Below are 60,948 nucleotides of genomic sequence, written 5' to 3'. Positions count from 1 at the left end.
CTCCCCAAATCTCCACAACTTCAGCCAAAGCACATTACCTTCCAACTCGCAAGCTTTTATTCATATTTCCTGGAACAGGTGTTGGGAAACCATGTTCTGTGTGCTTTTGGATGTGGGCTGGTTTTGTTTCTTTGTTTGTTTTTTGTCTTTCAGTTTTTTGAGACAGGGTTTCTCTGTGTAACAGCCCTGGCTGCCCTGAAACTTACTTTACAGACCAGGCTGGCCTCGAACTTTCAGAGATTGGCCTGCCTCTGCCTCCTGAGTGAATGCTGGGATTAAAGATGCACGCCACACCACCGCCACCGCCACCACCACCTGGCTAGGGACTAACTAGCCCATAAGTGAAGGTGATTTTCACCAATTTAAAACCTGGAGGAGCCAGAAGCAATGAAAAAGAGGCAAGTAAAAGCGGGAGGCAGACACTTAATAGGACCCAGTTGACCTTAAAATACTATCTGACCTTTTAGAAACACAGAAAAACAAATTTATTCAAATGAAATTTTATGATACATTAAAGCCATCAGAAATGGAGACTGAAAGGCCCAGGAAAATGTGTCTGTCCCTAGACTTCCTTTTGGTGAAATACGGACAGCGGCAGAAAAGAGTGATTAACTGAAGGAAAGTCTCACCTGGCGAGGTGTCTACGTTCTTGCAGTCCTTTCAGCCCAGATTTGGGGCAAGAAATTGGAAAAACTGTCTCAAGCAAGGTGGAACACAAGGACCAACACCCAAAGTGGTATTCTAATCGCCAGATGCATGAGTGACTCACATAGGCAAACCATGTGCACATGGGAGGGAGGAAGGGAGGGAGGGGGAAGAGAGGGAGGGAGGGAGGGAGGAAAGAAGCTGACAAGTTGGAAGCCAGTTTGGGAGAGATCAGTAGAGTCATCAACGTAAAAATCTCTTGTGTGTGATAAATACAGCAAGGCCGGCAGCCTCACCCCACACAAACATTGAACTAAAATGTGATGTCCAAAGATATACAGGGAAAATCTATATTACTCGTCAAGAAGGAGGGCTTGTCGTAGTTTGGAGTTCCCATTTGTTTTAGGGGTGTAGGGCAGAAGCCAGGCAGGCAAGCACGCTCCCTCAGAGCTGACAACCCGAGTCCAAAAACTCCTGTCATCTTTAAATTTTGAAGAACCACAACGTGCAGCTCCCGATGTGGGCAGGAAGGAAGGAGGTTGAGGCTGGGGTGTCTCATTGCTCAGTCTCAGGACACCCCGATTCAAGCTGGCAAGTCTGCAGATGCCCTTTTCCCGCGGTACCTGCCATTTCTCTCTTTGCTCTCCAACCTCGTTACATCCTCTTCGCACCGTGTCTGCGGAGAATGGGAGGAATCATAGGACAAGTGGGGACCACTAGCCAGTTATTCAGAAAAGCCCCTCCCATTATCCGACCAGTGAGACCCCAGGCTTCGGAACCGCTGAGGAATGCTCCCCACTCGCCCATTGCAGCTGGCAGCTCACCTGCGGCCTCATGGGGAGTCCAGGAGCCCAACACTCACACTGTGTGGGAGACCTGGGGTCCTGAGGATGAAGTCTGGCTGACACCAACCAGACTCTGAGCTCAGCAATCAGCCAGCAGAGGAAGGAAAGGAGCTGACATGTGTTCTCTGGTTTATCCACACGGGCGTACCTGTCTGGGATCTAGCCCACAGGCTTTCTGGTTTGCCACCCCTCCGCTCCTGACTTCTTGTTGCTGGTCAGTCACACTGAACATTTCTCCCCAGGAAAGGCACACTCAGTGGACATTTTCCTGCTGCAGCCGCTTACATCTGCAGATCTCAAAACGACTCTGGGGTGAGAGAAGGCACCTGCAAAAAAGGCACGGGTGAGGAAAGACAGTTTCGCCTGTATTGGCAGTTTGTCTGTCACTTTCTTCTATGTCCTGCAGAATGTCTGGCAGTCTCTTTCATGAAGCAGGAACCCTGAGGAACTGTCTCACCTTCTTTAGGCAAGTTCAGCAATTATTCTTCTGTGGGTCCTGCATGTCCAGTTTATACAGCATACCATCAAGCAATCCAGGCAAGAACAGTTTCTTGCCCAAATAGCTATCCTTGTTACATTGAAGACAAATTCCATGATAAGTTTCTTCAATGTCCATCAACCTCTCTGAAGTAACTGGTGCTGTCAGAAGCAGACATGTCTCACTGTTGAGAAAAGTCTAAGTTCTTAAAACATTTTAAATGACATATTTTGTATGTCTTTGAAAGGGTTGAAGAATCCCCATCCATCTGAAATATATTTCTGTACATCTAAAAAAACCTAACTAACATGACTACAAGTTTGACTATTATAAATGACTATCTATCAATCTGTATTTTAACTATACATTACATTTTTAAATGAGCTTTACAAACACAACACCTTAAATAAGAACAGAAATAATATAGCAAAATTGATCTAAATTTGTATCAATAGACCAAGATCCATATCAATGCAAGGTATTTATCTCTATATCATATCCCCCTTGAAATGAAAACAAATATTTATAAACTATATTTGAGAATTTGAGCACAGTTTTTTTCAAACTTCATTTTATTTTTTTGTTGGGCAAAGTATTTTGGGGGGTTATGGAGACCCTTCTGGGGAGTTGGTCCATCAAACCACATTAGTCTGGAAGGAATCCATAGGTTCTCATCCTTTGTAAAAATAAAAGCAGAACCTCTTTTCCAAAGTAATATATCCTTAGACCTAAATTTTGAAGTCAAGATACCTTTAAAATATTTATGTTGGTTTAGCCTAGCAACTCCCAGAATCAAATATCTCTCTGTAGTAAAAAAAAATTCAAAGAAAGCACAATAATATACATAATCCAGACATTCTATGTATATTTCATCTTTACAAGACTTATTTTTCTTTACTCCTTTAATCTATGACTGTCTCTACTCTTTTATATTACTTTTACTGTCTCTTTAAAGACTTTGTTTTATTTTTTAAAATTATTGTTGTATGTAATCTTGCTATGTTAAAGTTTTAATTAGATAGAAAAGGGGAGGTGATGTGGGATTCCCCTCTCAATGCTGTGAATATGCTTTATTGCATTGGTTATTAAAGAAACTGCTTTCAGCCAATATCTTAACAGAGTAAAGCTGTAGGAAGATAAGACCTAGCAGACCCAAAGGAGCAAACCTGGAGTCTTTCTGGAACTGTCAAAGCCCCTATCTGTATCTAGCCAATAAGGAGCTACCAAGCAGAGTTTCCTGGGTACCTAGCAACAGGCGCTGTCCGAGGTTCTGATCGTGCCTAGCCAATGAGAGATGAGCACGAGATGTCAACTGTTAACTGTCAACTGTCACCCTACCTGGATGCTGAGAGGGTGTATGAGTTTTTCCTTGCTGTTAAATAAATGAGTCTGCTGTAAACCTACTTGACTCTCAGCGTCTGTGTTCATTGATGTCACGCCTTTTCACCCCTTCCCCCAAGAAAGATGTTAGGACTCAGCAATATAAAGCCAGGCAGAAAATCCAAACAGAGACATAAAGAGAGTAGATGGAGTCAGGGAGATGCCATGTAGCTGCAGAAAGAGACAGACACCAAAACCTTATCTGGTAAGCCACAGCCTTGTGGTGATACACAAATTAACCGAAATGGGTTAATTCAAGATGTAACAGTTAGCTAAAAAATATTGGCCAAACAATGTTGTAATTAATATAGTTTGTGTGTTATTATTTGGGTCTGGGTGTCTGGGAAATGAGTGAGTGGGCAGTCTCTGCCTACAAAATATCACCAAGGTGTTCAGAACAACCACAATACCCAGTAATCATTCCATTTACCCAGTAAAATGTACCTAATTGCGGAGTCTTAGTTTAATCTTAGTATCTACTCACAACGCCACAAGATGGAGACACACTCTACAGATAATGGTCATGCCCAGAAGCACACAAAGCATCATGTCATATTGCAACTGCCTCTTGTCAGAGCCTGAGCAACCCCAGGGCAGGGACATTGGACAGGAGATGGGGTAGGGAGTTACTCATTCCTGAGCACAGTTCTGTGGATTTGCTATCACTTAAGGAGTTGAGCTCAGACAGAATGTGAAGTAACATTTGGTTCCTTAGATAGCCAGTATTTTAACATTATTATACTTCTGGTCGAATTGAGGCCAACCTGGACTACCTGAGCTACTGTCTAAAGAATATTATTTAATCACATGACCTCATATCAACTCTTCATAAACTAAAGCTAAACGGGAAATCTATACATTTCAGTAAACACTGGGGTTATGAAACGGCAAGAAGGTAAGCAGTCACAGCAAACCAATGCTTCCTTTGAATATTTTCTTTGTTTGTTTTGCATCTTTGAGACCAAGTTTCATGAAGCTGAGGTTGGTTTCCAATTTACTGAAGTAATTCTGAACTCTGAACCCTCTTGCCTCTCCCTCCTGGGACTAGAGGCATGTCGGGCTATGTCTGGCGCTTCATTTTCATTTTTATCACAATATTGGAAATTGAACTTAGTATCTTCTCATGTTAGGCACTCCTTCTACCATCAAACCATATCCCTGGTCAGTTTGAATAATTTTACATTCCTTTCTTGTCTTCACAAATATTTAAAATTATTATAATAGAGTTTTTAATGTATATTTCTGCCCCCTTAGAAAGAAAAGGGGAAGAGGGGAAAGAGACACCCCCAGTGCTAGGTGAATGTATTAACAACCCACCTCCCAGTACAGGAATTAGATATCATCCCATCCACATGAGCCAGCCCAGGGCCCAGCAACCCTCTTCCTATCTATCCTATAGATAGGTGACCTACGACATTCTACACAGGTGTCCTTCTGAATTCCCTGTTCTTTTCATCCCTCTTCTCACTCATGATATCTCAAGCCCCAAATGCAGAGCCTGACTTGGCTCCATGAGCTAAGAATTTTACAGTCAACACACATCCCTGTCTTAGTTATGGTTTCTGTTGTTGTGCAGAAACACCACGACCACAGCAACTCTTATAAAGAAAACAGTTAATTGAGGGTGGCTCACAGTTTCGGAGGGTTCAGTCCATCATCATCATGGCGAGGATCATGGTTGTGTGCAGGCCGACGTGGTATTGGAGCTGAGAGTGTTACATCTTGTAGGCAACAGGAAGTCAACTGACTGTCACACTGATGAAGCTTGAAAAAAAAAAGACCTCAAAGCCCACCCCTACAGTGACACACTTCCTCTAACAAAGCCATACCTCCTAATAGCGCCAGTTACTTTTGGGGCCATTTTCTTTCAAACCACCACAATTGTCAACCTGCATTTTGGTTTCAGAGACAGGTATTTTGCTATACTGACCAGGCAGGCTTTGAACTCCCAAAACTGAGATCCTCCTGTTCCTGACTCCTGAATAGCTCAGATGACAGGTGTGAGCCACCACTTTCAACTTGGCAATTTTTGAAATGCTTATAAAATTGTAACATGAGCATATAAGTATTTCAGATATGGGTAAAAAAAGGGAGTCGCCTAGTTTGGCTTCCATTACCTTTACTCCAATATTTAACATTACACTCATCCATTCCTTTCTTAAACTTCCAGGGAAAGAAGCAGGTAATGGTCAATTGACCAAAGTAATGTGGCACCATTAATCACTACTATGGAAATGTTATGAGTCCCCAGATATCCTTATGTGACATCCAGCAGTGAGCTTGGTAGCGGAGAACTGGCTATCCACCTATCCAATATAAATCACTGCAGGTGGCTATTCATTAAATTCCAAATTCATGACTCCCTGAGTGAAATTAGATATAAATCAGGCTGTGTTGGGTGGACAACATTCCATGGCTGGGGACTGCGGTAGTATCTCAGCTGTTTGGACTCCATCTGGTGAGACTCACAGGCACCTGCCATGGCTCTCAATCAGGCTGAGCATCTGTTCGCTATCTGCCTATAAAACCCCTCAACACCCAGTGGACTTAAGCCTTTGTCTCTTATCACTCAATTCTCCTAAGCCTGGGAGTGACATGGAGGTGGACCAGTCACCACCGGCACTGCTAATGCTTCTGGGTTTCCCAGGCGCCTCTGTGCTATCAGGGCTAAGCTGGCCATCTCAGTGGGGACATATCTGCTCCTGTGTCTCTCAGCTTTCTCCTGAGACCTGCAGACATGCCTGAGCCTCTTCTATACACAGTGATGTCAGGATACTCAGGTGCCAGCACGCAGCACTTCTCCAACCTCTTGAGCCCTGGCTCGGGACTGTTCTGGCACACCATCCCATTGGACCGCTTCACAGATGGCAGGGGATTCACTCTGGCTGGTGAGGGGAATCACACAATCATGTGGAGAAGAACATGGATACAGGACGAAACCAAACTGGAGCCATTCAGAGGACCTTTCAAGTGTAATGGACGATCAGCGTCACTGGGCCGTGGAATTCAAAGGCATCTCCTGAAATGTGAGTTTTGGGGTATGTATGATGTTGCCTCCTCTAGCGTCTGATTTAGTATCTGAGTGAAGCAGTGCCTCTAGGCCCAGACAGCATCAGTCAACACACCAAGGCCCTGGACAAGCCAAGGCTGGACTCTCACCTGGCCTGCCTACCGTAGCTGGAGCACTGGTCTTCTGACTCTGCCCTGTTGAGTCTAAGGCAATGGTTCTCAACCTGTGGGTTGTGAACACTTTGGGGATCACATATCAGATGTTCTGCACATCAGGTATTTACATTATGGTTCATAACAGTAGCAAAATTAGTTATGAAGTAGCAATGAAATAATGTTATGGTTGGAGGTTACCGCAGTATGAGGAAGTGTACTAAAGGGTCACAGTATTAGGAAGATTGGGAGCCACTTAGAAGCTAAAGCCTTCAGACTCCAGCTGCATCTACTATCCAAACTCTGAGGCTCAGAACCCTTGAGTACACTGCTGAATTCCTGCATCTCCAGTTTGCCTACAGCAGGTGGCCGGACCTCCTGGCCTGCATAATGAGACGGGACCATCAATTATAATCAATGTCATTTATACTTTTCTCCTTTCCCCTTCCTCTTCTCTCCTCCTTCTCTTTCTCCTCGCCCTCCCCTTCGTCTTCTTCTTTTCTTCCTCTTTGATGGGTCTGTTAATTTGGAGCATCCTGACTGGGAAAGACATAACAGATGGTATACAGAAAGACAGTTCAACTTTTAAAAGTCAAAGTAAAAGAGCAAACAGAGAAAAAGAGAAGAGAGAAAGAAAAGAATAGGGAGAAGGAGGAAGTAGAGCAGTCATATTGATGATAAAAATGAGAAGACCCTGGAGCAGCACCAGAAACAACCACTAATTATGAAAAGGATACTGCAATGAAGCCACAGAAATATGTTGTCTTCCCAGCCGGGCGGTGGTGGCGCACACCTTTAACTCCAGCACTCAGGAGGCAGAGGCAGGCGGATCTCTGTGAGTTCGAGGCCAGCCTGGTCTACAAGAGCTAGTTCTAGGACAGGCTACAAAGTTACAGAGAAACCAAAAACAAAAATAAGGGGCTGGAGAGATGGCTCAGAGGTTGAGAGCACTGGTTGCTCTTCCAGAAGTCCTGAGTTCAATTTCCAGCAACCACATGGTGGCTCACAACCATCTATAATGAGATCTGGTGCCTTCTTCTGTTGTGCAGGCATACATGTAGGCAGAAAACTGTATACATAATAAATTTAAAAAAAACAAAAAAAGAAAAGAAAAAAGAGAAAGAAATATGTTATCTTTCTATTTTTTGAGGTAGTCTCTGTAGCATGAGTTCTAATTATTCTTAATAATAAAAACTCAAGAGTCAGATATAGGAATGGAGGCTGAGAGATCAGAGAAGCAGAGCACCTGGTCACTAGAGTTCTTATCTCTACCAATGCTCAGCCCCAAAGGGCAATACTGTTGGCAGACTGTCTCTTCAGATGGCGCTGCTCCTCAGACTGCATCCTCAGACTGCACTGAGCTCCTGTCTCCTCCCACCTTGTATTCCTCTCTCCACCCAGCCATATCCCGCCTGTCTCCACCTCCCTAGTGCTGGGATGAGCTCTGTTTCTTTTTCAGACTAGATCAGTTTCACGCCTCCGCACGAGCATCAAGAGCTCTAAAACACTGAGCTATCTCTCTAGCACCTGGATCACGACTTTTAAAAAGTGTTCACTTAAAGAAACAGGTTTGAAGACAAACTTTTCTTGATGAAAAAAGAAGCTCCAGAGACAGGGCCCCCCATTCCTGTGCGGCTCTGCCGTCCTCCATAGCTGCCTGCTGCCCAGTGTGCTCTCACCACAGCGTGCTGTGAGGGCTGTACCTGGTACTCCTCCTGCCAGATCTGACTCTGGCAACTTGACTTCCAGAGTGCTCTCTTCCTCCTGAACATCTGAGCAAATGTCCTGCCATCCACACGTGATCAATAAAGCCAAACAAAGCTCCATTCCCAGGCATGCATAGATTCTGTTCCAGTAATTCCCACCCCCATATCCAAGCGACCCATCCATCACTTAGCTTTTATCTTCATTTTACATGTACGAGTGTTTGCCTGCGGGTATGTGAACCACGCACGAGTCTGGTCCCTGTCAAAGCCAGGAGAGGGAATTAGATCCCCCAGAGCTGGGTTTTGGGAATTAAACCCACATTCTCTACAAGAGTAACAAACACCATTGATCTCTGAGCCATATCTTCCCTATTGACGCAGTGCTTTTAATACCTTGAGATTTTTGTTGCTTTCACATCTCCCTGTTATAGGGTGGCCTGACCCAGGATGGGAGATTTTGGAGGGTACTTGACATAAATATTCTTGAGTCTGTGACAAGGAAGAGCCTTCTCTATCCTACAGTCTACTTTGAACCAGCTTAAGTGGCACAGGACAAGTTGCCACTATAATAATACATATTACCAGTGAAAAGTTATTTACTAATGGCATTAAAGAGATTTGAAAGGCTGGGTGGTGGTGGTGCACACCTCTAATACTGAAAGACCCCCGGTGAAGCCGCAGGGCAATTGGTAATGAAAAGTCCCCAGACTATCTTGATACAAAATATACAGCTTTAATAAACAGAAGTAAGACTTACAACAGCTTACACCAGAATCCAAACGATCAGTCCGGATGCAGGAGCCAAGTGAAAGGAGAGCTGAGAGCTAGCATGCTTGCTAGGTTTATAGGCAGGCTTTAGCCTGAGGGCGGCATGCCCCCAAAACAGAATGTGATTGGCTGAACTCCCCTATCACCCCGGTGTGGGGAGACTCTCTCTCAACACAACCCCCACCCCCAATAACTCACGAGAGACCGTCCTTGCTGCAATCACATGAGGTTTAATCAACAAGATGGGAACCAGTGCACTGGGGCCGAGACTCATAACCCATGCAGGGGAAGAGTTCGACCCCCAGTAGCTGGGAGAAGGGGTTTTTAAGGGAAGAAACCACAGCCCAGTAATCTAAAGAGGTAGGGAGGGCACCATAGAAAATTCCAAAAATATCAATGATAATCACAAGGGGGCAGCTCCCTGTTTCTCAAGATTATTCTCAAGATTACAATCTAACTTTATCTTCAGCTAGTTCCTGAAACACTGAACCGGCTAATCCTAGATTTCTGATTCTTCCCTCCCTGCTTAGATTTTTGGCTCTATTTTTTTCTTGCTAGGGGCATCTGGATTTATCCAGGTCTTTCAATACCAGCACTCAGGAAGTTGAGGCAAGTGGATCTCTGTGAGTTCGAGGCCAGCAGAACTACAGAGTGAGTGCCAGAACAGCCAGAGTGGTTATACAGAGATGCCTTGTCTTGAAAAGACCAGTGTGTGTGTGTGTGTGTGTGTGTGTGTGTGTGTGTGTGAGAAAGAGAGAGAGAGAGAGAGAGAGAGAGAGAGAGAGAGAGAGAGAGAGAGATTTGAGGACATCCATCATTCCATCATCAGGGAAAGAATCCAGAGTCAGAAGCATAAGGCTAATTCTATTTCTTCAGTTGCCAGCACAGATCGAGCCAATCTGGAGGCAGGGACATTCCCTTCTCCAGTGCTCATGGTTGTAGCCATGCGGTAGAGGTCCTGTCTGGGAAATTCTGGAGAGGGGAATCTGAACATGCTTACAGCCCACATGTGAAGACACCAGCTGAAGCAGTGAGAGCCGCTGGGCCTCTCTCTCTGCAGAGATAAGCTTCTGACAAAAGGAGTACATGGAAGATTGTAACTTTGCCAGTGGAGGAATTTCTAGAAGCACGTGTGCCACGAAAGCCAGCAGCCTCAGGAGAGCTACCCCGATGAGCGACGAGTGTGGAGTGTGTCAAGGAGGATGGGAAGGTCCCTCCAATCCCTGAGACTGCAAGCTGGTGAAAATGGAATGTTCCTGCTCCTGCTGTGTGCTCCAAGACCTCCCCTAATCGTGGTAGGCTGTGCTGCATCTGACTATATAGACACAGCCTGCCCCCATCCACACTCTGCAAGAATACAGATCAAGGGACGACACTGTCGTTAAGGTTCTGGATGATACAGAAGCGACACACAGTGGTGAAGAGTTCCTTATTATACATCCCTCCCTCCCTTACCCACTAATTGATAAATTTGCCATTTCTCTTAATTGAAACCATGCAATTCTTTCTCTTTTTAATTTTTTAAAGATTTGTCTAGTTATTTTACATGTATGTGTATTTTCTTGAGTATGTCCACCATGTGTGTTTAGATGCCCACAGAGGCAAGAAGAGGGTGTTGGATCTTCTGACCTTGGAGTTACAGGTGGTTGTGAGCCACTCATCCTGGGTGCTAGGAACTAAACTTAGGTCTCCTGGAAGAGCAACAAGCATCCTTAACTGCTGAATACTCTAGCACCCTAAGTACCTCTAGTACCTTAGATTTTATTTTTACTATGTATGTGTATGTAGTGTGTCTGTGTGTGTGCGTCTCTCTGTGTGTGGTGTGTGTGTGGCATATGTGTGTGTGGTGTGTGTATATGTGTATGTATGTGTGTCTGTGTCTCTGTGTGGGTTTGGGCAGGTTGAGTAAAGAGCACTTAGAGACCAGAAGAAAGTACTGGGTTCCCAAGAGCTAGAGTTACAGGCAGCTGTGAGGCCCTTGATATGAGTGTTGAGAACTGAACTCAGGTCGTCTGGAAGGGCAGCGAATATTCTTAACCACTGAGTTCTCTCCAACCCCCCTTCCCTGTCTAAATGTCACCTAATTCTGGAATTCTCCTTTGGAGGACCTGGCTAAGACGTGAACAGCAGACTGTATCCGAGGACCTGTGTAGCTACTCTGGGGAGCTGCCAACGAAGGGACTTTAGAAAGCGTGTTGTGGCCTTGCTGAAGGAGGTGTGTCACTGCGGGCTGGCTTCCAGCTTCAAAAGCCCAGGCCATACCTGGTTAGCTCTTTGGCTCATGCTTGTGCATCAGATGTCAGTTCTGAGTTAACTGCTCCAGTGCCATGCCCACCTGCCTGATGCCATACTCCCCACCATGATGGGCATGGACTCCCCCTCTGAAACTGTAAGCCCCAATAAACGCTTTCTTCTATAAGTTGCCTTGATCATGATATCTTATCATGGCAATAAAAAACCAACTAAGATACTGGTAAAATGAATCTTCAAACAGAAAGGCAAGTCAGTCATGGACTGGAGAGATGGTTCAGCAGTTAAGAACAGGTACTTCTCTTGGGGAAGACCTGTGTTCACTTCCTTACCTCTGGCCTCCCCAATCTCCTTCACTCATGTGTAGAAGCCCTCACACAGACCTATACACATAATTGAAAATGAAGAACTAAATAAAAAAATTTGGCTGGTAAAATTAATTTCAGAATAGTACTTTTTTGAAGAAACATTTTGTAAGTTAACCTCACAGCTTGCAATGCACACTTTTTATTATTCTGTTGGACTGAAAATAAGAGTTATGACTAGGTCTGTTGTAGTTATATTAGGGATGAATAATGTTACTTTCCATTGTAAAAATGACAGGTATAAAGTGTGAGTTTGCTAAAGACTGATCTTGTATACATAAGTTTATTTTCAAAGAGGTGTGTGTGTGTGTGTGTGTGTGTGTGTGTGTGTGTGTGTTTGGTACTGGGTATCAAACCTGGGACCTCACTTTACCACTGAGCTAAAACCCAAGCCCAACTCTTTGTATTTTTTTGTTGTTGCTGCTCTTCTTTGAGACAGGATTTTGTTATGCTGCCCAGGCTGGACAAGAACTCAAGACCCCGCTGCCTCATCTTCTCTTGCCATGCAGTCTTGGCAGGCCAGGAGCTTACTCTATTTCAGGCTTGTGTCAACCCAGCTGCCTTCATCTTTTGAGGACTTGAATTACAGGCATGAGTAACCACATGTGACTCTTTGTACTTTTGAGTAAAGATTTTACTCAACTTTTGGATCTTAACATTGGAAGAAAATATGCAAAATGAAAATAGATATTTCCATCTAGTTTTAAAAATTTTCATTGTCTATATTCATTGTACATGATACTATGTTGCATAAAGTCATTTTATATATTTTCTACTTTAAGCATATTCCTTCCCTTCCCATCACCTCACTTCTACCCTTCTCATTAGTCCCTTATATTTTGCTTCTATTTCCTTCCTTCCTTCATTTCTTCCTTCCTTCCTCCCTCCCTCCCTCTGTTCCCTTCCTTCCTTCCTTCTTTCTTTCTGTTCTTTTTTGTTGTTGATTTGTTTTTCAAAACAGGGTTTCTCTGTGTAAGAGTCCTGATTGTCCTAGAACTCACTTTGTAGACCAGGCTGGCCTTGAACTTACAGAGATCTGCAGGTCTCTGCCTTCTTAGGGCTGAGATTAAAGCTGTGTGCCACCACCACCCATCTTGCTTCTACTTTCTTGTCATAGAAGACAATTATCTTTATCTTTATAGTTTTATATTTTATTAATATTGTATCTAGATAATAAAACCATGTCACAGATAGAGAAGTGATTTTACGAATCAATATAAAACCTAGGAACTATATGTAAGACAAAAACATGATATTTGCTTTTCTGGAACTGACTTACTTCTCTAATATAATTATCTTGCAAATAACATAACTTTATTCTTCATTGTTGAAAAATTATATTATATATATGTATATACACACACACAGACACACACATATATATGCCATATTTTGCTTAATTCTCAATGTGAGACCGAAACTGGAGCAATATACTTTGCAGGTGAAGGGTTCTGTTTGCAGTTAAGACAGTTAAGAATAAGTTCCTGTTTGTCCTGTGTTAGGCCTTGCAAATTAAAGTTTCTTTGTAATTAAGAATAAGTTCCTGTTTCTTAGATCTAATGTAAACTACTAGCAACTGTAGAAGGCCACAACCACACTCTCCACCATAGATGGCGCTGCACCGCCAGGTGAGCTAGAAAGCTCACACGTGTTGGTAACTTTCCACTACTCCCAAGGTATCACCTGGGACTGGGAGCAATTGACCAATCCAAGAGTGACACGTCCGAAGCTAGGACTGTTTCATATATAAGGGATGGCTTCCTTCATATCTGGGTCTCCGCCATGTGGCTTATGCTCTAGCTCCCAAGAGGCATAAAGCTTTTCTGCAGAAGAATCCTGTGTCCCGCGTGGTTCTTGCAGGCGAGGCCGAGCGCAGGACAAGCAACCCCATTCACATGGTGTATATCCTTACCCATTCCTTCCCTTTTATTGTATCTTTCTAACAATATAAAACAGCTAACTCCCTTGCCTGTGTAACACCTCATGTCTCCTGTAAAAGGAACTTCAAGAGGCCAGCAGGGGCTGCCTCTCAAATCCTGACTTAGGGTATGACAGCCATCTGGCCAGTCCCAAATGCACCCAAAATTACAGCTTGCTTTAACTGGACAATTGTGAATTTTGTCTTTTCCCCGTTGCGATTCTCAGATTTTACACCAATACCGTTGTTGATTAACTTTGCCTGCTTCTGTAGTTAGCGACTGTAATTAGTGCAACAAGTTTCTCTGTGATGTTGACTTGGAATCAGGAGTGGTACAGCTGGGTTACATGGTTACTTTGTATAAAAATAAGTATTTTTATTCAGATTTTAAAAAAAGACATCCTATACAACCAAAGCAATTATATGATTGTATTATGAGAACAGACTAATACTCAAATGGGAAAGACGGAGATCTCAGAAGTAGACTTTTAGATAGATAGAGGAAACAGACAGATGACAACGGTGGTTTGCAAAAAGCTACGCAAAGGACACGGTCTTAACAAAACTATGCCATGTGTGAACCCCGTTAGTTCCGGCAGAGCACGAAATGTCAAAGTTCACATTGTAAGAAAAATAGGAGAAACTTCGGCTTTGGATTAGGAAACATTTCGCGAATCTGACTCAAAATCCTGATTACAAAACAAAGGAAACAACAGGAAGTAAAGATACAGACTGCTGTTTGGCTACATAAATACTAATCTGTAAACTGCAATTTCTAGGCCATTGGGAAGAGAGAACTACGCACCTGCGCTACCAGACCCTTCTAGCTTCCCGTCGCTTCCTTTTCCCGCCTTGGCCCCACCCACCTTCGGCTCAGCGTTTCCGGCCCAGCCCGGAACTAGAGCGCTTCCGCTTGGTCCTCGGATTCCCCGGCTCCTTCGAGTCTGTCACCAGGAGGGTGTCCTGGCTTACGGCCGCGCGGACCGGGCGGACTCGGCTTCGTCCCCCCAGCTCGTAGCCCCGTTCGCCGACTTCGGGGCGCCATGGCCGGGGCCCGCCGCGGCAGGCCGGGCGTGAGGCCGCCTCTCGCTGCCCGCGCGCTCCCGTGGCCGCTGGGCCGGCGGGCACCAGTGTCGGCGTGAGCAGCCCTCGGGCGCCCGCGGATCCCGCGCTCACGGCCGCATGGCATCCGAGGCGCCTTCGCCGCCGCCCGCCTCTCCCGAGCCGGAGCTGGCGCAGCTAAGGCGGAAGGTAGAGAAGTTGGAGTGCGAGCTGCGGAGCTGCAAGAGGCAGGTGCGGGAGGTGGAGAAGCTGCTGCAGCACACGGAGCGGCTGTACCGGAGCGCCGAGAGCAATAACCAGGAACTCCGCACGCAGGTGCGCGCTCCACCGGGGCCAGAGCTTCTCTACGGAGTCTGAGATCAGTAAAGCCCAGAGCTGTTAAACACCCCGAATACCTTCGGAGCCCGCTGAAAAGTGCAAGCCAGTTTGGACGACTGTCTCAGAGCAGGCGTGAACGAATTCGAGTTTGGGTTAACACGGTCTTGATTCCTGACCCACTGGCAATGGGCGTGTCTGTTATTTTTCTAGGTCACGATTGAGTTTTGGTTGGGGCGAAGGCTCATTTGGGCCTTGAGCTCCCTGTGGAGGATGACCTTGAAGTTCGAGGTCTGAACCGGCCTCTACTTCCCAAGTGCTGGGATTGTGGGTTCGCATTATTTGGTCTCTATTCCCCCTAGGTTTGGGACACGGAATCTCACTTCGTAGTCAGCCTGACTTAGAGGTCAGAATGTAGACCACAATTGACTCTAACTCGAGGTCATCCTGTGTCATCCTCCCAGGCTGGGATTTAGGCATGAAACAACACCCACCCCAACCTTTTGACTTTGCTTAAGGCTGAGCTTAGAATCCCATCTCTTACATTTAGCACCCCAATTGCTTATAAAATCTGCTTGATTAATAGCGTGCGGCAGAGGTTACACAATTTATTTTACACACGATTGAACATACTGTCTTGGGTTCATTTGTAGAGAGGTAAACCTGTCTTTCATACAGATACTAGTGTGTTTCATTTTCATAACCTATAGTAAGGATAAATACTTGACAGTGATGCTTAAAAAATAATACATTTTTACCTTGACCATTGAATAAGTTGCATATTATCCTAACAAGTTATTTCCAGATACTTAATTTCAAGTTAATATGTTCTCTGTAATTTAATGTTTAATAAAACTACATCTCCAGACTAGATACTGAAATGTCCTCAAACTTTGCCATACTATTCTTTATGTGGTGTGTGCGTGTGTGTGTTGGCATATTCCTACGTATGTGTACTTGAAAGCCAGACAGAGACATCAGGTGTCCTCTCTTCTCCCTCATTCCTTTGAGACAGGGTCTCTTCCTTCACCAGGACTTGACCTTTTTTTTTTTTGGCTAGTCTGGCAGCCAGCAATGCTCAGGGATCCTCCTGGCTCTACCACCCACAGTTCTGGGGTTACAGATGTGCTGGAGACAAAGCCAGCTTGTTCAGTGCGCTCAGCAAGTGCTTTTAACCACGACCCCATTTCTCTCTCTCCAGTCTCTGGCATTGTATTGTTAAACAAGCTCAGAAACTGCCTGCTGGGTTGAAATGATTTCTGTACCCATTCTTTAGAGTTACACTTCTAATTTCTAGCCTAGAAATATTAGGTTAGTTTCGACAGTGTGTAGAGACCAGAGAGAGAGAGAGAATGGAAGTCAGCGGCAGAGTGTAAGCAGAAGGCCCCAGGTTGGATCCCCAACACTTCCCTCCCCAGTTAAATAAAAATCTCCAAGTAGAGAGAGTTTTGCATCTTTCTGATAGTTGTGGTTACCGGTCTTCCCATATGTTTGAGTAAGTTTCTTCTGGAGCACTGACTAAGGGATGACCTAATAGAGCCATAATATGTGCTGGTTTGGGCCTTAACAAGCCTTTTACAAGTTACTTTGTTAAGATATTTCACGTGTAACATTGACATCAGGACAACTAATCTGTAAAGCGGTTGTGTAAATTAAGACAAAGCTCCTATAGAAATGCCGTAGATAGTAAGTATTCTAGGTCATAGCTTTGATGGTGGCAGGCAGGCAGCATCAGGGCAAGGCCCTCGGCCTCCTTGGGTAGGGAGTGAATGACAGGGATGGATTTGAGAGCCAGTGCCTCCTTCCTTAACAGTTTCACTAATTTGTTTTCCTTGGCCTGGTTCTAGTCTTAGTAGTAAGAGCAGATTTCACAATTCATAAAGTGCCTAGGTTAACCTCTATGTAACTACTCTCTCTGTTTTTTGTTTGTTTAAGCTTACTGGTCATCAACTATTTAGAAGCTCTTTCATTGGTTTCCTCTATGTAACTACTCTCTCTGTTTTATGTTTGTTTAAGCTTACTGGTCATCAACTATTTAGAAGCTCTTTCATTGGTTTCCTCTATGTAACTACTCTCTCTGTTTTATGTTTGTTTAAACTTACTGGTCATCAAATATTTAGAAGCTCTTTCATTGGTTTCTTGCGTACAACACAGATTGATCTCCTGTCCGACTGATGAAGTACGTGGATTGAGGCAGTTCTCATCCACTCACGGGCATGTTCACACTGTTGCCCGGGCCTGCACAGCATCTTGCAGTGCTGCTTCAGTGCAAAATGCACACAAAGGAATGACGCCACTCTGTCATATTCTCTGTTCCGTTCTGCTGTTGTTATTTAGTGATAGGAACAAAGAGGATAGAGTACACATGGCATATGAATAGCATTGCTGTATTGAAGTAAGTAGTTCCGGGTCACTGAGTGGTAGTAGAGAATTCAGTTCGGATGAAACCGTGTAATTTTGAAGCAAGAACTGTTGGTTGGCCTTTGAGACTATGAGAATAAACCTTTGTTTGTTTTTGTCCATGCTAGGGGTGGAACTTGCCTGTATTCGAACTGTATTTAGTTGGACTTTTCTTTCTATATTGCTGGAGACTGAGCCTAGGATCTCATGATCACTGGGCAGGTGTCCACCACCAAGCTCCACCCCTAGAGTTTTGGAGGGATGATTTTTGAATGGTTTGCCTTTTTTCTTTTTTTTTAAAGGCAGGATCTTACTGTGTAGCCCTGGCTGGCTTTGAAAACTCAGCTAGCCACCTGTTGGATTGACAGGCCTGTCCCACCATGCTCAGCTGTGATTTGAGTGTTTTCCTAGGAGTATGAAAACATCCCTGAGTGCGTTACAGTGGCATGCGCAGTCTTAACTATCTGGGAGGCTGAAGTAAGAGGATTATTTGAGCCTGTGAGTTCATTGTTTGCCTGCTGTGCAAAATAATGAGATCTGTGTTAAAAAGGAAGGAGAAAAGTGGGTTGGGATGGGGGCGATAAGAAAAGTCAAGTCAAGCCAAGCCACAACTTGTGAATTGTGGGGTTACTGAAAAGGAACCGGCTCCTTTGGGCCCAGCTCTCCAGCTTCTGCCAAGTGTGTGTATTATTGGATTGCTGTGTGGTTCATTTTCCCTAAAGCTTTGCTTCCCTTCAGGTGGAAGAGCTCAGTAAGATCCTCCACTGTGGGAGGAGTGAAGACAGTAAGACGTCTGATGTAGAAGTCCAGACAGAGAGCCAGGCTCCTTGGTCAACTTCAGGTATTTATTTGGTGTCCAGCTTATGACATGCTGAAGTCAAATTTCTTTAAAAATAAGACAGACAAAATATGTAAATATGAAGACTGTGATAACACTGATTTTTCTCTATATCATTTGGTTATTTTTTGTTTTGGTCAATTTATGGACGACAAAATAGAAATATGTCTGTAATTTCTTTAATGTCTATATGTTTTCAGTGCTATACTAAGTATTGTGTTTTTGTTGCTTGAGTTGAGTTTTCAGTATGGAGATAAAGCTAGCCTGGAACTTGCTGGGTAGCTCAGGGTGGCTTCATTTTTATCAGCCTCCTGCCTCAGGCTCTCCAGTACAGGGAAAATCCCCCTCCCCACCTTACTGATCATAATTAATGATTTGTCAGTCAGTAAACCACCTCTGTCTCTCTCCCCTTTTAATCTGGTCGGGCCTGTGGCCAGGTTTAATGGGTGCTGTTTTATGTTAGATACTTAGTGTTTCAATGGGTACTGTTTTGTGTTCACTATGCAGGGTTTGCAATTAGCAATTAAACTTCTTCCATACACTCATCAGCTGTTCTATGTCTTTGCTACAGATTATTATTACCAGGCGTATTATAATGATGATAGTCTTCTCAGTAAAGAGACTGAACTAACTGTACAGCAGAGTCAATATGTTCAAGCTTCCACTAATGACGAGTCACAAGTAGACAGTGATAGTCGTGCTGGTACTGACGCAACAGACTGTGTTAAATGTGGGCAAGAGGATCATTTCATCTCTGATTCACAGGTAATAAAAGGCTAACCATGAGACCTGGGCCCAGGAATTTATCCTTAAATTGCTTATGGAGAAAGACAGAATTCCTTGATCCTTGATGGACACAGGAGTTATAAACAGTCTTACCTATGATTGTGCAAAGAGTATCGGTTTTGTTTTGTCTTTTGAAATAAAAGTTTTTCTTTGTTGCTCAGGTTGTTCTTGAACCCCTGAGCTCAAGTTGTTCTGCCTTAGCCTCCTGTGTATTTATTTGTATCTATACATTCAGCTATGGTTGCTAAAAAACAGAACTGGGAATGTGTTTTTAGTTGTGATTGTTTTTCTGTTATGATTATATAACATTACTGAAGGACTATGTGTCAGTCTATCTTAACTCAGTCCGTGAACCCTGGAGCTCAGTGAGATGACCCAGGAGGTTAAGGTTCTTATTGTACAAGTATGGCAGCCTGAATTCAGTTCCTAACCCTGGAACCTCTTCAAAGACAGAAGGAGAGAACGTTTTTGTCTCTGGCCTCTGTGTGCATGCAGTGGTGCTCACATCCATAGTCACATGTTATAGGAAAGCTTTGAAGGACTCTGGACACAAGGGCAGTACTGGATTTTATACGTTATATGCAAAGTGTCTGTTATCTTGACATGGGGTCTCACGATGTTGCCACACTGCTCTTGAATTTGGTAAAACTGTCCTCACACCTGAGCCTGCCAAATACTGAGTACTATAGGTGTGTGTCCCCAAACTGGCTATACCTGGAAGGAAAAGGCAGCTTTCTCTCTTCCTCCCTCACCTGCTAGCTTCAGGGCCTTTATATTAAGTGTCTCAACATTATTTAGAGTTTCCCTGAATTTGGTTTTACAGTGTTTGAATTATGAACCTTTATCTGATATATCTCATTTAAACTAGAGTTTTCTCTTCCATCTCTAGTTCTAAAATACTTTTATCTTTGAATATATTTAACAAATAGGTCATTGTTTAGGGTGTATTTCATAGTCGTCTCTGCTTCCCTGTGTTATCAAACATTTAACTTTGAATAATTGTTATCATCTTACGTTAGTGGTTTTAAAACTCAGACAGGATTTTGAGGGTAACTGCAGCATCAGCCTCTCATGTGCAGTGCCCTGTCTGATCCCCAGCACTGCAAAACAAAACAAAAAGAAAAAATTCAGAGTCAAGGTTAAATTGAAAAATACTTCAAAATATTTTTTTAAAAAATGGTTCATATTATAATTGATGGCCATGTATTCCCATTACAAATTGAAAACAAACTGAAACATGGCTCTAAGTCCTGCGCTTTAGATTTGCTGTGTCACTTGGTGTGATTCTGTCTCATCAGGAGAGTGCCTCCGTGTTAGCCACCGAGGGCGCGGCCTTGGAAGGGTCCTCGCTAGCCGAAAGCTTGAGAGCTGCAGCGGAAGCTGCTGTGTCGCAGACCGGCTTTACTTACGATGAGAACACGGGATTGTATTTTGACCACAGCACTGGCTTCTATTATGATTCTGTGAGTATGTCAGATCTTTTAAATTCCGCACTGTTGTATTTTTAGTTGCCTGAGAGCAAAATGAAGGCCAAACTGAAGTAAGAAAAGTAAGGATTGACATTTAGAAATTATGCTTGAGGGCTGAAGAGTGGACTCCCATCCCTGAAGTTCATTCTTCTTGTGGTCGTGTATGTTAATGATGGTGTCTGTTGTTTTTAAAATTTGGTTGACTATAAATGGAGATATCTTTCATTTCAAATATTTCTGGTTTTTAGTGTTTTATTCTCTTTGCTCATTTTCCTCCAAAGAAAAAAATAGAAAATTAGTGAAGATAGTTGTTTACCAGTTTCTTACAAGTTACCACTCCCCAAATTTCTTTATTTTTATTATTAAATGTTGAAAGTCAGATTTTTTTTTTTTTTTTGTAGCGTAAAGAGGTTTGGGAGTTTGGTACCAGATTGTTTTCATTTTCAGCTCTCTGATCTGTGCCTTAATTTCCATGCCTTCAAAACAGGTCCTTTCATTCTTTTGTTAATGTGGTCAGTTGGACCATATGAAATTGCTCTTTCTTATAAAGCAAAACACTGTAAACAATGACAGTTTCATTTGATGCAATTAAGATTAATTCTTTTCTTACTTAGGAAAACAGCAGTTATTAATTAATAAAATATTTTTGAAAATGTAAAGGTTTTTTTTCCTAATTCATTATTTTCTAAAAATACTCTACTTGCTAAAACAAATATATTGACTGTATTGGAATGTGTTTGACATTTTTGCTTATTTTTCTATTCTGTTTCATTATACATGAATAAAACTTACATTTTCTTGACTTTGAAAGGAAAACCAGCTGTACTATGATCCTTCCACTGGGATTTATTACTACTGCGATGTGGAAAGTGGTCGATACCAATTTCACTCTCGAGTAGATTTACAGCCTTACCAGACGGCGAGCACAAAACCAAGCCGAGATAAAAAGCTGAAGAAGAGAAGAAAGGAGCCAGGATCTTTTACGGCAAATGACGAAAGGGTAATGCTTTCTTAATTTTTATATTTTACAGTGCTTTAATATCACTAATTAAGCCAAAAAATTTATGAATGTAAGCATCATTCTTTATTTTTGTATTTTAAATATATCCCTTAAGGTAGGAGAGTCTAAAAACCAAGGAAGGTTTAAATGAAACTTTTTTTTTTCTCACAAAGTCAGTCACTAGAAGTAGGTGTTTTATAAATTTGGAGATTTAAGATATTTGAAATATTTTACATTGTTTAACTCATCCAGAAGCTGATGTAGTAAGTTGCATATTGTACAGTTCACAAAAGAAAAACAATTTGAGTATTGGCACATGAAGATTCAGTTTTCTTCAGTAATTTCTCACCTATTAAATTGCAAACTTAAATTACATTCCTGGTAAATATGGGCTAAAGTACATATTACAATTGAAAGGGCTTTTTGTTTTGTTTTAAATGATTTTTTGTTTTTGTATTTACATGTATATACATGATGTGTTTGTGTGTACACAGGCATGCCTGTGTATGTGTAGGCCAAAAGGAGGGAGCAGATCTTCTGGAGCTGGAGTTTCACTTGGTTATGAGTGGATGTGGGTGCTAGGAAGGATGTTTGGGTCCATTGCAGCACTTGTAACTGAGCCATCATCCAGCCTCTTTTGATTTTGGAAAGAGGTCGACCAGAAATCTTTAAGATGTTTTATTTTCATTAGGTAGAGAATGTATTTCTAGTAATTTATATTTCAAAAAATTAAGACAATTTCTTTGCATAATTAATGCAGCTGTATGTATAAGAAATGGGGGGGAAGGGGCCTGGGATGTACCTTAACTTTGGAAAGTTTATTATGTTACATGTACAAGGCCCTGAGCTTGATCCCTGGCATTGCAGAAATTATGTCCAGTGCAGTAAAAAATTTAAGACTAATGGAATGAGACTGTGGTTAATTAAGAACATGATGATGTAGTGGTGGCTTTAATCCAGCTCTCAGGAGGCAGAGGCAGGTGGATCTCTGTGAGTTCGAAGCCAGCCTGGTCTATAAAGTGAGTTCTAGGACAGCCAGGACTGTTACATGGAGAAACCCTGTCTTGGAAAAAAACAAAACAAAAACAAACAAACAAAACAAAGAACATGTAAAGGAAAAGAAATTTATATCTGAAGATTGAAGGGAATTTTTAAATCAGTTAGGAAACCATAGTACTTAAAGTGTTATGAATGCTCTTCTCTTATTTCTGCTCCCTCCATGGCTGAGGTCCGTGGTGTATATCTCTGCCTCCTGAATGGCTGAGGTTGGTGGTGTGGGGAGTGTGTATCTCTGCCCCCTCATGGCTGAGGTTGGTGGTGTTGGGGGCCTGTATTTCTGTCCCTCATGGCTGAGGTTGGTGGTGTGGGGGTGTGCTTGCTGTGTGCTTTGGGAATTTTATCTCGTATTTTCTAAACTCAAAGAATTTGCTTAAAATAAATTCTGTCAATACTTGGAATTAAGATTCTGTTGGAATTATTTTCTATTCTCAATGTGTTTTCTCTTTGGAGTAAAAAAGTATGTTATTGAACTACTAGGAATCACTTTGGGATGTCCATTGTAATGCTCTTCCTGGTTACTAGAGTCTTAACCTTGAAGGGCGTGGCTGTAAAAGTCCTCTTTCTAGCAGGAGGAGGAGTGAGAGGAGCTGTGAAGCATCCCAATTAATGCCCTTCCTTTTTAAGATATTCTCTCCTCACTTCTTACAGATGAGGGCGTGTGGAAGGAAGGCAGTGGGGCAGGTATCGGGGAAAATATTTATGTATGGACATATATAAAATATGTAATTATATGCACACGTACATATATGTGTTTATGAATATATACATATATTTACATATACATATATGTACACACATGCGAGTGCACAGATGTGCTTCATTTTCTTGTCTCTTATTGGTTATTGATCTAAGTCTATACCAGGAAATGCCTATGAAAAGTGCCTCCAACAGTTTTATTTTCTCTCTTATGTTTTCCAAGAAGTGATGATGATGATAAAAATAAAAAACATGCTTTTTAAGTGTAGACATAGCTAAGATATTTTTAATCTAATTTACATGACCTGTAAAGCTCCTGATAGCTTTTAGCTCTTTGCCCTTGGGGAGTTTGTATTGCTGGGATTTATATAGTTTATCACACTGCAAATGCTCAGCCTGTCTCCAAACTCTATTTATGCTGCTATTAGAAATTTGCTGTCATAGTTTATAAAATTACGTGTGAACTCCCTTGGTTATATGCGGCATGGCAGAAAGAAAAATGAGAGTGATTTGTTCCAAAGGAAAGAGAGTGATTCCTCTGTGCTTCTTCTCAGTCTAATAATATATCGTCTGCTGTGCAGAACGGTGCCTAGAGTTAGTGACTGTGTAACTGTCATGTGTGCCGGAAATTGAGCCCGGGACCTTGTGTGCACATTAGACACACACATCACTGCTGAGCTGTGTACCTAGCCCATGTATTATATTCTCTGAAAGTCACTGTCAGAATAAACTTTGTGTTTCGACCACAAAAAGTGCGTAATGCACATGTTCATTGGCTTGATTTAGTCATTCATTCTATACATACTTTAAAATATATGTAATGAAAGTACATATTTTTAATTTGTTAATTAAAAATAGTTTGTTCATTTTTCATAAAGCATGCCAAAAATTAGTAGTAAAAGGTTTATGGTAGACAGGTTGAACTTTTAGAATTAAAGGCATATGAATAACTCATTTGTATTTTAAGTTTTTGTGCGTTTTTAATGTAGGTAACTCTAAAATGTTCAGTTTTGCCAAAACCTCAATTTTGATAGCATTGGTTATTTATATTAGTGTTGTTTATTAAAATATTTCTATGTTTTATGTACATCGTCTTATTTAAAAACTCAAAATAAAAATTTAGAGTTGATACATTCTCAAGTTTCACACTATTCAGTAAGGTAGCCACTAGCTACGTGTGGCTGTGGACTGAAGTGCAGGTCCTATGTAGGAGGATATTCTGTATTTGCAAGATTTTAAAATCATGTTACAAAAGTAAATACACTTTTTAAAAGTTTTTAAATGTGAGTAGTACAAAGTTTAGAAGTACAAGTAGAAGTTGCATTACATTTTTTTTTTCACACAACTTTTTTATAGACTAGTACACAAGCCACATAGTAGGTGATGAGGACCTGGGCTGGGAATATTGGGCCTTGAGAATAGATGGAGGCTGTGGAGTGGCTAGCACTTGGATGTTGGTCCCTTGTGACGCTTTGCTGGGTATCAACAGTGAATGTTAAGTTCTAAGAGTGATAGTGTCATGAAGCAGCATGTGCAGACTCCTGTTCTGTCTCTGTCCTGTATCCTCCTGCTCTAAGATGCTCTAAGATGGCCATGTTGTCACTACTTGCTGCTTTCCTCTGCCTAGGATTTGAGTTCAGAAGATCAGAAAGTCTGCAGTGTTGACTATATAAACTGCAGTGAGGAAGACAATTCTGCAAATGTGAAAAAGAAGGCCAGAACAGACACTCACCACAGAAGTAGTCCCTTAATGCCTGCTGGTCCCGTTAGTGGGAGCACTGTGGAGTCTCCTGGAGATGATAATTCAGCTTCATCTAAGGATGAGAAAATTAGAGAGAGTGAGAGTGAGCCAGAAGAAGGTGAAATTACAGACTCTCAGAGCGAAAATAGTTACGAAGAAGACAGTACCAGTGAGAACAAGGAATCCTCAGAAGACTCGGAGGATGAAGGTATGCAAGGGAATAATACACAGTGGCCATAAAAAAACAAAACTGCTGTCGGATAGTTGACAGGGCGCCCAGTTATTTTGATGACATTGGAAATTATGAGAACAATTCTTAGTCGATTTTTAGAAGGCAAGTCCTGAGAAAATGATGACTGTGTTAACTTAAGAAAGCCGCATTGTACTGAAAAGCTTCCTCTGAACATATGACATGTTAAAGCTGTGCTGCTCATGTCTGCTTTTGCGGTTAGACAGAAAGTAAATGGCCATTAAAAGCATAACTCATGAAGTCACTTGCATAGGAATTATGGTCTTTCTAACCTTTTTGCTTGATATGGAGATGCAAAACACTATAATTATAAACACAAATTGTACTTAAATTTGTCTATAATAGTCATGATAGTAAGTCTTACATGTCAGTGTATGTATATATGTACATATATATGCTTGGATATGTATGTATGTGTGTGTATATATATGTATATATATATTATTTTGAGTATACACACACACACACACACACATATAGCAGAATTTGAAAATGTTTTTGCTTGTTGCTGTATCGGGTATTGAACCAAGAACCTGACACATGCTGGGCAGTACTCTACTACTGAGTTTGGACCTATGTAATTTTAGTTAGCTGTGTGAAAAATTAATTTTTTTCTTCCTTTTTGTTTTGTTTTGTTTTTGAGATAGGGTTTCTGTGTGTAACTGCCCTGGCTGTCCTGGAACTCTGTAGACCAGGCTGGCCTTGAACTCATAGAGATCCACCTGTCTCTGCCTCCTGAATGCTAGGATTAAAGGTGTATGCTACCACTTCCCAATGAAAAATTAATTTCCATACACTTAAATTAATGTTTACCTACCTCTTACCTTGGTAGATGAAGAAAAGATTTGGCCCCCCTGTATTCGGGTGATTGTTGTCAGATCTCCAGTGTTGCAGACGGGCTCGCTTTTCATCATCACAGCTGTAAAGCCAGCCACGATTGGGAGGTAAGGGTGCTTCATACTGTTCATGTGAGAGTCTTCACTTACTTCACAAGGTGGATGAGCCACATTGTATTTCAAGCACTATTCTGTGTGCTCTGGAAGCAAAGAAGACTAAAGCCATATCTTCGTTATAAGAAAGTACAGTTAAACAAAAAAAAACAATGTAAATAAACATTGTGGGGAAGCATGCCAACTTTCATCTGTCAGTAAGGGCAATCCACAACTAGAACCGCTGTGCTGGGCTTCCATTTAAACATCTAGTAGAAACTTGCCTTGACCCTATCATTGACACTGCTGTTTTGTGCACGTTCCCCAAATCACTAAAGTCCCTTTCCTTACTGCTGTAGGGAAAAGGATATGGAACATACTCTCCGAATCCCTGAAGTTGGTGTCAGTAAGGTAAGACCCTTCTCAGTTGTAGCCTTAAGAGGGAAAAAGGTGTGTGTCCTTAACTTGTATTCCAGCACTTGGTCAGCAGAGGCAGGAGAACTAAGAATTTGAGAACAGCCTTGACTACACATGGGCTATATAACAAGATCTTATATTAAAAAAAAACAAAAACCAAAGTCATTTTAGTAGCAAACTTGACTTCTATTAAATGAGAAGGTTAATAGTGTAGCAATAGTGATGAAGGCAGCACCTGTTTGTTTCTATTAAATGAGAAGGTTAATAGTGTAGCAGTAGTGACGAAGGCGGTACCTGTTTGTTTCTATTAAATGAGAAGGTTAATAGTGTAGCAGTAGTGATGAAGGCAGTACCTGTTTGTTTCTATTAAATGAGAAGGTTAATAGTGTAGCAGTAGTGATGCAGGCAGCACCTGTTTGTTTCTATTAAATGAGAAGGTTAATAGTGTAGCAGTAGTGACGAAGGCGGTACCTGTTTGTTTCTATTAAACAAGAAGGTTAATAGTGTAGCAGTAGTGATGAAGGCAGTACCTGTTTGTTTCTATTAAATGAGAAGGTTAATAGTGTAGCAGTAGTGATGCAGGCAGCACCTGTTTGTTTCTTGCACTGTTTAAGAAACAAGTTCTTTATCACATTTTGAAGATTATGGAGCTTTTGTGTTTGGGTTGGGTTTAAGACAAGGTCTTTTGTAGCCCAGGCTAGCCCCAGACTGATTAAGTAGCAGAGTCTAGCCTTCTAGCCTTAAATTCCTGATCCTTCTACATTTACCTCCTAAGTAATAGGCATGGGCACCATCCATGGCCAGGGATTATTGCTATGTTATGTTTTATACAAGGTCTTTCTCCCCTTATTCTAGGCTGCCCAAGCAACCTGGCTTCTGACTCTTGTATTAGTGGGAACATAGGTGTGTATTGCCATACCTGGCTAATGTGTCCTTTTTAAGTTGGAAGCAGCAGTTACAAAGCATGGATTTAACTTAGATATCAAATAGTAAAATAGTATCCAGTTAACCCATTTATAGAGTAAAGTAAATATGCTGCATTTTGTTTCAATTAAAAATATATTCAACTCTGATTCAAAGCAGTTTAGAAGCATTGACTGTGGGGCTGTTCATATAGAGTGAACAACTGTAGCCACTTCGTAGACAAACTGCATGTGTAATGCTAAGCCACGAAGCAGAGCTGCAGGATATACGAATAAAGTGCTCTGTAGTGAGGGAGGCTCAGTCCTTGTCCTGGAGAACGGAGAACTTGCTTCCTTAGGAAGTCCTTGAGTGTTTCAGCAGTTTGTACTGAGAATTATAATGATTTTAAATAGACACTGATAGTACTAATGTTAGGAGGAAAAGTTCAAATTGTACATATGGTATAATCTTACCTACTTTTTAAAAACAGAAGAGTCAGGATATATACAATTTTTTTGTCATAGTTGAAGGTGGAAGTATAGCCTCCATATTTTCTATCAGCGCCTGTAATAATTTGTATTGAGAAAAAGCATTAAGAGAAATGCAAGTGAAATGATCAAAGACTAATATCCACACCATTGCGCACCAGTGAAGTCAGCTCTGGGTTGAAAATGTGCAGTGCTTTATAATTGCTTGGTTGCTTTTCTTTAAGTTTCACGCAGAAATTTATTTCGACCATGACTTGCAAAGCTATGTCCTTGTGGATCAGGGCAGCCAGAATGGTACCGTTGTCAATGGGAAACAGATTCTTCAGGTGAGTGAGTGTGTAGTGATCGCCTCTACTTCTTTGGTAGGGCTCAGGTCCTGGTCCTTATAGATAACATTTGGTTCAGATCAGAGTTCAAATCCAAGTTGTAACTCAGTTGGAAATTTCCCGAAAGGGCTAGGTAAAAAATAGATAGTAGATGTTAGTCTGGTAGGGTTTGGCTTCTAGTTTTGTCTCTGTTGCTACTTTTAGGTATGACTGTATAATGAAATTTATTTAGGTTAAATATTCTTAAAAAATTTTTGTGTGTGCACATGCCTGTGGAGGTCCTAGAATAACTTCATGGAGTTGCATCTCACTGGCCCAGGACTGAATATTCATATAAGCAGCTTTGGTGGCCCTCTCTTTTTGCGTGCTGCTGTGAATTTAGCTCAGGTTCCTCCTGCATATTGAGCAGATGCTCTGCCTCCAGTGGACCATTAGGCATCCCAAGCTGCCCTTTGTGCCCTTCTCTTGTGTTAATAAAAATAATGCTAAATTGGGAATTTGCTGAAAACCAAATACCCTGACAAAGCAACTCCAGGAAGGAAGAGAACCATCCCTTATGGTGCGGAAGGCCCGGCTGTGAAGCAGGCGGTTGTGTTCTGTCAGTCTTCAGGAAGCAGAGAGAAGAAAATGCTAGCTCTGACTGAGCTCTCTTCCTCCTATTTGCTCAGTCTAGGATCCCAGCCTATGGTATGGTGCTGCCCATAGTTGAGGTGGGTCCTGACAGGCATGCCCAGAGGTCACCCTGAACTCTATATGTGGTGGTGTGCCCAGAGGCAGTAAGCGCTTCTAGATCTTGTCAAATTGATCATATAAACCATCATGGAGACCTTGTTCTTGTGCTTTAAGGTGAAAGAAGGAAATTAAATTCCATGAAGGGCTGAGAGGTGGCTCAGTGGTTAAGAATACTCACTCTGGGGGCTGGAGAGATGGCTTAGAGGTTAAGAGCACCGACTGCTCTTCCAGAGGACCTAGGTTCAATTCTCAGCACCCACATGGTAATTAACAACTGCAACTCCAAAATCTGACACCTCACACAGACATACACGAAGGCAAAATACCAACGCATATAAAATGAAAATAAATAATTTTTTTTTTAAAAAAGAATACTCACTGTGCAATCATGAGGGCCAGAGTTGTGATCCCAGTGCCCATGTAACAAGTTACACACCTGCCTGAGCTCTGGCTCTGAGCAGTCTTAACCCCCTCTTCACACGCGCACACACACATGCACACACACACACAGGGGTAAATTTTTTTTAAAGAAGGCACTTTCCTCCTAATGTAATTCTCCTGTGATTATATGTTTTGCTAGTAGATTAAGTCCAGAGTGGGCTGGTAGGTAAGAAAATTGGTGAGTTTTAATAAGATCAAAATTATAAATAGCCTCTGGGAAATGCTATAAGGAACTGTGGGATTGATCCCAGAGTTTGGTTCAGGGTAAATACATACTCTACCACTAAGTTACTGTTACAGTAGAGGATTTTTCGCAGTCCATCCATTGAACTGTATAAGTGTGCATGTGTCTCCTTTTTTGGGTTTTCCTCATTATCATCAGTATCTCTTACCATAGATAAAATGTAACCATGTGACTATTTTGTGTTTTCTGTTTCATTAAAAATTTCTCATCTAGCCAAAAACTAAAAGTGATCCTTACGTCCTTGAACACGGTGATGAGGTGAAAATTGGGGAGACTGTGCTGTCTTTTCACATTCACCCTGGCAGTGAGACCTGCGATGGCTGTGAACCAGGACAGGTCAGAGCTCACCTTCGCCTCGATAAGAAAGGCGAGCCTTTTGGTACGTGAAACACACTAAGTGTGGGTGTGATACTGTTTAGAACTTTAATTCACTAAGTGTTTAGAATGCACTGTGGCCTGTCCCTCTCACCTCCCGCCCTTCGTGTCTCTGCCGTGGGCTGAGAGGTGAATGTGCCCGCCTGCGTCTAGTGATGGGGTTTGTGGACAGGAGGCGCTTCCGTGAGTGCTGCTGCAGCCCTGAGCAGTGACTCATTTGGAATTTGTCCACTTGTGTGTGGCGCCTCGACTTACAGAAATTGTATTTTTAAATTGACTTTCAAAATAGTGGGTTTCCAGAAGGGATTTTCATACATTCTTACAAGATTTGACTAACCTGCATTCTAACCTCTTCATCTTCTCCCATCCACACTTAAACATTTAACCCTTTTTTCTTTTTTGGGGGGAGGGTGGTGTTCTGAGACAGGTTTTCTCTGTGTAGCTTTGGAGCCTGTCCTGGAACTCTGTAGACCAGGCTGACTTCAGACTCACAGATCTGCCTGCTTCTGCCTCCTGAGTGGCAATCCTCCTCTCGTATCGCAGGCGCCCCACTTTGCCCTCCCCTCTCACATCCCTTTCTGCCTTGGTCCTGCAGACACTCCAGCTTAAATAGACACATTTAAAGTTTTTCACATAGCAGAGTGAATAACACATTTTGTCTTATTTTATTTATTTATTATTTGAAAAAGACATTTTGTCTTTTTTTCTGGTCCTGGGTTAGGTATCTTGGCATAATATTTTACACTTGCTGATGAATGGATAGTAAAATGTGATATACACAGTGGAACTTCATTTTACTGTACTGAAAAATAAGATTATGAAATTTCCAAGAAAATACACTAAGTGAGATAAACTACTGTGCTTTTTTTAGTACTAGTTTTCTATAAAGTTTATCATATTCAAACTGAGTTTTTCCTTTCAGTTGGTCCAGCATTAAGTAAGGAGGAAAAGGAGTTGGAGAGAAGAAAAGCACTGAAGAAAATACGAGTCAAGTATGGTTTGCAGGTAACAATGTTGGATATTGTTTCATCTGTTCAATGTACTAAGCACATTAAATATGATTAAGTACTATTTACCATGACTACTTATGTAATGTCTGTAGTTCTGGTGTTCATAACTTAACTGCTGAAGTTGGAGTTGAAAATGTAGAGGTTATGTTTAAGTAGACAGTTACAATTTCCAAGAAAATTCACTAAACAACTGAAGGGAGAATGCTGCTGCAAGCGCTGATGCACAGCTGTATGGACCTGAATTGAGTCCAGAAGTAGACCCATGTATTTACATATAGAAAACTCGATGTTTAAAATGATACAAACGTAATGAGATGGAGAAAGGGTGCCGGCCCCGCCACCCTAACACATGGTGCTCGCTAGAATGGTTGGATGGCCATCTGCACAGAACAGAAACCACAGAGTGAACATGAGAACAGAAGAGTGTTGGTCCATGTTAGCCACCTTGTAAATGTATTATTGATGTAAATGTAGAAATGTAAAACGTGTTTGCAAGGTAGTTCACTAGGTAGAGGCACTTGCTGCCAAGGCTGAGGCCCTAAGTTTGGTTCCTGGGACCCACATGGTAGAAGGAAAGGACTGACTTTCCCAAACCGTCCTCTGACCTCCATGGGTGTGGGTTAGCACATGGGTAAACACAAAAATGACTGACTAATATAAATGTAACAAAGTCTTTAAAATGTGAATGAAAGAAATAAAAAAACTTGTGGGAATTTGTCCTCATCAATACTAGTTATTGAATTCAGAACCTCTAGCGTGCTAGCACTGAACTATATCTCTAACCTCAGGAAATCTTTCTTTGAAAGGATTGGGTTGCTAGGCATGATGGTGCACCCCTTTAATCTCAGCACTCAGGAGACAGAGGCAGGCCAGACTCTGTAAGCAGAGATTGCTTGTTCATTCCTGGCCACCCAGACCCGAATAATCACACTATATTAATTCCAACACTGTTTGGCTGATGTCTCAGGCATATTTTTAGCTAGCTCTTACATGTTAAATTAACCCATTTCTATTAGTCTGTGTATTGCCACAAAGCTGTGGCCTCCTAGTAAGGTTCCAGTGTTCAGGTTTCTTTCTCCTTCGGCGACTGCATGGTGTCTCTCTGACTCTGCCTACTCTCTCTCTATATCTCTTCCAGCCTGGCCATATTCTTCCCTGCCATAGGTCGAAGCAGCTTCTTCATTAGCCAATGATAATAAAACATACTCAGAGCCTACAGAGGGGAATCCCACATCATCTCCCCTTTTATGTCTAAATTTAAAAGGAAGGTTTTGTCTTTAACAGAGTAAAATTACATATAACAAGATAGGTATCAAGTAAGAATTTCAGTTATAATATTTAGTCCATTTATATTTGGCTAATTAAGGAAAATATTATCTATTCTATCTTTGTGAGTCTAAAGTTTTATATCTAATTTATCTTTTATCATAACTAAGGAAAACTATAACTATCTGTCTTCAACTCTTCAAAGACCCCAGGAGGATATACTATTACCTAAGTAAACAGGAAGTGCATTGTAAGCAACTTCCAAAACTCTAGAAATGACAGAGACATCTTGCTGCCTGGACAGTCACCCAAAGTTCTTTTGTAATGTTGGGGTATCCATCATCAGCTTACAGGTCCATAGTATCCAACAGACTTTTCCATGAAGCAGGAAATTTGAAGATCTGTTCTTTCAGTTGCTTTCTTCTGTGTCTCGCAGAATGTCTGGCAGGGAACCCTAAAGGACTATCTCACCTTGTTTTTGGCAAGTTTATCAGTCATTTCTCTGTGGGTCCTGCATGTCCAATTCATACAGAATACCATGAAGCACTCCAGGCAAGAGCAGTTTCTTGCCCAAATGGCTAACAAATCCCATAGGAGCCTCTTTGATGCTCATTATTCTCTTGAAATAGACTGGTACTGCCAGAAGCAGACATGTCTCACTGTGGAGAAAAGTCTAAGTTCTTAAAACATTTTAAATGCCATATTCTATAGGTCTTTAAAGTGTTGAAGATTATTTTTCTAACTGAAATTTATCTCTGTATATCTAGAAAACCTAACTAACATGACTACAAGTTTGACTTTTATAGAAGACTATCTATTTATCAGTATTTTTTAATTACACATTAAAAAATAACATTTTTAAATAAGGTACATAAACACATACCTTAAATAAAAGTAGAAATAGTATAGCAAATTGACCTTAAATTTGTTTCAATAAACCAAAGTCCATACTAATATAAAGTATTTATTTCTATGTCTTGCCTCTCTTTAAATGAAAACAAATGTTTATAAACAATCATTTTAGTAATTTGGGCATAGTTTTTCCAAAGTGCTTCCTGCTGTTTGTTGGATGAAATATTTTTAGGGTTCATGGAGACCTTTTGGGGTCTTGTCCCATAAACAACATTAGCCTGGAAGGAATCCACAGGTTCTCATCATCTGTGGAAACAAAAGCAGAACCTCTTTTCTAAAGCACCATATCCTTAGACCCAAATTTTGAAGTTAAGATACCTTTATGTTGGATTAACTTATCAGCCCCCAGAAACAAATGTCAAAAAATTTAAAGAAAACACAATAATATGCATAACCCAGACTTTTGTGCATTTTTCATCTTTACATGGCTCATATTTCTTTACTCCTTTAATCTATGACTGTCTGTACTCTTATATTACTTTTATTGTCTCTTTAAAGACTTTGTTTTATTTTTAAAGCTATTTTTTTACTGTCTATACTCCTTTTTTTCTCTCTCTCCCACGCCTACTGTACATTTTTTAAACATACTATGTCTCGTTTAGAGGTCTTTTATGTCTGAATCTGTTCTGTTGTGTATCTGAAATCTTTTTCTGACAAGGAGCCTTTTTTTTTTTTTTTTAAATGTTAAGCGGGCATGGCTAGGACCATCTCCATGGCCCTGCCTGTTTCCCAGTCCAACATAATGGAGGCATATTCACCGCCTCTGTGAGCCTTGCTTGCCACCCTAGCTCCATGAACACAGTGGGTCTTGTTGCCAGTAAGCAATTTGTAACACGCTGCTCACAGAACCCATCTAAGTGCTCCATAACAGAACCAGAATGAACCAGGAAGCCGACTCTTAAAGGAACTGTGAAGTTTTTACTGCTAATGTTAAGTCAGGAAGCCTTCTCTTAAAAGGAGTCACACCTCTACTTACCCCCAGCATACAGAGCCCACTCAAGAATACCACCAAGAAGCTGTGCTTAACTGTTTTTTGTGTCTAGAATTCCTTCCCAAGCTCTCTTAGGTTTTATGTGAATGTAGTTGCCCTACATTGGGCACCATTTTGTAAGCAGAGATTGCTTGTTCATTCCCAGCCACCCAGACCCAAGTAATCACACAGAAACTATTAATTACAACACTGTTTGGCCAATGTCTCAGACATACTTTTAGCTAGCTCTTACATCTTAAATTAACCTATTTCTATTAATCTGTGTATTGCCACAAGGCTATCTGGCCTGTCGGGGAGATTCTGGTGTTGGTGTCTTTCTCCTTCAGCAGCTATGTGGCATCTTTCTGACTCTACATACTCTCTATATATCTCTTCCAGCCTGGCTATATTCTGCCCTGCCTTAGGTCAAAGCAGCTTCTTTATTAACCAATGGTAATAAAACATACTCAAAGCATACAGAGGGGAATCCCACATCAAATCTCCATGATTGTTGTTTCCTCTGACTCCATGTGCATATTCATATGCAAGTTTAAACAAAGATTTCTGAGTTATTTAACACCAAAATCAAAGCACATGGGAATAAGTTGACAAACTATAGTTTGGAGAATATGAAGATTAAACCATAGGCAAGGAAACACTTGCAAGTCACATACCTGATGAGAAACTTCAGTCCAGAATGTACAGAACACTGTAAAATGAGAGAACAGCTTAATTTAAAAACGGGCTGCCTTGGATGGCAGCACATGCTCAGCCCTGTCTACTTGGAGATTTTTCTGAACAGGATGACTTGAATCTATTCAGGGCCAGCCTTGTACTACATTGCATATTAATTACCTTTCTGTTGCTGTGATAAGTAGGACCAAAGACAGCCGAAGAAAAGGCCTAATTTACCTTAAAATTCCAGAGAGATAGAGACCATTAGTTTTTGGAAAAGCATGTGTGGTGGCAGAACCAAGAAGCTGATCACAGGGACACAGAGAGGGAGAGCAGAAAGCCCTTCCCAGGGACATACTTCTCCTGTAAGGCTCTGCCTGCTAAAGGTTCCATTACCTCCCAAACAGCGCCACCAACTGGGGACTAAGTGTTAAATACATGAGTTTGTGGGGGTGGGGGCAACCCTATGTTTAAAAAGAAAAGAAAGATAACTATATTTTAGCAGACTCTTCCCAAAGAAGATACTGTTGGAAAGTAAAGACCCCTGCCAAAAAAAAATCAGTAAGCTATTACTACAGTGAGATATCAGTAAGCATCTGTAGAATGGCTGTACCAGTTATTCACAGGGTTATCAGGAAATTGATGCTCTTGTATGGCTGGCAGGAATGTTGAATGATGCGGTTACTCTGGGAAAACAGTGTGGTAAGTTTTTAAAAGTTGAAAGGGCTGGAGGTGTATCCATCATTCCAGTTTATGATGTTTGCCTGAGAGAAGTGCAAGCAGTTTTTACAGAGCCTGACAGCAAATGTTTATTCTTGTGTTTTAGTAACACTTTCAAACTGAGAGAGATTCAGATGTCTTTTAAATATGGATAAACAAACCATACTGTAGTCTTATAGTGAAGTACCATTTATCAAAAAGCAGGGACTGTTGAAACTGGGTGTAACCTGGGTGCTGCTACCACGCCTGGGTGCACCTTAACCATGAACATGCTGTACTATGTTACGTTCTTTGGGATCCCTAGAGAAAGGGGTAAATAGATTTTTTTTTTCTCTCAATCCCAGGGGTTCAGGCTTTATTATTATGTGTGCACACCTGATGTGTATGTGGGCATGCATGCCACAGTGCCTTGTGGAGGTCAGAGGACAGCTCTGTGAAGTTGGTACTCTTCTATTTTCATAAGGAATAGGAATGGGGCTTGAGTCTCCAGGCCCCGTGGCAAGTGCCTTTACCTGTTGAGCCATTGAACATTAGCTCATATGACAGTAGAATGCCACAACAGTAAGTGAAAAGTAGACTGGATTTTCAGCATATTATCTCCTTGTTTGTTTATTTTTTTAAAGTTTTGTTTTGTTTATTTTGTGATACAACTTGAATAGCATGGAGCGAAGACAGAATGTTTAATAATGGGCGGTATAGATAGCCGCTTATTTTCATTCATGTCTGCAGAGATGCCAGTGAACCATATTTACTAAATTATATTTTTATTTGCTTTCTTTTTTTTCCTCAATCAATGGTTTGTGATTGTTAAGAATACAGACTACGAAGATGAAAAAGCATTGAAAAATCCAAAATATAAAGACAGAGCTGGAAAACGCAGGGAGCAGGTTGGAAGCGAAGGGACTTTCCAAAGAGATGATGCCCCTGCATCTGTTCACTCGTGAGTGTTGACTGACACCTCTATGATGGTTCTTGTTAAGTTGTTTGACTGAGTAGTTCTTTTCTTATGGTAAAGTGGCTTTGTTAATCAACATGAAAATGTGATTTTGAGGACTATAATATGACCACACTTTGTATTAAATTAGCTGCATTATTTTTCATTCTAGATTGAGTCAGATTGAATCTTCCATGCAGAAATGAAAATTATAAAATTGTGATTTTTCTCCCTTGTTTTCAAACTGTACCACTTGTGCACACCAGGTTGTAGCATGGATAATGAAAAATCAGAGACAGATGTTGGGGTTCAACCTGAAGATCAGGAAAAGCAAAGCAGTCAGCACTGGCTCTTACCTCTATCTCAGACCAAAAATAGGTGGTCCTGCCTCCATGAATCCTCAGATTGAGTCTGAATGTTAGACCTGTCTCCTCCCATTATATATTCCTCTTTAGTGCTGGAATTAAAGGCGTGCACCACCACCACCTGGCCTCTATGGCTGACTAGTGTGGCTGCTGCCATTAAAGGTGTGGCCACCACTGCCTGGCCTGTATGGCTGACTAGTGTCGCATTCTGCACCCTGCACTTCAGGCAAGCTTTATTTATTAAAACACAGTAATATACTGATATAAAGTTTAAATAGTTACAGTTGCCAGTAACTTTTCCTTTACAGTGCGTAGAATGGGATGTCCTACTCTGTATGGAATCAGTTGATGAGATGTAGTGTTACAAACTGGATGCAGCAGGGCAAACATGTTAAAATAGGACATTTCTTATGTTGGAGAGCATGAAGATTACATTAGATTTAAATTAAACGTAAAGAGTGAAACAACTTGGCCTGCCTCACTTGGTATATTATAAAAGAAGCTAAAAGTCACTCTCACACAGTGAGAAAGTAATAAAATGCAAAATCGGAACTCTCCCATTAGCAAAACCATCACACAGAATGCAAGTAGGGAACAAAGGATTCTGTTTTTCCTTTTTATTGGTACGTTCCTATGTGTAGAAAGTCATACTGCCCTGTGCTGGCTGTTCTACCTTGTGGTTCTGTGGAAATCAGTTCGCTGAGAGTACATGTTTCATGGACAAGAAGTGTAGAAGTGCCGTAACCTTTGACCTGTGCTAATCCCTGCCCTGTTCTCCTTCCTGAAGTCGATCTCTGTCTGTCCTGACAGCAGAGCTTCCACTGATTCTGAAGCTTTAAGTGAATGTGGCGTCTGCATTCTTTTGTCCAGTGTGGCTTTGTTTGATACAGCTTCCTTTCATTGCCGTAGAACTTCCTTTATGAATTCCTCAGTCTGTCTGTGTGTGGGTATCTGAGTTGCTTATGACTTGTCGCCATTAGGTTTGCTTGCTTGCACATATGTCATTACGTGCATTTCCGTTAGTTGCATCTGTGGAGTAGAATTTGTGTCCTCTACTTTATGAGTTATTATCAGTTTTTTAAAGAAGCTGTGTCAGTTACTTTTAATGCATGAGTTTATTGTACATAAGGCCTTAAAAGTCTTTATAAATCAGCTATCATCTTAATTTTCCTCTACAGTGAAATTACAGACAGCAACAAAGGCCGGAAGATGTTGGAGAAGATGGGTTGGAGAAAGGGAGAGGGCCTGGGAAAGGATGGTGGAGGAATGAAAACGCCGGTAAGACATGTTTTCTTTCATTCATAAAGCTTTGACTCTACACTGCCAAGCTCCGGGGCTGTACAGTTAAGGCCTTTATTGTGTTCTCAGTTAACACATGTGGATTTGGGAAAGCCTTATTAGATTTTTTTTTCTTAAATCAAGTCTTTTAAAGTGTTATTTCCTGAGTCAAAGGTTTTCTTGTGCTTTTTAGTTGTGTGGGTTTCTGGGTTGTTTGTTTTACCATGTTGGGTGCTAAACCTAGGGCCTTAAACATGTTAAACAAGCTCTCTTGCCAAGCTACTCTCAGTCCTTTTAAAATTTTTAAATGACATTCTTACTAGTCTGGTGCTGAACATTGCAGGACCAATTAGTGTTTGTTTACCCATAGTCACATTCTGCATTAGCTGAGGAATCTATTGTGCTTAAGCAACCCAGGGCTCTGTATGTACAATACAAAGAATAATGTCTAGAAAACAATGCATCACTTAAATTCTATAGTCCCATAGTTGATAGGAGATAACAGTTCTCTCTCTCTCTCTCTCTCTCTCTCTCTCTCTCTCTCTCTCTCTCTCTCAAGTATTTTTGACAGTAGAGCTTAAGTATTACTTGCTAACCGCCGAAACAGACGGACGGACCACCAACATGGATATGTCCCAGTTTTCTCATGATTATTGTAGCATTATAGGAAGAATGTCTTATTATAGACCCTGAGTGTGTATGGGCCTTATCACTGAGTCTTTGGGTCTGTTTGAAGTTCCATCATTTGTGTGAGGTGGGGATGATAAGAACCATTTTCAAGGGTGTCCTGTAGATAAAGCCCTAAGCTTTACACAAGGCACCCATCTGGTAGCTTCCTAACATGAGAAGCCCTCATCTCCTGATGGAAATAAACAGCAATCACATTGATTCTCTTCATGACACTGAACCCAGGGCTTTGTCCATGCCAGGCATACACTACCCATTTTAATGCTTAGTCTTCTTGTACATTTACTTGGGTGAGGCTAGGCAGTGGTTTAAATAGACCGTGACCTTTAGTTTTGATTAGAATGGAATGATACACTCTGTACCGTTCCGGTGTGTCCCTCCTGTGTCTGTGGACTGAGCAGTTCAGTACAGCTATGAATGCAGCCGAAATAAAATATAAACTTACATAAAACATTATGGGACTTTTTCATCACAATTGAAAAGGTCATGGCTGTTTAAGGACCATTTTTTAAAGTAGAGTTAGCTGTACTTAGGTCTGGCAGGACAGTGCAGACAAAATGAGCTTAAGCTCCATGGGAAATAGTGTAGTAAGGAGTCTGCCTGTTTGTTCTGGCCACCTAGAACTGAAATAATCACACAGAAATTATATTAATTAAATCACTGCTTGGCCCATTAACTCTGGCTTTTTACCAGCTAACTCTTACATATTAGTTTAACCTATTTAATCTGTGTATTGCCACAAGGTTGTGACTTACTGGGTAAAATTCCCAGCATCTGTCTCCGGTGGCTCCATGGTTTCCTCCCTGACTCTGCCCTTCTTTCTCCCTGCCTACCTAAATTCTGCCCTATCAACAGGCCAAGACAGTTTCTTTATTTGGTAATGACAGCACACAGAGGGGATTGCCATATCAAAATAGTACATGTATTCCTATATGTATTCATGCATTTGATGTGTTTTCCTTTCATGAGCCTTTAATAAGTCAAAGAATTATAGGAAGCCATCTCTACCGCAGAGTGGCCCATAGCAGGTTTTGTTGTGTTTGGGTTCTAAAACAAGTTCTCTGTTCAACTTTCATAATAGATCCAGCTTCAGCTTCGACGGACACATGCAGGCTTGGGTACAGGGAAGCCGACCTCAATTGATGATCTCCACTTTCTCCAGAATAAGAGCAAAAAAAACTGGGACAAAGCAAGAGAGAGGTTTGCAGAAAACTTCACAGATACTAAACCTCAGAAAGATGCACCAGGGGCCGTGCCGTGGGTGAAGGGGACTGCAGAGTGAAGGTCTGTCACAGGGAAGACTGGAGCTTTGAAAAGAGTTTGGAAACTTTTATTGTACAAAATGTCAGTAACAGGAGGGAGCTCGTCAGATGGCGCTCCTGCTCCACACATGTGTGCTTTACAGTTTGTAGAGAGCATTTTCCCTACCAAGCAGGCGCTGGATGAACTCATGCAGGAAGTGGACTACAGTTCACGGACACAGGCGGAGCTTGTCAGACTTTGTTGTTTAATCCTGTCATTTCCCTTACCTGTAGAGGGCAACTAGCCAGTAAGCAGAACTCAGATGACCAGGAATGACTTCAGTGTACATTTGTCTGCCTCGCTGTGCCCATTGTTATAAGATGCACAGACAAGAAATTCTATGTGTGTACTTGTTTACACCTTTAGAACTTAGGTTTTTGTTTTTTTAAATTGAGAAGCCGTGAGTCGTGGAGCATAATCTTACCCTTGAATAACTGCAGTAAATTTAAGAACTGATGAGCAGGTAACGTGTTATAGAAAATTAGTCTCAAACTGTTTTCTTCTGTGAAGAATGTTGATTTGTACTACATATTCAGCATTTGCCTTTGGGTTTTTCCTAGCTGATAAAATATTTGATAGAGACCACTGGGTGCGTATTGATGTATTCAATGTGCTAGCATTTTTTAGTTTTGATAAACACCATTGCAGGCAATGGGATCGTGCCAGAGAAATCCGACAGCTAGTGTAGATGATCACTTAGCCAAGGCTTCAAAAACAAACATTTCCTGGAAATGTCTTCAAATGCAATAAAAATTTTTTTAAAAGACTCGATTTCTTGACTAAATGAATAAATATTGGTCTCCTTTGTATATGCAACCAGCCAGAATTGTCCTCTTTGCACAGGCAGACCAATGGTGAGAGGAGAAGCCTTTGGGGACAGTGTCTCATTCCCAATGTCCACTGGGAAGCTGACGCTGGAACTGTCTCTCTTTTTTGGCAGTAAGTGGAAACCATCTGCAAAAAAGAGAAATGTCTTCAAGATTCAGAACAAGTACAAGAAATTCTGATAATGAAAGAGATACAGTCATGGAAATAATTTATAATGAAAAGTTGCCCGTGGATCTCACCCCCTCGTGGTACAGGGCATGTGGGGTGGGCCCTGAGAAGCTAGTCATGACTGGAGGAGAGAAAGAAAACCAGTTGACAAGGTCCCAGAGGACTGGATGGGAGGATTTGGTCTTATAATTCCTCATTTGGATACTGTTTCTTTGTGTCCTTACACATGCATGCATGAACATGCATGCGCGCGTACACACACACACACACACACACACACACACACACACTCTACTTGGAGGCAGCAGGAGTGCTCTGCTATTTCTCTAAAATAGAAATGAAAATTATATTTTGTTGCTGTTTTCCCGACCTGGTGGCAGCAGGACCTCAAAGCAGGTTTGCTCTGCTGGTTCTCCCTCGTGAGCTGAGAAAATGACTGCTATGTCCCACCTTTAGTCTACTTTGGGGGCAAGTGCTTTTCTAGGAGTTTTTGCTAAGAAAATGGAAAACTAGAAAACAGTAGTAAAAGCTGGAATGTATGTACATAGTACTTGCACTCTTAAACCACTTGGCAAGTCTAAAGCTCAGGGCCTCACTGTGTTATTAATGTACTGAATAAATGTCTGTTTCTGTCTGGAATTTTCCCATGCATGTCTCTATCATACACAAAAGAGATGTATGTGTAACCAATTGGTAAACTGTCAACATAGAACATATGTGAGCTTCTATTGGCTTAGAAGCATAAATGTGAGCTATATACAATTTGGATCTTGCATAAAATTGTTTTAAATGCAAATTTTATAAGTAGTACTTTATTCACATCGTACAAATTTGCTAATTTACATAGTAGCTTTTAAGTTCTTGTTTTAAATTGAACTGCAAGTTACTGAATTTTAATCAATTTAACATCTTATTTTTGGCCAGAACATGAGAAATTTACAGTTGGGGACTGAAGAAGCAAGCCATCCACTGTACCAGAAATCATTTTCTGGTGTTAAATAGCTAATGAAAGCTCTCCTCGAAAAGAGAGGATTTTTCCCAGCCTTTGAAACAGGGTTATTCCAGCATTTCCTTTTTACTGATTCTCAACTTCAGATTGCTTCACCCAGCTCCGAAGCTTCCAGGTTTTCTTGTGAAAGGACAGGCATTGACTGGGCATGTTTCCCCAGGGCAGGCGGGAGTAGAAATCCCAAACACAGGAAAACAGAAGGCATGAGGGACTTTGTAAAGTTGTGGCATCGAAGGGGCACACACAGCTGGTGCCAGGGAGCAGTCCTGAGCTAGCCCTAAGGTGTCCTTAGGGACATGTGCACACAACCTCCCAGGAACCTGGCCATATGCGTATTTTTCTCTTAATATGTCGCCTTCATTTCTGCTCTGAGTCTGATTCAGAGCATTTCAGAGGATACTTTGGGTTTCTCAGAGTGTGCCGGCATGCTTGTGTGTACCTGCTCATCAGGGCCCAGACGTTGCCCAGTGCCTCCTGCCTTGTCATATTTTTGGCTTGTGGTAAAGTGACTTTTGGAACTCCGGACATCGCCATGTCTTGGAGGACTATGTACATGGGAGAGCACGGTACAAGACAACAGCCCTTTTCTGTGGGGAAGGCAGGTGTCCTCAAGCTGACACTGTCCCTTATACCCGTGAGAACAGGTGGTCACAGCTGGCATAAGTCTTTGGGCAGCCAAGTGAGGCAGTAGATCCTGAGTAAGCAGGGAACTGTTGGCCAGGTAACCTAACCCTCCTGAAGTAGAACCTGGGGTTGGTTAAACCATGGTCCAGCCTCACTCACTGCCTTGTTATCCATTCAAACAGACTCCTGTACCCTGATAAAGAAACATCTGGCAATGCTTTCTGACCTTTAAAGGCAAGTTGTAGGATGTGCGGTTACACGTGGAGTTAGTGATCCAAGGAGGAGGCAGACTTCCGTTTTACTCTCTGTGTGTGAATTCAATCTAAGATCTTGTGCATGCCTGCACAAAGGTTCTACTGAGCTGGACCCCAGGGACTACTGAAAGAGTTAAGCTGGGAAGGGGCTTTCACTGGATTGCTCTCAGCAGGGTGACTGGTTGATTGGAGGGGGAAGAGGAGGGCTGGAGACTTGGAGGGTTTGTGGGTATAGCAAATCCTCAGCCTACAGCCAGTGCTGTGCCGTGCTGGAAGGCAAGAAACCGTGTTTGTTTCTCACTGTTGTTTTCTTCAGCGCCTAGTTCAGGGTGGATGCTGGGTAGGTCCTTTGTAATTAATTGATGGCTGGAATGCAGTGCGCTTTAGCTGTGTATCAGGGGCTGCACTAGGCACTTAGCCTAGTCCCTGGCTCTTAAAGAGTTAGAAAACCCGGGCTTAAGAGGTATTTTTGTTTGTTTTGGGGGTGGGGGTTGGGGTAGAGCTTAGTGGTAGATTGTTTTTAAAAAGGGCAGGGGGGGTGCTTTATTTTGTTGAAGGTCAAAACCTGCTTGCTGGAAGTGGCAGTGACACCCCATCCTGCTGGCTGAGGGTTCTTTTTAAGTGGGTAGAAATCTCAGGTGCTGCAGCAAGAAGTATCTCAAGTGCTCTCTCTAGTGCTTTCTTTGACTGGTAGCAGTGAGCCGCTGGAGTGGGCAGGCAGAAGCTGGGTCACAGTCCGTGTGCACCCCCCTCTCATGTCTCTAACCCTGCAGTGCCAGTGTTAACAGCTCTTAGTCTGTGGTCTGAGACCCTTGGTCCCTGGGTCTCTTCCAGCGCGGGACTGGCAGCTTTTCTTCTCTGACTCCTTACAGCGCCTCGTCCTTTAGCCCCAGCCCCCCTTTCTTGTCCTCTCTCTATTTCCCTTCTTGCTCTGGCCTCTCTCAAACTGTTCAGCCACTGGTTCTAAATGCTGCTCTTTATAATAAACTTCCACACTGCGGCTCCTGCTGGGTCAACCAGGGTACAAGCCAGCGTGTCTCAGCGAGTTTATGGAGATCCTGGTGCCTGGTGTGGCTTCCCTCCCGCCCTCCCTCCCTCCCTCCCTCTCTCCTTCTCTCCCTCCCTTCCTCCCCCCCTCTCTCCCTCCCTTCCTCCTCCCCCTCCCTTGCCACTAACTCAGACTACACTACTGAAAGTAGGTAAGACCATTCTGAAGAAAAGCCTGTTGTTGGGCCTGCTTTGCAGCAGCAATGGCGGCAGCAAAGGAGCGTGCCTCTCAGCCGACCGGCGGAGTGAATCTGAGCAGCCTGCTTGTGTAGCTGGGCAATGTCTGTACTATCACAGTTTGGTTTGGACAGTCAGTCACAGTTCCACTCATGGGATGCTTTGGATTTGGACCAACCACAGCCTTGTTTCTAGACACCAGTTACGTCTCACTGTTCGACCACCAGGGGGCGTACTGCCCTTCTGGCCAAGGTGGAAATAGTTGCAGGATTATCGTAGAGTTCTAGTTTTACTGCAACAAGAGTCTAGCACAAACTGTTTTTGCAGAGCCTGGCTGAGGTTAGCGCTGCATCCACAATACCACTGTCAGGACCGATATCAATAAGTAATAGGCCACCTTCTCCTTTGCCTGTGTCTTAGTCAGGGTTACTATTGCTGTGATAAAACACCATGATTGACAGCCCATTGGGAAGGAAAACATTTGTTCGGCTTACACTTCTACATTATAGTCCATCACTGAAGGAAGTCAGTGCAGGAACTCAAAGAAGGCAAGAACTTGAAGGCAGAAGCTCATGCATATGCCCTGGGTGGGATGGGGGAGGCTTCTTACCGGTTTGCTCCTCATAGTTTGCTCATCCTGCTTTCTAATAGAGCCTAGGACCACCAGCCCAGGGATGGCACGTACCACAACGAGCTGGGTCCTCCCCATCAATCCCTAATTAGGAAAATGAACTACAATTGGGTTCTTTTGAAGGCATACCTTAACTGAGGTTCCCTCCTCTCAGATGACTAGAGCTTGTGTCAAGCTGACATAAAACTAACCCCACAGCTTTGCCTTATTGCTTAGCGGCCATGCCTCTGCAGCCACAGCGAGGAAGAATCGGCTGGATCATTGCGCACTTTTCCCAAGGTAGCTGCGGACTTTTCATAATGCTTGGCGCTGGCATGAGGGTGGTCCCAGTTGTCTCTTAGAATGGCAATAGTCTTTTTCTCAAGGTAGCCAAAGCAGCAAGGGAGAGGCTAATGGCTGCTAACTAGGGAGCCAGACTGCCCCACCCCAGGCTGCCCGGGGTGACTTTGTAGGTAAAGGTACCCCTACCAAACTTGATGACCTGAGGACCAACGAGGACCTTGATGACATCAGGACCAACGCGGTGGAAGGAAAGCTCCAACTCTGGTGGGTTTCCTTCTGACCTCCACTCTTCACAGGTATGTATGTGAATGCCCACACAAGGCTAGATAAATGGTAAAGCAACGGAAACCTTTGTCCTGCTCTTCTTTAATAGAAGAGCCCGATCTGCAGGAAAGTAGAATGTCAGAAGTACTTACAATAGGGACTTAACTCATAATTAATACTAGTTATTTTAACAGATCCTAGCCATGCTTAGTGCCTGGCCAATGGCTCAGGAAGAGGTTTACCCCCCTTTGTGTGTCTCTGCAGAGCCGGGCTTGTTCTTTTCATCCTCAGAGGGTTTGGTAGACCTGGGTTCAAATTAGGGGCTCCAGTCCCTCTGAGCTGAATGACCATTGGAAATGTATTTCATCCCTGTGCCTTGCGATTACTGGGAAGTTAATGAGATGGAACTCTGTGGTATAGTACTGCATAATAAACCCTCAGTTGTCTGAGAGTGTTGGCACCGTTTCCTCCTGTGTTGCTGATCCCCCAGGTGTGTGTGTGTGTGTGTGTGTGTGTGTGTGTGTGTGTGTGTGCTGGTGCCTGTGCATGTGTGTAGCAGCCATGGAGTGGACATGTGCTTACTGGCATCAGGGGAGATTAGAAATGGGGCTAAGACATTCACTTCATTCCCCACAGAGAAAGGTAGTAGGTATAGACAAGTTTTGAGTTAGGAACTGAGTTTCTTAGTGGGTGTTAGAGACTAAGTAGGAGGTTGGTAGGTGAGATGGGGAGAAAACTCAGAAGTTATTGTAGGTTATCTTTACCATCATCAAAGGAGGAGTAGATTTGACAAAACTTTAGGAAAAAAGGAGACTTAAGAAACGTGTGTTTCAGCGGCATACACTGAGAGACACAGCCCTGGGGTGTGTAGCTCAAGCCAGGTGTTTCAGGTTCTTAGTGAGGCCACAAGAACAAGGCACACAGACATCCTGCTGCCTTCATGAAGCCTACATTTATTTTCAGCTAGAAATGGGCAAAATGCAAAGGCCAAATGATTCGTGAAAGGCCTGATAACAGCATGGTTTTGATCCAAAGAGCTTCCATTCATATCCAGAGTTTTAAAGCTAGATTTCTGGGGGTGAGCAGGGGGTGAGGAGGAGTTTTATTCCTTTTTCATGTTTCAGATCTGTCCAGCTCTACTTAGAGGAGTCTTATGAACTTTGTCTTTAACTATTCTTAGTCATTTTTTTGAGATTTGAGACACAAAGATGACAATAAAATCTTGCTGAGGCTGTGGCCCCTCATTTGACGGTGCAGCATCTTATCTTCCTGCCTGAGAGTGTAGAGAGACAGCGTAGACATCGGGCTACACCCTTCCCAATCTAGCAGTAAACGAGGGTCACAACAAAAATCAAGACAGAAACTGTGAGTCAGTCTGCAAGGTGTTGATGCTAACTGAGGCCGTCCCTGGAGGCCACAGAGGGGACCAGGAGAACAGGGGAGGCCAATGTGTACGGATATAAGAATGTCCCTGTCTGCTCAGGAAGAAAGTGCTCACAAAGTTATTCTTTGGAGAAGTGAGCTCTCGTCATCTGTGTGAACTCGCCATGGCATCGTACCGCTCAGTGAGCAGAAGACAGAAGTAGCTGGCGGAATGTTATTAGATGTATTTGAACAAGTGAGAGTGAATTACTTAACTTCCCATTACCGGCAGACTCGGAGGTGAGGAAGGTCACCGGCTCATTCACCTGAACATTACTTATCTTGACCAAAAGCCCATGAGAATCATTCTGAGAGAACAAGGCTTTCATTACCACTTAATACTTCTTTCTTAAAGCTCTATTTTAATTCGATGAAGTCTGGTCTCAGAAATATCATAATTAAGGTTTTCATAAGAAACATTTAATACTGTTTAAGTACATAATGGCTGCTAGCGTTCCATGTCATAAACCAACTAAAACGGGCTTTAATCTCTTCTGTAACTATGATGCCGTACTTAACCCTAAGGCATGGTGCTGTCAGGCCCTCTTATTAGTCACACAAAAGTAATTATCGTGGCTTCACCATCATTTCATCTTGTTAGTCAGAAATATTAACCCGACTAATCATGCGCCATAGTCTCTGGGCTCTAGCACTATTTTTAAATATGAAAAATTTTTCTTAAAGATGCATACTTGCTAACTCAAAGAATGGCTTTTTAAAATGGACTAGAGAAACAACCTAAATGCCCCTCAACCAAAGAATGGATAAAGAAGATGTGATACATTTACACAGTGGAGTACTACACAGCAGAAAAAAATAACGACATCTTGAAATTTGTGGGCATATGGGTGGATCTAGAAAACATCATATTAAGTAAGGTAACCCAGACTGAGAAAGACAAATATAATGTGTACTCACTCATAAGTGGGTTTTAGATATATAACAAAGAAAACCCAGCCTACAATTCACAATCCCAGAGAACCTAGACAACAAAGGGGACCCTAAGAGAAACATACATGGATCTAATCTACATGGGAAGTTGAAAAAGACAAGATCTCCTGAGTAAATTGGGAGTGTGGAGATCATGGGAGAGGGCAGAAGGGGAGAAAGGAGGAAGGGAGGGGAATGGAGAAAAAATATATAGCTCAATAGAAACAATAAAAAAATGGGCTAGATCTGGTGATTGCTCTGAGGTGTTTGTAAGCAGGACACACTTTTGAAGTAACTGTATACTCTCCCAGGTCACTATGTAGGGACGACTGTAAGGCTTGTTGTACGACCTGCAATCACGGATAACAACTTTGATGGTTCCTTTGGGGTTGGGAAGGAGAAGGACTTTGCCAACTGTTTCTGAGCTTGTGTGCAGCCTCCTCCAAGGACACGTTCCCAGGGAGCCTGTCCTTCCCGAGGGCCTGAGGATGGGGTTTGAACTCCTTTTCAGGTAAAGTAAGAAATGAAGTCTGAGTCCTTGGGTCTGACCTTATGTCAGCATTGGCCTAGTGTCTTCCTCGCCCTACCCTTGACTCTATGACGGCATCGTTCCTAAATGCAGGTAATAAAATCTAGTTACCCAAGCAACTGGGTCCCTGAACTAGCAATTGTCGCTCTGGTGTCTTTTCTGTCACTGTAGTGGATGAGAGCCAAAGGGATCTTACTTAGATTGTCCAGGCAAACGACCACATTGAGGAGGCTGAAGGGTACAAAGTCTTAGAAATGGAGCTCCTGAATCCATCTGTCCTAGCTTCCTTCCTGTTGCTCTGACAAGCACCCTGACCAAAAAGCAACATGCGGAAGGCAAGGGCTTATCTGCCTTTCACTTCAGGCCACAGCCAGGCCTTAAGGAAGTCAGAAGCAATGCTGCTTGCCAGCTCACCCAAGGGCTCAGTTTTGTTAGCTCTCTTACACAGCCCAGGATCACCTACCAGGGAATGACGCTGCCCACAGTGGACAAGGATCTCCTTTGTTAATCAAGACAGTCCTCAACAGACATGGCCAGTTTGAGCTGGGTAATCCCTTGACTGAGACTCCCTTCTTAGGTGACTCTAGGCTGGGACAGGTTGACAAAGCTAACTAGGGCAATGTCCAGGAAGAGAACAAAAGAAGTCAGCAAAAGGCAAAACCAGACCAGTGTTTGTGACTCCAACCTGGGTTTTTTAAGGGCCCAGCAGTCACAGTGGAAACTCAGGCCATGTCAATCAAATCCAAGCCAAGGATGGCAGTCCCGGTGATATCACTGCCCTGCTCGCTTTCTGCTCTTGTTTCTTCACCAGTGTCCAGCACAGAAACACTGGAACAGGAGAGCGTTGTCATTCCAAGCACCACATTCTCCCCTCTCATTACAGCACCACAGTGGTGCCATCGGCAAGCCCTGTCACCTTAGACAGCTCCACCCATACATGCAAGACATGTCCTGGTTATCAGCCAGCAACGACAGCTCCCTGTGAGCAGTCTGCCCCGGTCAGAGTGTTGACCCAATCCATGACCCCACCTCTGAGCTCTCAAATGCCACCTCTGCTGCTTCCAGAATGCCAAAATGCCAAATGCCATGCCACTGCTTGTCCCAACAGGACAAGCCCTCAAGGCTTGCCAGGAGTCCTCAAGGCCAGAGACAGGAGGCCTCTAGAGGAGGCTGGAGATAGGTGGCCCGCCACTGCCACCTTCTGCTGAGTGGCCAGCACACTTTCCTCTTCTGTCAAATGATGGCAGAGTGGATTAGGGATGTTTTTCTCTCTAGGCTGTTTTGGAAATGGTGGCAATATACACCCTTGTGTTTGACTAAGAAAGTCGAGTGCAGAGGGAAAGGATTTGCTTGCAGATATAGATAATTTGTATAAGTAAGGTTTGGTATAGAGAATTACAATTGTTGATGTGTAAAAGGCAGAGTTAGCCTCTTCCCTGACTCCCACAGCCAACACCCAGGCCCCTCTGGCTCCTGTCCGCGTTCTCTATGGTAAAGACTAGAAAAAAACTAGGATAATTCTAAAAGTGGCTCCTTTAGTTTGATAGCTCTGATCATTGGGAAGACAGAAATAAGATTTCTCAGAATCGTCTTTGCTTCTAAAATCTCCAAATTCAGATATCACAGCCTGATTTAAAAATGTATCTGAGGCTAAATTCCAATCATTGGGAGAAATGACACTGTTATTAGGCTAACATAAAAATTGCAAACGATTAGTGAATGGTGAATTCTGGGGCTTTCTGTCTTAAACTGTGACACGACATTCAAGCCAGCTGTAAAAAAAAAGGAAGTCTAACAAACTATGCCCCATGACAAGCAACATTTATCTATTGGAGTCAAACCGAGAATCTAATAACTGTCACTTTTAAACCTTTGCTTATCAACTAAAGAATTGAAAAAATTGAACAGGGATGTGGCGCATATGCCTTTAATCCAAACACACTGGAGGCAGAGGCAAGTGGATCTCTATGAATTTGAGGCCAGCTTGGTCTACATAGAAAGTTCTAGGTCAATCAGCGCTAGTGAGAGCCCCTCACACACACATACACACACGCTACTTCCAGTTAATCTGTTCGGAATTTTTTAGAGAATTAAAGATAAATGAATTATAAGACTAACTACTACAGGACTGCCCAGCCCCAGGGAAGACAAGACCCCAAGCAGCCATATGCTGACTGGCCTGGTCAGAGACGTTAATACCTCTATGGAAGATTCCTGGTCTTCCAGATGGGTGGACTTACCACGTGCTAGGCAGGTATGCTGCTACCGAGCCACACCCCAGCCCTGGGTGAAATTTAGAGGAAGGCAGGCAAAATGGGGCAGAGGTACTAAGAACAGGGCTGTGGCCAAGTCGAGAGATGTGGGGGGCAGTGATAAGATGAATCCCAGGTGAATGGGGCATGACAGGAGGGCGCTGTGCTTCACGGACATAAGCTCAGCAGTGCCTAGACTTCTGTGAATACATTCCGGCAGCATTCGGCTTCATAGCAGTTGGGCAAGGGTGAAGGGAAAGCCTCTGAGAATGTGTTCTCATCTACACAATGAGCACGCCAGGGGTTGTTATGTGCGGTCTGGGAGTGGTCTTTGGAGACAAGGTCTTTGGTAACCCAGGTTGGTCTCAAACACACGACCTTAAACACCTGATTCTCGTGCTTCACCTCCCAAGAGAAGGGATTGCAACAGTGCGTCGCCACGCATTTAGCACAGCTGTGGCACGTGGTGAAGGCTCAGGCGATGTTAATGTCACTGTTTCCACAAACAGGAAATGGAGGCAGGACAGGCGTCCAGGGGACAGTGCAGTGGCTAGGAAGGACACAGCACTTGCAGACAGCTGGCCATGTGCAGATCCTGACTTGACCACTTCACTAGCTGTAATCTCGAACAAATTAACCTCCTCCCATTTTTTTTCTTTAAAAATATTTTTATTGAATTAACTGTGTGGGGGGTATGTCATAGAGCATGTATGGACGTCAGAGAACTTGTGGGAATCGGTTCTCTCCTTCCACCATGTGGGGCAGATCCTGATTGACTGAACCCAAGTCTTCAGGCCTGGCAGCAAGCACCTTTACCCGCTGAGACACCTAGCTGACATTTTTCTTGGGCATGAAGCAGGCACAGTAGTAATACCTCACCTAGAAGCTGTGGTGTGCTTTAAGTGTCCAGAAAACACTAGTCATCGGTTGTCAGTGGTGGCAGGATATGCAAGTCATGGGGAGAGTCATGGAACAGGTACCTGGGCATCAATGTCCAGACCCAGAGAGAATAGTCAAGGCTGGGATATCTCAGTGAGTAGCTTGCCGAAGTTACTTAAGCTCTACAAGGAAATGGGCCAGGAACTGAATGTAGAAGTTGGCCCATATAAACCACCAGACAAATCTAAAATATATCTGGATGCTTAAAAAAAACCCTGTCATATATATGTGATAATGTATATTCTATATATATATATATGTATATATATATATTCATTTTATTACCCTTTCAAATTTTTCCTAGATGGTTCAAATTAAAAAAAAAAGAACTTGAGGGCAAAGGTCGTCTGTGTTTGGTAACTGTGCACACCTTTAGTCTCAGCGGTCAGGAGGCTAAGGCAGGTGGATCTCTCTGAGTTTGAGGCCAGCCTAGTCTGCCTAGTGAGTTCCAGGACAGCCTTTAAAGACTGTCTTTTAAAAAAAAATAGAAAATTATATTAAGGAGAGCGACAAGGGCTGAGGGAAATAATATTTGGCTTTGGGTGACAATGACAATGGGAAGGGATCAGTGGAATCGGGTGTGGCAGGTATGGGCAAGGACTCCTTGACCTTCAGGGGTAAGGGGCATTGTTGGGGAACAGGTTGGAGAAATGGAGGGAATGAGACAGGAGTTGATACTGGAAGGCGGTGGGGAGGTGTGGCCTCAAGTTTCTCCTTTGGTTCAGGGGGAGGTCTTTGGGGGGCCTGTGGGGCAAGGAACTGCTCTTTCTAGTGACAGATGATGTCTTGCAAGTAACTTGACAGGAAATGGGAGACTATACTTCCACTGGGTCGGATGCAGGGAGAGATTACTTAAGGAAAAAGGTGCTCATGGCCTTGGATGAACCACGTGAGCAGACAGGAGCAAAGGAGTCTCTCTGAGACTGGCTCAATGCAGGGTTCTATGATGCTGAAGGTAGGGCGCCGGGGAGTCAATGAAACTCAAAGTCCCTTTTTGGAACTTGGTGCTGGGCCAGGTTTAAACATTAGTAGAACCCGGGGGTGGGAGGGAACAATTCATTTTCGTTTCCATGCCCCTCTCTCCCTGCCAGGCATAAAGGCACGAGGTGTGGTGAGTCTTTGGTGTTTAGAGAGCCTTCTGAATTTAAGAGCCTCCAGCCCTAAGTAAGACACTACCACGAGGTTGCTGGAGTGAATCTCATGCTATGTGGTCCATCCTGAGCACCCGATCCGGGCTCCTGGAAGAAGTTCTAGGGGGCTCTGCCGGGCACACAGAGCGTCCTCGCTATAGCAGGACCTTGGTGATAACGTCGCCGGGGACATCCCCATCAGGGTCCTCCTTGAGTAGCGGAGGCCGAGGAGAGGAAGGCGCCGAGATCCCTGTCCCCGGGCTCTGCTCTCGCAGCCAGGTTCTCAGCGCCTCGCGCTCGGCCTGTAGCTGGCGACGCGCCTGCGCCATGGCGCGCTCCTCCTGCCGCAGAGCCCTGCGCCTGCGCTCTAGCGCGCGTTCCGCCTGCCGGAGGGCCGCCTCGCGCCGCTCCAGCTCCAGCTCCCGCCTGCTGCCGCGCACGGCCAGCGCGCCCATCTGCTCCAGCAGGCGCGCCCAGTCGCCCTCTGCGGTCAAGGCGGCGGGACCGGGCGGTGGAGGGCAGGGCGCGGCGGGCGGCGAGCTCCGAGCCCCGCTCTTCTCCAGCTCCCGCAGGTGCGCGCCGCTCAGGTGTCGCCACAGGGCCCGCGTCCACGCCTGGAAGCCCGGGTGGCCGCCCACCTGCTCCCCGCACAGCCGGCAGGTGGCCAAGGTGCCCGTCGGGTGCCCGGGCCGAGCCGGGGCCAGGTGGAAGTAGCCCCAGGCTTCGGAGTAAGGCGCCCCCAGATGGCCCGGAGCGGCGGGTGCCAGCCCTGGACAAGGGCCGCTCTGCCCTTCAGTGTCATCAGGCCTCCAGCTGTCTTCCATGGTCACAAGGGGCTCTTCACTTCTCATTCCTTCTGCAATGTCTGCATCCAGGGGTCAGGGGAGAGGAAGAACAACAATAATCATTATTATATACACACAGATCCTATACATGTTTGTTGAGGACAAAACTTTCCTTTTCATGGTATAAATCTTGGAGTGTGTCTTTCCTCCCCTCATTAACACTCAAGCATTAAATGCCAATGTCTAAGAAAAATGTGTCTAGCCCTTCTTGCACTAAGCGTTCTCTTCCGAAGAAAAGTGTCTCCCTGTATATCAAGAAACTGCTAAGGCCTGGAAATCTTACAGAGCTTGCTCAGCATACACAGTGCCTGGGTTTGATTCCAAGCTCTACATACTGAGAGTGGTGATTACAACAATGTATTTAGAAGAAACTGACCATACCGAAAGCCATTATTATATGCTTTCAAAATATGCACAAAATGTAAAGCAGACTCCTAAACTGTTGCCTTTAAATCAAATGATGAGCCGGGTCTCAATGATCTTAAGGAGCACCATGGTTATAACTCACGTAGGTTCCAAAGTAGAAACACGTGTACAGGATAAGTCAAGATTGACCAGCAATGTTTAGAGTTTGTAGGACTCACAAGACCCATAAGAAGTCCAGAGGAACAGTCTTAGGTAGCAGGAGAATGACTAGTGGATGCCTGTCTGGTATTGTCTTTCTCTTTTTCCTGGGCATTTTATAAGTGCTCAAGACATATGACAAATAATTAGCCTTCTTTATTGCTCATCCTAACTAAATGGTACAAACTTGCTTGGCACTTCCAGTTAAGGGTGAGAGAAGAAAACTAATGGTGTATGCATTGTCTGAAGTATCCACTTGGGGACCTAAATGCGGTGGCATAATTGTAATGACCAAATCTGGAATGTATCTGGGTGTGTCGTAGCATGGGTGTGCAGCCAGAGGACACTACTGTGGGATCACTGTTTTCCTTCCCTGGGATGTGTCTGTGTGCACTGCCACATGGGTGTGCTGACCAGAGGACACCTTGGTGGGATCAGTGTTTCTCTCCATCTTTACCTAGGTTCTGGGGTTGCCGTGCTTGCATGGCTAATGCTTTTCTGCTGAGCCATCTCACTGGCCAGTGACTAAGTCTTTTCCATGAGGAACACAACTCACCCACACAATATGCTGACAACTCCAAGGCCATAAAAAGGAGGCATCTGTTCTTTAGTGAAAGGGTTGGAAATGGGCCAAATGTATGGATCTAGACAAACTTTCTCTGAAAGTTAAAAAATAATAGTTAGACCCTTTGGGTTCTTCTGAGGACTTAGGAAGCATCATGGCCAAGGGAGAACCAGGCTTAGTGAACTAGCCAGTGACTGCTCATGCTACCAGGTCCTGAGGGAGCAGCAGCAGAGATCATAAAATTAAAGAATCTGTTAAGTCCATAAAAAGACCACGAAAAATAGAACATCTGTATATGTACATGTTGTAAATATGTATATATAATAAATATATGTGTGTGGTGTATATATGGTATATATATCTGGGTTCCCAATTTTACAAAACAAATAATGAGCATAAAAGTTAGAAATTTCCTCACATAATAATGATAGTTGGTGCTTTCAATACTCAATCCCATTTCCAGACAGGACATCCAAACTAAAGATCAAAGAAATTTCAGAGCTAAACTATTCTGTAAACTAGAGATATATCTATCTATCCAAAAGACATGGATTTTAAGTTATAAGTTCTTTTCTGTGGCCCGTGGAGCAGGACTCCTTGTTCTCAAAGTCTTAATAAATACAAAGGCATCAACAAATCCTAGTGCAGCAGAACCAGAGAGGAAGTACATGTAGAAGTAGGCCAGGGAGGAACTTTCAAGTGAATACGAAAGCAGAACCTCTGGGGTGCAGTCAGAGGACGATTTATCACTCCGTGTGCTTACATTAAAAATCGAGGCAGGTTGCAACAAAAGGCTAATGATGTACCCCAGGGTATTACAGAATGAACAAACTAAACACCAAAGGAGTAGATGACAGGAAATTATTAAGACAGGGACAGAAATTAATGAAATGTAAACTAAAGGAATAATATATAAAAATCAATCAAAAAGTCAGCTCTTTGAAAACGATAATCTCAGAATGACAACCCTCTAACCAGTCTGACCAAAATAATGAGAGACTATCCCAGTGTGTAAAACTAGCGATGGACTGAAGGAGGGAATATCAGATCCTAAAGAACTCCGAGGGATTTGCACACATTTTTGAAGATGTTTTCCATACTGGACGATCCAGAAGGAATGAGTAAATTCCTATCTGCATATGACCCACCAAAATTAAAGTCCAGAGGACACGAACAATTTAAGCAGTTTTGTTACAGGCAGTGGCATTAAAGTCTCCCAACAAAGAAAGGTGGGGTCACTGCTGAATTCTATCAAACGTTTAAATGAAGAAGTGAATACAAATTTGTCTCAAAGCTACTCTGTAAAATAAAAGAAGAAGCATCCTTACCATCCTCTCTTTATAAAGCCAACATTACCTCGATAGTAGCCAAGTCCGGACATGGACACAGCAAAGAGAAAACTACAGACTAATATCCCTGATTGCAATAGGTGCTGAGGTATGTTCTATCTGTCTTCATTTCTTCAAGGCTTTCCTGCACCTGAGGAGAAATCATGTGATTTTTGTCTTAAGCCTATTTATGTACGCTCTTGTACCTATCATCAAAAAAAAAAATTACCAACAAATAGTGGCCAAGACTTAGGAAAAAATGAACCTTTCTCTAAGGCTGGCGGGAATGCAAGTTAGTGTAGTTATTATGCTTATTAGTATTTGGAGGTCCTTAGAAAATTAAATCCATAAATACCATAATATCTATCTGTATTGTACATAGTATACATATATTGGAACAAGTCAAAGTCAACATACCACAGAAATATTTGCAATCCATGTTTATTGCTGAACTATTCATAATGGTCGAGATGTGGAACCAGGGGCTGAAGAGATGGCTTAACAGTTAAGAGCACACATTGCCCTCACAGAGAACTCAAGTTCAGTTCCCAGCCCCCATGCTGGATGACACCCACTTATAACTCCAGGTCCAGGGGTACTTATGTGCACACCCCGCAAATACACATAATTAAAAATAAACAAGTAAAGTACTTTTAAAAAAGATACGGAACCAGCTTAGGTGTCTGTCAACAGATGATGGTATACGCATACAAAGAAAAGTGAGATTATGACATTCGCAGGGAAATCAATGACACCAGAAACACCATGGTTTCCCTGAGATACAGAATGGAGGTTTAAGTTTATATACAAATGGTGTGTATCTGTGTCAGACATGGATGCAGAAAGTAGAGAAACGAGTCTATAGGGCTAGGGAGGGGACAAGAAAGGATAACAGAATACATATGTCATAGAAACAGAAGGTAGAACCATTTAGGGGAGAAAGAAGACCAGCAAGATGGCTGAGGAGGGCACAAGCAAGAACAAATATGGACATATATATGAAAATGTCACGTGAAACCCAGTCCTCTGTATGCTGGCCAAATATTAATCCAAAAAGTAAAAAGTAATCTAAACAATATTTACTTTTTTACATGATGTTAGTTAATTAACATGATGCTAATATTAGAAACAGTTTAATATCTAGCTTTACCTAAATTTTTCTATATACCCTATCTTTGTTATTGTTGAGAACTCCGTTTTCTTCTACCTTGAATCAATCCTTTCCAGGGCTCCTTTTAATGACGAGACATAAACAGAAGAGGGGATGCTCCTACAGTGAATCTAGTTTATTTCATAAATTTGAGATGATCTGACTGCTGCTCTGCCATTTTGACTGTCACGTGAGCCTCAGGTTTCTTTCACTTGTGCCAAGGGCTCAGAGTCCCACTGTTTATGCTCCTCTAACAGTGCCATGGGTGACCCGTCACTGTCAAGCTTTTGACATCGCTGCTAACTGAGAGCTGGGTTTCCTGTAATTCCTGAGATGCTCAGAGGAGCAGCAGCCAATTGTGCCGTCTGTTGGAAGAGTTAAGGTGGGCACAGCAGGAGGACACTAGCTCTGTGCCTTGTCCCTCACCTGAGTCAGGGACAGGCAACACTACAAAATGTGGACCAGCACAGTGCGGCCCCTCCAAGGTGATGGAGAAGGACATCCTTTGCCTGGCCAGCCCTTTACTGTCGGAGGTCTTAACCAATGGGAGACAGCACGGTATGGAACTGCCCCACCTTCTCAGTCCTCCATAGGGGGATGCGTCCTGGCTCCATGTGATCTGACTTCATATCCAGGGAGGAAGCCCAGTCCTAACATCTGCCCAGCCTGGAGTACAGCCAAGTTCATTCCGGCTTCACCTGGAGCCCAGCAGAAAGCCCAGGCTCCTCCACCTGTCTTTGGGACTTCTTGTCACACACAACACACAGGGAGTTCTTACAGGGGGACTTTACAAGGCAAATGATCCAATACGAAACAGGCAAGAAACGTGAGTAGGCAAATGACTTCAGGCCAATTCAAATGTCTGTGGGAAGGCAGTTCAGGAAAATGCTATGAAGACAGAGCAAAGGGGCATTGCACACCACCATCCTAACATCCAAAGGTGGGCAGGTATAGTCACCAGAGTCAAGAAGTGGGCAGAAAACAGGGCGCATTCACTTTCCTGCTGAAGGTCAGAGAGCTTTCAGGAAGTCCATCTGAAAGTTTCTACATTAGTTAAAAACTAATAGATGTGATATCTATTCTGCAGAACTAAAGGTACCAATACATGAAGTCATCTGTGCTAGAATGTTTATTTCATTATTATTCAGAATGGGAATCATAGTTGAGTATACAATGCCTGTTTGCATCAGGGAATAGTATGCAGCCATTCAAAGGGTGGGGAATCTGCCAGGTGGTCTAGGGGAAGTTTTTGGGGTATGGGGAGGAATTTAGATGTTGTAAAGTGTATATAAATCATATCATTTCTGGATAATGCCAGATCACTGTAGTGTTGTAAAGACACAAGTGTTCTTCAGTTCACAATGCAGTTACAGCCTGGGACTCACTATATGTGGGAAATACATTTCTACCTATGTAGAAACTGCATTTAATACAGTTAGTCTCCCAAGCACCGTGACTGAGCACCACAGTGCGCTACAGGGCATCAGCTGTTTCCTCTCACGACTGCCAGGTTCCGAAGAGCTGTAGCTGGACACTCCTACCTAGCTGCCCATGCTGTGTGCTGCTGGCCAGAAAAGACCGAGTGTCAAAATTCAAAATATGGCTTCTAGAGAAAGTCTCCTACTTGCACACCATCATAGCATCCAAAGCTCCTATATCTCCACAGATTTAGGTTAGGAAAATAGCAAGGAGACACTACAGACTGAGGTGGAAGGTGATGGGAAAGGTGGGGGAGAGAGAGTAGTAAACACAAAAGCCAAGGAAAAAGCCTCTAAGAGTGCCATACGGTCGATATGACTATGCCTTACCACAAAGTATGTATGTGGCAAGATCTGTATGTAAATAAAAAGTGGCTTTTAATAAACAACCCTTGGCATCTCAGCTATAAGTTCAGATAGGGACAGAACTTACTTAAGGAGGCTGAAGAAGGCAGTCCCAGGGTAAGACCCCTGATGATGCACTTGGGAGATCCACAGGCTCAGGGTATTGCATTGGGAGGGAGGAAGTGAATGGATAGGACCCATCAGCATGGCATGGTTCCCCGTGCCTTGCACCAGCAGCACTGTCTGTACCCACAGGAAGCAGACGATGTGATGTGAGAGGAAGGGGCTCAACCTGTGCACCTCCTGCTGCAGGTGCATCCACTGGATGCAGATCACATGCTTCTACAGGGTGACCGAGATGGGGGATGCCTGATTCCCAGCACCATGTAAACTTAAGGCATACACTACAGAGGAGAGACCAGCATTTCCTGCTCAGCTGCGCCTACACTGAGGTTTTTTTTAGTGGCTGAAAAGCAGTGTTGTTTCTGGTGGACATTCAAAATGAAAAGAATCTCTAATGATTCGTAATGGCGAAAGGAAACCAGAAGGGGTAAGAGACTCATGACCATTGCTACTCAGATTCATTTTCACTTCCTAAATGGATCTTCACACACACAGAAAAACAAACTGCTCATCATTCAGGTCCAAGGGACTACAGGAAGGTGGGCTAGCCCAAGTCGGGTGATGCTCATTCTCCCTTATCGAGCCCCAAATAACGATGCATAACCCAGAGCTATGTGTGTCGCTAACAGAAATAAAACGAAAACCAAGAGCACCCTTTGTTCTTTTCCTTAAACGTTTTTAAAACGTGGCATGTAGCAACAGAACTCTTGGGTCCAAGTTCAAGGGGAGAAAGGCCAGCCTGAAGTCTTTCACGGCAAGGGGAGAGCACCACTTGGCACCTTGCCTCTAGTTCTCCAGTGGCTAAGTTTTTAAAAACAGGCACACGGACGCCAAGAGATGCGATTATTTTGCTTTTGTCCAGTTACTCCATTCAGCTTTCTCGCCCAAATGTTCACTGTGCGCCTGCTCAGGGACCACAAGGGCCCACTGCTGACTATCTCTGAAGAGGAGCACACTCTGCCTTCAGGTAACTACCTCACCACCTGGGAAGGGATGAAGAGATGTTTCCAGAGATAGTTCCGATATCCTTGGTTAAGATCAGATCAGGGTTTGGCGCCAAAGGAGTTCTACTTTGTTAGTATATAACTAGGCTTCTGGGTTCCTGTTTTAACATTAAACACATTTAAGTTACAGGAAAGTATTCATAGGACTAAAGCGACTTAGCAACGGCATGTAGCAACGGAACGCTTGGGTCCAAGTTCAAGGGGAGAAAGGCCAGCCTGAAGTCTTTCACGGCAAGGGGAGAGCACCACTTGGCGCCTTGCCTCTAGTTCTCCAGTGGCTAAGCTTCGCCTGGGGCTCACTCTCTGGAAGGAGGGATAAGCCTAGATCTGTAGGAGATAACAGATCCCCAGTAATTATCCCTTCATTTGAGTCTATCCTGAGAAATTTGGTTCTAGTAATCTAACAAGTTGAAGCCAGTTTCCTCATTATGACCTCCTCAAGTACCAACCCAGAGGCTGAACGGAGTCATTAAAATCTGTAAATATGGAGCCACTGAGGGGGCTCAGCAGATGAAGGCACCTGCCACCTAGCCCGATGACCTGAGTTTAACTACCAGGACTCACATGGTATAAAGAGAGTGCCAACTCTCATAGACTGTCTTTAGACCTTGACACACATGGGCACCCACACACATACACAAAAACAAATCAATGCAAAGTTTAAAAAAACTATTAACATGGTCTTCTTGTACACTGTATGACCATATACATATATGTATACATACATACATACATATATATTTGTTTCACTATAAAATTTGTCATTAGACAAGCAGACATTTCCACTGCTGGCATAGCAGCACCTATCTCTATTAATTCTTTTGTTGGTAGTGATTCTTTTGTTTTCTTTTTGTGCTGTTGGAGACTGAACTCAGTATTCACACATGCTAGGCAAGTACTCTATCACTGAGTTCCAGCCCCTATAAATGGAGTGAAGGAGACCGAGAAAAAGA

General features: G+C 43.0%; 2 protein-coding genes, 1 long non-coding RNA gene and 1 other non-coding gene across 6 annotated transcripts in view; 1 reads left to right on the top strand and 3 right to left on the bottom strand.

Annotated features, from left to right (window-relative positions):
- Positions 1-513: 513 nt before the first annotated feature.
- LOC125414052 (uncharacterized) lies at positions 514-14,515 on the bottom strand. The gene is made up of 3 exons (XR_007236132.3): positions 14,384-14,515; positions 1,639-1,816; positions 514-1,321 (listed from the first exon to the last, which is right to left on the bottom strand). It is a non-coding gene; the product is annotated as an uncharacterized LOC125414052 (long non-coding RNA).
- On the top strand, positions 14,491-40,878 carry Aggf1 (angiogenic factor with G-patch and FHA domains 1). 2 transcript variants are annotated; one of them, XM_087896798.1, is made up of 14 exons: positions 14,491-14,894; positions 18,033-18,135; positions 18,704-18,897; positions 20,217-20,381; positions 21,199-21,387; positions 24,770-25,091; positions 25,966-26,077; positions 26,422-26,473; positions 28,095-28,196; positions 29,827-29,992; positions 30,911-30,993; positions 36,354-36,481; positions 38,019-38,118; positions 39,887-40,878. In XM_087896798.1, the coding sequence occupies exons 1-14, from the start codon at positions 14,700-14,702 to the stop codon at positions 40,085-40,087; spliced, it is 2,112 nt and encodes a 703-aa protein (XP_087752924.1). In that variant the 5' UTR covers positions 14,491-14,699; the 3' UTR covers positions 40,088-40,878. The 2 variants fall into 2 exon arrangements, 1 of the variants encoding a protein (XP_087752924.1); XR_015734963.1 differs by lacking the exon at positions 39,887-40,878 and having other exon boundaries at positions 36,361-36,481.
- A 10,293-nt stretch (positions 40,879-51,171) lies between these two features.
- Zbed3 (zinc finger BED-type containing 3) overlaps positions 51,172-60,948 on the bottom strand; it is a 13,173-nt gene continuing 3,396 nt past the window's right edge. The window contains exons 2-3 of one of the 2 annotated variants that reach the window (XM_085676841.2): positions 55,924-56,046; positions 51,172-53,458 (exon numbers count right to left, since the gene is read on the bottom strand). In XM_085676841.2, the coding sequence (XP_085532967.2) occupies positions 52,749-53,458; positions 55,924-55,948 (735 nt within the window). In that variant the 5' untranslated portion in view covers positions 55,949-56,046 and the 3' untranslated portion in view covers positions 51,172-52,748. The remainder of the gene's footprint in view (positions 53,459-55,923; positions 56,047-60,948) is intronic. The other variant, XM_085676842.2, reaches the window with a different exon arrangement.
- Positions 57,497-57,635, bottom strand: LOC125414140 (small nucleolar RNA SNORA47). Its single transcript, XR_007236161.1, has one exon. It is a non-coding gene; the product is annotated as a small nucleolar RNA SNORA47 (small nucleolar RNA).

Source organism: Myodes glareolus, chromosome 15 (assembly GCF_982192425.1).
Source record: "Myodes glareolus chromosome 15, mMyoGla1.1, whole genome shotgun sequence".
Taxonomy (NCBI): domain Eukaryota; kingdom Metazoa; phylum Chordata; class Mammalia; order Rodentia; family Cricetidae; genus Myodes; species Myodes glareolus.
This window is presented reverse-complemented; position numbering and strand designations above follow the sequence as displayed.

Coding starts and splice junctions, on each gene's coding strand:
- Aggf1 (XM_087896798.1), top strand. CDS start 14,700: ATGGCATCCGAGGCGCCTTCGCCGCCGCCCGCCTCTCCCGAGCCGGAG. Junction 25,092..25,965: donor AGAAGACTCGGAGGATGAAG/GTATGCAAGGGA, acceptor TTACCTTGGTAG/ATGAAGAAAAGATTTGGCCC. Junction 30,994..36,353: donor GAGTCAAGTATGGTTTGCAG/GTAACAATGTTG, acceptor GTGATTGTTAAG/AATACAGACTACGAAGATGA.